Source organism: Prosopis cineraria, unplaced genomic scaffold (genome assembly GCF_029017545.1).
Source record: "Prosopis cineraria cultivar Desert tree isolate PC_DT_omini unplaced genomic scaffold, ASM2901754v1 PC12, whole genome shotgun sequence".
In the NCBI taxonomy this organism is placed as follows: domain Eukaryota; kingdom Viridiplantae; phylum Streptophyta; class Magnoliopsida; order Fabales; family Fabaceae; genus Prosopis; species Prosopis cineraria.
The window spans coordinates 26452344-26524432 of record NW_026555343.1 but is presented as its reverse complement, the minus strand read 5'-3'; the positions used below and the strand labels follow the sequence as shown (position 1 = coordinate 26524432).

The 72089-nt window shown below is 33.4% G+C and overlaps 3 protein-coding genes across 3 annotated transcripts; all 3 read left to right on the top strand.

Moving 5' to 3' along the window:
* The first annotated feature begins 6714 nt into the window (after positions 1 to 6714).
* LOC129287999 (uncharacterized) lies at positions 6715 to 10035 on the top strand. The gene has a single exon (XM_054924302.1). The coding sequence runs from the start codon at positions 6715 to 6717 to the stop codon at positions 10033 to 10035; it is 3321 nt and encodes a 1106-aa protein (XP_054780277.1).
* Positions 10036 to 36685: 26650 nt separating this feature from the next.
* LOC129289198 (putative F-box protein PP2-B12) lies at positions 36686 to 40228 on the top strand. The gene is made up of 3 exons (XM_054926000.1): positions 36686 to 36949; positions 38028 to 38146; positions 39784 to 40228. Exons 1-3 carry the CDS (start codon positions 36686 to 36688, stop codon positions 40208 to 40210), a joined length of 810 nt encoding a protein of 269 aa, XP_054781975.1. The 3' UTR covers positions 40211 to 40228.
* A 2643-nt stretch (positions 40229 to 42871) lies between these two features.
* On the top strand, positions 42872 to 43448 carry LOC129289197 (uncharacterized). Its single transcript, XM_054925999.1, has 2 exons — positions 42872 to 43076; positions 43186 to 43448. Exons 1-2 carry the CDS (start codon positions 42872 to 42874, stop codon positions 43446 to 43448), a joined length of 468 nt encoding a protein of 155 aa, XP_054781974.1.
* Positions 43449 to 72089: the final 28641 nt, after the last annotated feature.

The following is a 72089-nucleotide window of genomic DNA, read 5'->3' as shown; positions in this document are numbered from 1 at the left end:
GGTTAGTAGAGGTTAGTAGTGGTTTCCCTGTGGAGTTTTTGAACTCTCGGAGGTTACCATGAATACCTCACCCAAGCTGTTACTTGCCTAATAAATTTGGTCCCTGTAGAGCTTATGTTCTTGGAGGGCCAAAATTATTAAGTAAGGTCTTCACCTTTGTGTGAGGGCATCTTGGGAGCCTTTTAGGAATATACATCCACCCGTGAATTACACGTTTCAGACAACAGCTGGTAGCCAACCATTCTAGTGAGCACCCGATTATGAACTTAAGTCTCCCTGAATAGGACGCAGGATGAGAGTATTGATCTTTTATTGCATCATTGTCATAGCATGTCATCATAAAGTATTCGCATTTTTTAAAAAAAAAACCACGAATTAAATAATTTCTCTTGTCATTGAGTTATTTCATTTTTAAAGTTGAGACTTTAGCCATGTGTCAGTTTTAGCTGCACATAGGCTAATTAATCCCTTTCTCCCTATGGGGCAATAAGCACATTGAGGAGAGAATGGATTTTTTCCTTGCATATCTATTATCAAAATCATTTTTATCATTTTTTTTTCTCTTTTCTCAAAAATAAGATTGTAAGGCTAAACCTTTCAACATTAATCATGTAGGGGATTTAAGCCTCTCGTCCATTAATTGTTTACTCCATCTCCCTATGGTGCAATAAGTATCTAGAGGAGAGGGTTTTCAAAAAAGTGAGCCAGATAGCTTGCTAAAATTATGAGAATTGTATATTATTAACCTTTGTTTTGATTAACAGGAACCGTGAGTTATCCAGAATCTTTGTGAAATTGGCATAAGGGATAAATGGCACTCGAAGGTAGTACAAATCTAAGTCATACTGGAAAATTATATCAGGGAAAAGGGATCAAATTATCTGTAAAAGTTGAGCCGCTGGAAACCTTAATTGAGTTGAGCCGTCATATCAAAGGGAAGATTATGCAAGATTTTAAAAGGAAATATGGAAATATCTTGGATCTTCTGTCAGTCACAATACATAATGATGCAATAATGGAATTAAGCCAATATTGGGATGCCTCGTTAAGATGTTTCACATTTCAAGACTTCCAAATGGCACCGACTTTGGAAGAATATGGAGAAATTTTGAGAATGCCCCTTAAGGAGAACATGGCAGTATATCTTTATCCTGGATATTTACCATCTCGAGGCACGATAGCGAAAATTTTGGAAATTCCTAAGGAAAAGGTACGAATGGTTTGCCCAGGACAAACAGAGGGAATCTCAAGAGCTGATGTAGAAGCCCACTTGAAAGTTTTGGCAGGAAAAGAGGCTTGGGTTACATTTTGCAGAGTCTTTGCCTTATGCATATATGGAATAATCCTGTTTCCATCATCAATTGGCATAATTGACTTAGGAGCCATTAGTGTATTCCAAATGGTGGAATACCATAACGTGAATCCAGTACCAGCAATCTTGGCAGAAACGTACTTGACCTTAACTCAATGTCACGATAAAGGGAAAGGAAAGGTCAATTGTTGTATTGCATTACTGGATTTATGGATGCTTGGCCACCTTTATGGAAAGACGCTTCCTTTCAGAAAGAAGAACGACTCAGACAGTAATCCACTCATGTCTTTTAAAGGCCAATTCATGATTGACGGAATGAGCTACATGGATTGGAAAAGAACCTTCTCAGAACTTAAAGAAAGTTCCATTTTATGGAAACTAGACTGGTGGTGGAAAGAGGAGGTTATTTACCATTGTGGTGACTTTCCGAATGTGCCTTTAATGGGACCCAGAGGGTGTATCAACTATAACCCTTCCTTAGCGTTAAGGCAACTGGCCTATAAGCAAAATGTTCCTTCTAAGAAAGAGGTGCAGGAGTTATACTTTCTACATAAGGAGGATGGGACAAAGTTATCAAGCCAGAATGTCAAAAAAGCATGGCAAGAGATAGGTTACAAAGGGAAGATTGAGCTAGGGATACGTGTAGTAAACTCAAGTCCAGAATACACTACTTGGCTGAAGAGTATGATTCAAGGAGCAAATCCTTTATTTCATCCTCAAAATCCCTTGTTAGGCAATGACTTGAAAGAGATTAATGGGCAATTGGTTGAATGCTTGAAGATGAAGGAAAATGAGTTACAAGCGCTTGCTAACTCAGAGTCTAAGAATAAAGAAGAATTGGAAAAATACCAAAACGAATGCGTTGAGTTACGGAGGAAGCTAGCAAAGGAAAGAGAAGGGCATAACCTTGAAGAAACACCTGAGACTAAGAAATTGAAAAAGGAAAATGCCAAACTGAAAAGGGAAGTGCAAACTAGTGATAACAAAGTTCAAAGTACTAAAGCAAGACTTGTCAAAATAGTCAGAGAAAATGATGCATTGAAGAAGGAATTACAAGACATCAGACCCATTGAGGAGATGCAGCAAGAAATCAATACACTCACAAGACAATTGGAAAGGAAGGTGAATGAACTAGCCAGGGTGAGAGGAAGTGCAGCTGAGACAGCACAGAACTTTGTTCAGAGGCTTAATCAACAAAATGAAGTCTTAGAAGAGTGGAAATCACTTTGCCTTGATCAAACAGAAGAAACCAAAGAGTGGATGTTAAAATGTAGGCAGATAATTGATTTGGCTAATGACAAAATTCCAGAATTTGCAAGAACATTTAAGCAAGCTGAAGGCATGGTTCTCCCTAGAGGAACTCCATTAGAGATTGTTGAATTCTTCCATTTGTGCAATGAAATTGTAAAAGAACTCAATAGCGTGACAAAGTTCTAAATCTGTATTAACATTTGAATCATTATATGAGGATCCAGATGACGCTTTGTGGTTATGAAATTGTTGATTGATTTGTACTACCATCATTGTCTTAAAACCTTGAATTTTGATAGGATCCAATGTCCTTCTAATTCAATGGTCAACTTTGAATCCCCTATGAAATAATAAATTTCTGGAGGAATTTAAAGGGTGCTAGTGTCATGAAACCCTTATGTCTACACAATGCTGGATATCTTACAAAACAAACGTAAAGGTAAAACTTATTAAAATTAATTATTATGTTACACAGGTAAGCCAACATTGCGCCTCGAAAGAAAAACTCGGTTGACCAGATTCCCGCCACTGGAGCATACAACACACGATCGCGTAGTCGTGCAATGGAAAATTCAAACGTGAATGAGTCAGCGACCTTAAATGATCGGATGTCTGCAGTGGAGTCTAAAATGGCCGAAATAAGTGACATGATGAAATTGCTAACAGAGGCTCTAAAAGGACGGAGTGATGATAACCCACCACAGAATACCGTAGCAGATGAGAACGCGGCTAATAGAACAATTGAGCCAAACAGAAGATCAGATCCTAAAGTACCCACGCCAGAGAAACAAGATTCTGGGATAGGGGCCTTTAACATACCGGATGGTCCTGGGGAAGATCATGCCTACATGTTCCAAATCCCACAAGTGCTACATAAAGAAAAGGAGTTGAAAGAAGAACTTGGAGAGATGAAAGATCAATTGAAGGCTCTTCAAGGATCAAACACGTGGGGTTCCTTAGACTTGAAAGAATTATGTTTGACCCCAGAAATTGATGTTCCCAAGAAATTCAAGATGCCAAGCTTCGATAAATATGATGGTACAAGTAACCCAATTTATCATTTGAGGGCCTATTGCACAAAGATGTCCATATGGTCACAAGATGAGAAGTTTCTGATAAACTTCTTTCCTGAAAGCTTAACTGGAGCCGCATTGACTTGGTACATGCAACTAGACCAAACCAAGATCAAAAGATGGAAAGACCTTGTGGATGTTTTCATGAGACAATACAAGTTCAATCTTGATACTGCTCCGACCAGAGAACAATTGAAAGCAATGACCAAGAAATCATCAGAGTCATTCAAAGAATATGCTCAAAGATGGAGAATAGTGGCTTCGCAAGTGCAACCTCCAATGGTTAATTCCGAACTTTGCTCGTACTTCATCCGTGCATTGCCTAAGCCATTTTACCAACACATGATAGGAACACATGTCACTGATTTTGCTGATTTAATGGTAATTGGGGAAAGGATTGACATAGACATACGAGAAGGGAAGATAGCCACTTCTCAAGCTGAAAGTAGTTCACGAAAGAACTATGACCAAAAAAAGAAAGAAGGGAATGTGAACTATATTCAACCTATAAGACAAGCAGCTACCAATTCTCAAGTCCCTTATCAAGTAGAGGGAAGGAATCAAAGACAGCAACAATTTGGGTTCAGGCCTAACAAGCACGGACAGGATGGAGAGAGGAGAAATGTCCAATCCAGGGATAGTCGCCCATGGCCCAATTTTGGATTAACAAATGCTGAATTGTACCATAAACTTTTGACAGCCCAATTATTAGGTCCGCGACCTTATAAGCCTCTTGGTCCGCCTTACCCGGCATGGTATAATCCAAATGTTGTTTGTGAATACCACATGGGTGCACCTGGGCACTCAATAGAAGACTGTGTGACGTTTAAAAGGAATGTGCTAGACCTAGTTGATTCTAACCATATCCAGCTTAAAGAAGAGGGAAGCTCTACCCTTACTACTGATCCACTCCCAAATCACGAAAAACGAGTCAACGCTATTGAAGAAGAAGATGCGTGCTTCAAAAGCTCCACAAGGATCAGGATGCCTATGAATGAGCTTTATGCTCACTTAAAGGAGTATGGCTATATGCGAGAAATGCTCCTCACGAATAATATCAGTGATCAAATGCCTGGATACTGTGAATATCATCAGGAGAAAATAGGCCATGACATAGAAAGTTGTGAACAGTTTAAAGGAGCTGTTAGAAAAATGATGGCGTTAGGGATCGTGTCTGTAAAGAAGGGAGACGCCAAAGTGTGCATGGTAGAAAAAAAACATGTTGAGCTTGTCATTAAAAATTCAAGCCCAAAAGAACGGGTTCAGGCAGTCTCTTTTGTGATAAACAAAGCCTCTGCAGATCTTGTACCTCACGTAAGACAACCAACATTGACCATAAGCACGCCTCATCCCTTTCCCTATGAAAGTGATCGAGCAGTCCCGTGGAAATATCAAAGCATTGTGGAGAACCACAAAAACCCAACGTTGATTGCCGGGACAAGCAATGAAATGGCAAACCAAGGGGGTGTTACTCGAAGTGGAAAACCATACTTACCATCTTACATTAGGAAAATGGTAAAAGAGAAAAATGCAAGTATTAACAGGCCAAAGGAAGACAATCCTAAAGAAATGGAAAAATTAGAAGATGAGTTTTTATCGATTATGAAGCAAAGTGATTACAGCATTGTGGACCAATTGAAGAAAACTCCAGCGCGTATCTCCATACTTTCTTTGATTTTGAGTTCCGAAGCGCATCGCCAAGCATTGCAAGAAGTGTTGAATCAAGCTTTTGTGCAGCCTAATATAACCCCTGAGAAGGTGGCAAGTGTAATGAATGTTGTAAAAGCCTCCTCTACCATTTCCTTTTCGGAAGAGGAAGTTACAGAAACCGCTGTCCACCAAGCCAAGGCTTTGCACATCACTTTGAAATGTGAAGGGTTCATAATCGCAAGAGTATTAATTGACGGAGGATCAGCGTTAAATGTCTTGCCGCTCTCCACATTCGAATCATTATCACTAGAGGCTTCAAGTGTACATAAAAGCAATATTGTGGTAAGAGCATTCGATGGATCAAGACGGGAAGTATTAGGATCCGTTTGTCTCTCCCTGGAGATAGGGCCAAGCAGGTTTAAGGTGGATTTCCAACTCATGAACATAGACCCAAGTTACACAATGCTGCTAGGAAGGCCATGGATTCATTCTGCTAGGGCTGTTCCTTCTACCTTACATCAAAAGGTTAAATTCATCAGTGATGGGAGAATTATAGCAGTTAAAGGAGAGGAGGAAATCATGGTGAGCAAACCAAGCTCACTCCCTTATATTGAGGCTGCAGAGAAAGATCACGGAGTTTTTTTCAAAGCCTAGAGGTTGAAGATATTTGCGATAGTACTCACAACATCAATTCCGTCGTGGCTAAAATCATGACGAAGAGTGGGTTTATGCCAGGGAAAGGTTTAGGCTCTCATTTACAAGGAATTACATGTCCAATTAAGGTTTTGGATAATTGTAATCGCCAAGGGTTAGGGTATGAGCCTACCCTAGAAGACCAGATGAAAGACAAAGCAAGCTTGGCAAAAGGCAAAAAGGCTAGTAAATTGGAGATTCCACACATTAAAGAATCCTTCCCAGGCCCGTCTGAGATGATATATAAACCAACTATCTCAGTGATCTCTTTTAATGAAGATGTAGCATGCAGAACAAGTGCCTCAATTGCAGTCGATGATTCCAACAAAGTTCTAGCGAATTGGGAGTTTGAAGAGGCCAATGATGTCATTAGCTTAGAGTAATTGTTTCAATTATGTTGTTCCTACTTTATCCACTTTTGAGCCCAGGTTTAGGTAATAGATCTTGGGTATTCACTAATGCAAACTTTTGATACACATAATTCATGAAAATGAATTTCAATTGCATTCATGTCTATTTCTTTATTCCACCCTATCTACTTCAATACATCTTTCTCCGTTTCATTCCTGTTCCTTATTTTATCTCGTTCCATATTCATTATCCAGGGATTTTGTTTCTTCTGATTCCATCTCCCACCCAGAGATTAATAAACCCTGTGAAGATGATTCATTCGTTGCCACTGATATGCATGATTGTGAGTCTGATGATGAAGACATAATCCAAACTTTTTCAAAGATGCTTGAATTGAGTGATAAGGGAATATGCCCACATGAAGAAGTGATTGAGATGGTTAATATGGGAACCGAGGAGGATCAAAGAATGCTCAAAATAGTAGATAATCCTGAAAGAGAACAAATGATTGAGTTGTTCAATGAATACATAGATGTGTTTGCATGGTCATATAAAGACATGCCTGGGCTAGACCCAAGCATTGCTTCTCATAAAATACCATTACTTCCCAAGGTCGAGCCTAAGAAACAGAAGTTAAGGAGAATGAACACGGGGGTGTCCTTGCAAATAAAAGAAGAAGTAATAAAGCAGTTAGAAGCAGGATTTTTGGAGGTAGTAACTTATCCACAATGGGTGGCAAATATTGTTCCTGTTCCTAAAAAAGATGGTCGGATTCGAATGTGTGTTGATTATCGTAATCTAAATAATGCGAGTCCGAAAGATGACTTTCCATTACCCCACATTGATGTATTGGTTGATAATACTGCTCGAAGCTATCGCTATTCCTTTATGGATGGTTATTCAGGGTACAATCAAATCCCTATGCATGAAAGGGATAAAGAGAAAACAACCTTTACAACCCAATGGGGAACTTATTGTTATCGGGTAATGCCTTTTGGTTTGAAAAATGCTGGGGCAACTTATCAACGAGCTATGGTAGCACTATTCCATGACATGATGCATAAAGAAATTGAAGTATATGTAGATGATATGGTAGCTAAATCAGCGGAGAATGAGAGTCATGTTGGAGTCCTTAGAAAGCTATTTGGGAGATTACGCGAATATCGGCTAAGATTGAATCCTAACAAATGCATTTTCGGAGCTCTTTCTGGGAAGTTATTGGGATTCGTTGTGAGTCGTAAAGGGATAGAAGTAGATCCAGATAAAGTGAGAGCAATTCGAGAAATGCCATCTCCCCAAACAGAGAAAGAAGTTAGAAGTTTCTTGGGACGATTGAATTACATTGCTAGATTCATTGCCAATCTAACAGCCACTTGCGAACCAATGTTTAAGCTATTAAAGAAAAATTGCAAGGAGACATGGGATGATGATTGTCAAAAGGCCTTTGATAAAATTAAAGATTATTTGTTAAATCCCCCGATTTTGGTACCTCCATCACCAGATCGTCCACTAATCCTTTACCTAACAACTTTACCTCGCTCAATGGGAGCAATGCTAAGTCAACTTGATGATTCTGGAAAGAAGGAAAGAGCGATTTATTTCTTGAGCAAGAAGTTTAATGAGTGTGAAGCTCGTTATCCGGTGATTGAGCGAACTTGTTGTGGACTAGTATGGGCAACTAGAAGGCTAAGGCAATACATGCTTTACTACACTACCTGGCTAATCTCACGAGTGGACCCACTTAAATACATCTTTGAGAGCCCGCACATTGCTGGTAGAGTACTAAAATGGCAAGTTGTACTATCAGAATATGATATAAAGCATGTGATGCAAAAGTCAGTCAAAGGTAGTGCAATAGCAGATCACTTGGCCGATAATCCTTTAGGGGATGACCAGCCATTAGATTTTCAATTTCCTGATGAAGGCATATGCACTACAGAAGAAGGTTGTGGTGAAGGAAACAATGAAGAGCAAGAATGGGAAATGTATTTTGATGGAGCCGCCAACATGCATGGAAATGGGGTAGGAGCGGTGATCGTTTCACCAGAAGGAAAACAATTTCCAGTGGCCATCAAATTAGAATTTGATTGTACTAATAACATAGCAGAATATGAAGCTTGTGTTAATGGTCTTCGAGCAGCTATTACCCTTGGTATACGGTGCTTGAAGGTATTTGGTGATTCAGCTCTCATTATTCATCAAGTAACAGGAGAATGGAGAACAAAGGATGTAAAATTGATTCCCTATCAAGAACTCCTAACAGATTTGACTAAGCAATTTAAGGTTGCTAGCTTTCATCACTTGACTAGAGATAAAAACCGTTTCGCTGATGCTTTAGCCACTTTAGCAGCAATGATCCAACTTGATTGTGGAGTCCATATCCAACCCATCCAAGTAGAAGCTAGAAGCTTTCCAGCATACTGTCTGAATGTTGAAGAAGATCGAGAAGAATATCCTTGGTTCCAGGATATTAAGGATTATATCACTAAGAGATCGTACCCAGCTGGAATGGCTGAGAATGAAAAGAAAACCCTTCGTCGTTTGGCTATGACATTCTTTATCAGTCAAGATATTCTGTACAAGAGGGGTTATGATGGTACTTTACTTCGCTGTGTGAGTTCAGAAGAAGCAAAGAAAATCATGGTTGAGGTACATGAGGGCATATGTGGCACGCATGCGAATGGTCACACTATGGCCAAACAGATTCAAAGGTGTGGCTACTTCTGGCTAACAATAGAGAAAGATTGCTTTGAGCATGTCAAGAAATGCCACAAATGTCAGATCTATGCTAATAGGATAAATGCTCCTCCAATCCCATTACATAATTTAGTATCACCCTGGCCATTCTCAATGTGGGGCATTGACATTATTGGCCCAATTAACCCAAAAGCTTCGAATGGACATCGCTTCATCCTTGTCGCGATTGACTATTTCACAAAATGGGTAGAAGCAAATTCATTTGCTAGCATCACGCAAAAGACATTCCTTAAATTCATGAAGACAAATATTTTATGCCGATATGGGATTCCTGAAAGGATCATTACTGATAATGGTCCCAATCTCAATGGAACGGAAGTCAGGAACTTCTGCGAGAAGTTCCAAATCAAGCATCATAATTCAGCCCCGTATAGACCTCAAATGAATGGAGCAGTTGAAGCAGCCAATAAAAATATTAAGAAGATCATTGGAAAAATGACAGTAACTTATAAGGATTGGCATGAGATGCTTCCCTATGCTTTACATGGTTATCGTACTACTGCACGCACATCCATAGGGGTGACCCCATACTCCCTTGTTTATGGAATGGAAGCTGTTACACCCATTGAGATAGAAATACCATCTTTAAGAGTATTGGCAGAGGTAGATTTAGAAGAAAATGAATGGATACGAACCCGATTTGAGCAACTTAACATGATTGAAGAGAAAAGGCTCATTGCAATGTGTCATGGACAATTGTACCAAAAGAGAATGGCAAGAGCTTTTGATAAAAAACTTCGCCCACGGGAATTCAGTGCTGGGGATCTTGTACTCAAGAAAATATTGCCTAACCAAGAAGATAATAGAGGCAAATGGGCTCCGACCTATGAGGGACCTTATGTTGTCAAACATGCCTTTTCTGGAGGAGCACTGATCCTAGTTGACATGGACGGTCAAGAGTTAGCAAAGCCCATTAATGCAGATGCTGTCAAGCGTTACTTTGCTTAAACAGAAAATGAAAAAGAATGAAGCGCTCGTTAGGTTGAAAACCTGTAAAGGCAACCTAGGCAAAAGTTAGAGCTAGAAAAAAAGGGGGGGCAAAGCCATGATAAGAAGAAGAAGAGTTCGCCAAGACAAAAGGATGTCTTAGGAGAAAAAAAGGAAGGCATCAAAAGTTAATTATCTGTGTTTGGGAAAGTTGTCTCCATCGTCTCTCATATTATGCATATCAATAGCAGCTCAGCGAAACACTTGTTGGGGTTTTGAAAAGCTAAAGGAAGAGATGTGATTAAGTAAATCCATATATCCCATTCGCTTTGGCCATTTGTACTCATAAACCAAGATATTCCCATTTCTCTATGAACTTTAGCCTCAGTGAATGAATTTTTTCCGCCCTTGCTCCTTTGAGACCATCTTTCTTCCCGTTTCATGTTATCATATTTGGATACAAATCTCATATATTACAGCAGGTTCGCATTCAAGGAACAATATTCATTGACACATTTACTTGACATAGAATGTTGGTATCTTTATTCTCGCCTTTCGCCCTTGAGGTATCAAGATCATTGTGTAGGTGTAAAATAATAATGAGAGCATGTGTGCTATCAGTGTTCGGTCATAATAGTTGGTCTCATTAGCTTGAAGACAAGATCAAGTGACGAGAATTTGGTCATTGGAATTTTCTAAAGAGGGGCAACGGCATACTGTGATACTACACCTATTAATGAATAAAGGTTAAATAACAGACTTGGAGGTATTACCTTATGTTCGAAATGATTTATTCAATGTGCACAAAATTTTCAAAAAAAAAGGATAAATACTAAGATAGTTTTCAACATTAAGCTTTCCAATAAAATTTTTGCAATACATTTGCATTATTCATACATTTACATTGGGGCAAATAAGCACGTCTTACCCTTTACATTGCAAATCATCCATCCAATGTATATTGTACATGTTTTTAGCGCCTATAAACATCATACATGGCACATTACCACATTGCATGCCTTGTCGTAGAAACACGCCACACTTAGATTGGGGCAAATAAAAAAAATCATGCATTGCATATCACCCCATTGCATGCATTGCTACAAAGAGTATGCCCCATTTAGATTAGGGCAAACTAAAAACTTGCAAAACCTAAGGAAATAAGAGAAGAATTAACAAAACTCACCTTTGAGTTTCTCATATTTTCCCCGTGAGATGAAACCTATTCTCACACTCTTAAAGCCCTGTAACAGCAGGCACTCCAAAGCCCTGTCACGGCAGGCAACCCTAAAGCCCAGTATCGGCTGGCACGATTATTTAAAGCCCTGTAATGACAGGCACTCTAAAGCCCTGTCACGGCAGGCACCTCAAAGCCCAGTACCGGCTGGCACGATTCCTTGAAGCCCTGTAACGGCAGGCACCCCAAAGCCCTGTCACGGCAGGCACCCCAAAGCCCAGTACCGGCTGGCATGATTCTTTAAAGCCCCGTAACGGCAGGCACCCTAAAGTCCTGTCACGACAGGCAACCCAAAGCCCAGTACCGGCTGGCATGATTCTTTAAAGCCCTGTAACGGTAGGCACCCCAAAGCCCTGTTACGGCACGCACCCTAAAGCCCAGTACCGGCTGGCATGATTCTTTAAAGCCCTGTAACGGCAGGCACCCCAAAGTCCTGTTACGACAGGCACCCCGAAGCCCAGTACCGGCTGGCATGATTCTTTAAAGCCCTGTAACGGCAGGCACCCCAAAGTCCTGTTACGACAGGCACCCCGAAGCCCAGTACCGGCTGGCATGATTCTTTAAAGCCCTGTAACGGCAGGCACCCCAAAGTCCTGTTACGACAGGCACCCCGAAGCCCAGTACCGGCTGGCATGATTCTTTAAAGCCCTGTCACGGCAGGCACCCCAAAGCCCAGTACCGGCTGGCATGATTCTTTAAAGCCCCATAACGGCAGGCACCCTAAAGCCCTGTCACGACAGGCAATCCAAAGCCCAGTACCGGCTGGCATGATTCTTTAAAGCCCTGTAACGGCAGGCACCCCAAAGCCCTGTTACGGCAGGTACCCTAAAGCCCAGTACCGGCTGGCATGATTTTTTAAAGCCCTGTAACGACAGGCACCCCAAAGTCCTGTTACGATAGGCACCCCGAAGCCCAGTACCGGCTGGCATGATTCTTTGAAGCCCTGTAATGACAGGCCACCCAAAGCCCTGTAACGGCAGACACCTTAAAGCCCAGTACCGGCTGGCACAATTCTTTAAAGCCCTGTCACAGCAGGCATCCTCCAAGCCTTGTAAAAGCAGGCATCCACCAGGTCCTTTGGCACATAGGCAATTCATCTCCATTGAAGTTTTGTTTTGTTTAGTTCGTAAACCACATTTCATTTTAAACCCTTTCTTTTATTTTGTTTTGTTTGGTTGTAGATACCTAAGAGTCTTGCCCCTCCAAACAAAATACATGTTTCTCTCTTAATTCATTTCTAAGATAAGAATATCATCTCATGAAATTCTCACTTAGAAATCAAATGAAGAGGGGGCATCTAGTCAACATATATTTTGTTTGGATCGTTGTCATTTGATTATTTTCAGTCACATCACATTGCTAAAACAAAAAAATTATTATTACGCTATAGTGTTTGTTATCCAACAGTCTTGCATCATTTAGTCATTCTGATCACATTACTAAAAAGAAAAAAATCAAAAGTTCAAAATAAAATCATCATTTTACGGTGTTGTTATCCAATAGTCTTACATTGTGTTTGGATCTTTGTCAATTGATCATTTTCATTTGCATCACATCATCTCATCATATTATTAAAAAAAATCATGTCATTGTTTTGTTAAACAATAGTCTTGCATTTAATCATATCTTGTCGTGTCAGGGGCAATTAGGTCTTTTTATAGGTATTGCATGGCCGACCAAAATACATGTTCTATCTTTACTTGTCACTTATGTAAGAATTCAAAAACACACTTTTCCATATACTTACATAAGAAACAATTAAAGAGGGGCAACTGTGAACACCGTATTTTGTCCGGACTCTTTTTTTTTAATAATAATCAAAACATATAATAAATACAAAAATAAAATTTAATCCTTTTTTTTTAGGATTATATTTTCAAAAAGAATTCAAAGATATTGGGAATCAATATTTGAGACTCAACTATTTTTAAATTTTTTTTTCTTTCCTTAAATCTTTTGTTTTTCATTTAAAAATATATGTTTTAAAATTAAACTTTTCTTTCTCCCCCTCAATCTAATTAATAAAAAAAAGGGCATTAAAGAATAAAAAAAAGAGAAAAAGAAGAAGAAGGAACAGATACATGAAACACACGTACACACACGCATACACTCTCAGCCAGACAGCAGTAAAAGCAAAGAGACAGCAAACATGAAGTGCAAAAACAGCAAAGAAATGCAGAAACAGCGAAGAAACACAGGCACAGAGGCGCAGAAACAAAAATAAGCATACACTTTCGGCCATGCAGCAGGAAAAAGGACAGAAACAGCAGAACGCACGAACACATGAGCTGCAGACGCTGAAAGAACCAGAGGCAACAGACACGAAACGCAGGAGAAGCAAAACAGAGCAGAAAGAACAGTAAACAACCGGAACACGTACGCATATACTTTCGGCTGGCAGGAGAAAAGAAACAGAACTAAGGACGCACGCATGCATGAAGGAAATGGCACAGCAGAGAAAGCAGACGGGACAGCACAAAAAATAGAGACAGAAACGCAGAAAAACAGAGCAGACTTCGGCGCACACAGAAAACACAGCAGAAAGGAAAAGCGGAGCAGGAAAGTAATGATTCACCTCTTCCATCCCCTATATAAGACTGAATGAAAAACAGAGGGAGGGGACGGTTTTCTGGACTGAAAAAAAGAGAGAGAAACAGACAGACAGAAGAAATAGAAAACAGAGCATGAAAAACCGAAGGAGAAGAGAAGAGAAGAGAAGAGTGACGGAGAAGGAGAAATAAGAGTGTGAAAACGAAGAAAGGGAGAGACCGAAAGATGTGAAACAGAGGCTGAGGGAGAAAGGGCTGTTCTAACCAGAGAAAAGGAGAGAAACCGAGAAGAGGCGAGAAGTGTTTCTGGCAAAAAAAACAGAGGCTGAAACGTGAGGGAACTCAAAGCTGAACAAGAAAGCAGAGGCGACGGAAAAACACTGAAAAGAAAGCAAAGGCCGAGAGAAAGAAGAAACGAAGAGAGGAGGGGAATACGTCATTCGGTATAGTCATCTTTCTTCTTCCTCTTAATGATCGCTGGTTTATTATTGAGTGAACAGAATGTTATGCGTATGATTTGCCTTGCTTTCTTGCTTTTGAATTTGAAAGGCACACATTCGATTCAAATTTATTTTTCATGTTTAAATACCTGTCCCACACATTTTTTTAGTTCTCAAATGATTTCATTACAATTGTCATATTTTTTTTTAAGAAAAGAGAGCTTGAAAAAGAAAAATAAAGAAATTGCAAATAATAATTTTTGCTTCCTATCATAGTTAAGCTAAATTTGATTATTAGGCACAATTTCACTTCAAATAGAGAATTAGTGTAATTATTAAGCAAGGTCTTTAAGTGTGTATATTAACATGTATGAGCATTATTTCCTTATCTCCATTAATTCTAAGGTCCTTTACTTGTCAATAATATTGTTACACCCATACCATATGACACTTTCTATCCACATGTACAATTGTATAAAAGATTAAGAGGAGAGAATTCAATTCTCATAAAAAAAAAACAAATGAATAAGAGAAGGTTTCTTGTACTTTATTAACTTGCCGTGTGAGATTTTAAGAATTTTCGCAGGCATTTAAAGTAATCTTATACCGTGTAAATCAATAAGATTTTGCAGGTATAGAGATCCAATTTATATGTACAATCAATGGTTTCAATGACCAACCGTTAAAACCAACTGTTTTTTTATAATCTAAATAATCCATTTAAGTTCCGTGTAGGATTACGAGAATCTTTGTAGGGACTTGAATTAATCATATTATCGTGTGGGATAATAAATCCTCGCAGATATAGTGATCATCCATTCTTTATAATAAATAAATAATTTTTGTAAATAATCATATAGTATACAATTTAAGAAACTTAATTAACCAAATTAATATATTTAAATTGTAACCATATTTATCAATTATATCTTTTAGTCATGTGAGATTTTTGAATCTCCGTAGGCTTCTAAGATCATCGTATTATCGTGTGAGTCAATAAGACTCTGCAAATATAACGATTTAGTTTTTAAAACATATATATATATATATATTATATAATTAATTAAATCAATTAATTAAATTTAATTCCTGTATCGTGTGAGATTTTAGAATCTCCGTAGATATTTAGGATAATCATATTACCACATAAGTCAATAAGGCTTTGCAGGTATGATGATTAAAATTCTTCAAAACATGTATATACATACTTAAAATACATTTTTGATACTCAAAATGTACATAAGAATATAAATAAATAAATTAAATTGCCAAACTCTTCTATCATGTGAGATTTCAGAATCTCCGCAGATATTTAGAGCAATTGCATTACCGCATGAACCAATAAGGTTCTGTAGTTATTGCAATTAAAATTCCCAATCACAAGAGATAAAAAAAATGATTTTAAACCATTTCCTTTTCTTTAACTCAAAATTCAAAAATTGAGAAAATAATTAAAATTAAATTACCTTTTTCAATTTAAAACACACATATCAAAATTTCAGAAATTGTTTTATTTGCAAAATGGTGAGTTATTTCTAATTAATTTCTCTTCAAAAAATATTTTTACCGACAAACTCTTAAGCCCGAACTACGTGGACTTTGATCCCCATCACAGGGTACGTAGGCCTCAGAGTCAGATTCTGAGTCAAGTCCGTCCTCCCTTGTAAATAAATAAACATTTCTCACTTAATTCTTATCATTTTTATATCAAACACATGAATATAAAAGGGATAATTAAAATAATTATAAAACTATATTAATAGAGCGCAACAAACTTCAGGTAACCGTTCTCACGAACGGGTGTTGTGGGGTGCCTAACACCTTCCCCACACTCAACCGACTCCCGAACCCATTCTCTGATTTCGCAGATCACCCTTATCCTCCTTTTAATCGGTTTCCCGAGATTTACCTCAAAATCTTGGTGGCGACTCCTCGTTCGATCCGGTTCCCGCCGCGAAGGCCGAGACCTCCGCTCGCGCGCCGTCCGCGTCACATTTTTTCGGGTGCGACATTCTTACTACTAGAATTTTGGCCACTTAATGATTTTGCGTTGTAATATGTGATTTTATTTGGTGAATGTCTTATATTAGCCTAGCATGTCATTGTATGGTGAATACTTGATGAATTACTTGAGTTTTCATAATTTTAAGCTTAGATACAGCTTTAGACAGTCGCAATTAGTAATGAATTTTAACTAAACACTTGGTTAATTTTTGAACTAAGCTACTGGGTTACCTAAGGGGCTTGTAATAACACATAGGGAATTGAATTAGCAAACTTAGGTTACTTGAGATAGTTGTCTTAAGTAAACACTTTTTTAACCATGGAAGAGGAGTTAAGTGAGTTGCCATAATTAATTAAAAGCTAGGATTCTTTCATTAATAACACCCTAGGGTTCCTACTAAGAAAAAAGGAAGTTCAATTCATTCACTTAGTTAGCATTTTATTTTCTTGTCAATTAGGTAACTAGGTTAGTAATTAGGTAATCAACTTCAACATTGGGTGATTAATTTCACTAGATAACTTTAATTAGACTTAAAACCATTCCTTAGGAGATGACCTAGGGTTGACTATATATTGCATTAGAGTTAGCTGTAGTTTTAATTTTGAGGATAAGTGACAATTCCTATCACCACAGCGTGACACGCCATGTGCCACAGGGCACATGTTTGATTTTACTACTGTCATTTGATAGCATAAATGACAACTTCCAACATCTGATGTTTTCACATACAACATCCAATCAGAGTGATTCAAGTACCCACACAAGCTTAACTTATAAGCTAACTAATGAGATAGGTTGAACATGATCTAATGGCCCGATTAAAATTTGGACATTTAAGTGAAAAAAGTCACTTTTTTTGAAAATCTTATACACCTAAGCTCTCACTTCAATCCTGTTATCTTATTAGATCACATAAGGCCTTTAACTAAGTCCAAAAGGAGCTAATATACCTAATTGACCAAGTTATATAGAATATACACATATATATTGCAATATGGCCACTCAATGGCCCATTTTCACAAGACATAAATTTGCACAACTTGGCTCAAAACTTCCCTTTAGACATTTTCACTACAAATCTCTACTTTACACATTTACAATATATTCACAACTCAATCTTAGCCCCAATTGCTCTTTTTATCATATACTCACACATAAGGGCTAAAATTCACAAAAATCATTACAATTCTCTTCAAATCACCACTTAGACATGCATGCAATTTTTATGGCAACTTATATATATATATATATATATTTCATTTCCTGTTGGTTCATTACATAAACTCAAAGGGTCCCATAGCCATGACACCACTATACCGATCTATACTTTTTTCCCTTGCCTTGATCATTGCCCTTTCCTATAAAAATGTAACCACGGGGTTGAGATAAAAATTTCAATAACAGAATAACTCATTACTATTAACTATTACATGCAACTATATGAAAGTAAAACATAATATATCATTTAATACAGCATATATCACATGTTCACTTCAAATTCCACCTATATAAATCATTACACTACTTTTACCACTTGTTTCATTACTTTTCACCATATTTCCACATATAGTATGATCATTACCAACCAAACCTCGTAATCATCCTAACTTGAAACCATAGGCTTGCTTTAGACTAATATATACTTTCATTGGCTCTAAGCTCATCTTTAGTGGTAGAATCACTGAGCTAAAGGTATTCTATCTCACTTTCAAACAATTGTTTCCCCCAATACACATAATGGGGCATCATTGACTCTAACTCCACATTATATTGATACTAAGGAGTCCAAATCTCCAACACCGCACCTCGAAAGGCACTAAGGAGATATAAATTCTCTAACACCACACCCTATTGGGCACTAGGGAGAATGATGCCATATGGTCTTACCACTACACTCTACACGGGTGAACTCCCACCCTTATGATCATGCTTTCTAAACTAAACATAGGTTCCCAATCACCACTTTACTCATATATGTACATACACATATTTCTATATCAAATTACACAATTTCATTACTTATTTAAACAAAATCTCTTTTCACACAATAAACATACAATTCTATAAAACATGCTCAGTTTAAAATGATTTCATACACTATATAATATACTCACATACAGTTACATTAAGTAGTGAAACAGAGAAAGTTATTCAGTTACTTCAACCTTTCTATCATTGGAAAGGTTACCCATAGATTTCAATTACCACTATAACTCATCATACGCTTCCTTTCTCAACTCACACATGTAATATGCCAATCTACACACAATTAACACAATTAGTTAATTGGTTCAAATTGACCAAAAGCACTTAATTACTACTTATGGTTATACCTAACTATTTATTCCTCTCCATTTATCCATTTTAAGCTAATTACCACCTAATTACCACTTTATATCACTCCAAATGACCTTATCTCGCTTCTACACCATTTACACCCTTAATTTCCATTAAATGAGGGCCAAATTGAGCCTACGAGTTCAAAACTCTATCATTTAACTTTAAATCAATCGCAAACTTTAATTTAACTTCTAAAAACATTTTCATTACCATTAAATAAGAAACAAACCCCCTAATTTTTTTTGGATTCAATTTTTTTATAACTTATATCAAGAGATATTTGGGTAGAATGGAAGGTAAGGGTTATATGTAGCTTACCCGATAAGTTACTAGTCAAAAATGCCTTCCAATGCTCAAAAAAGGCTTTCCCTAGCTAACCTTTGCTTCCTCTCTTCTTCTTTCACCTTTTCCTCTTCTCTCCTCTCTAAGCTCACCAATTGATCTATGACTCTTAAGGTTATTTTTTGGTCCATGCACCATGGCACATGAAGCTTGTGCTATGATGCATGGCATAGTAAGGAAAATCCTCACCATGTGCACTTGCTTTGATCCGAAATGTGATCCTTCCACCTGTACCTGCTCATTCAACATCTAAAGGACACAAATTAATAACTAATTATCCAAATCTCTAATCTTCTGCTAATTGCCACTTTACCCTAATTTACAACTAATCACAGGATTAGAAATTCAGGATGTTATAGTTTCTAAAGTTGGCTAATAAGGAGAAGCTTTGGGAATGATAATGAGGTATAGCTAGGCTTATCTTCTATAATGCCCTCACTAACATTATCATTCAACCTTTCACAAGATCCAGTAAATCAATTTTGAATGTCTTTTAAAGTTTTAGGATCACAAAGTAAACTCTAAAAGGCTTTTTATAAAAACAATTTAAATTATTCCAAATAACACAACGGAAGCGTACAATCAATAATAGATGTATCTCAAGAAATATCAACTCAAAACATTAAAATTTTTACAAATTGAGAGCTATGCATTATGGCTCATGCCACATGCACCGCGGTATGTGGCATAAAGACACTGGCATCAGTCTCTGTGCTATGCGCTGTAACATGTTGACATATACACCATAGCACACAGCAAATTCTGTTATCAAATCGCAGAATCTAATGCGAACTTCATACGTACACCATTTTTGCATTTGATATTTGATTAGGTAATTCAAGCACTGACACGAAGCTTATGTCATAATCTAACTAATGACACTAGTTTCATTTCAATTTGATACTCCATTTAAAAGTTAGACAGCTAAGTGCATTTTGACATTTTCAAGTCAAAACTTACCACTTGAGCATCGCCATTTGAAACCACAAGTCATTGGCCACTTCTAGGCCTTGAACACATTGAAATAGACAATGTACACTTGATTGAACAATTATATGTATAATATTGCACACTTACTGTAAACTGCTCATTTCACACATTTGGCTACAAACACATTTTCTTATTTCAATTCACTATAGTGGCCAAATTCTCTATATACCACACATACACAACATGTCCACACTTACATGTACTCATTCACTAGTCCAGATTGTCATTTTCACTAAATACACACATATATGCCTAATAGGCTAGAATATCAAAACTATGTTCACATGAACCAAAATGCTTATACACAAATTAACCATCCCTATGACAACTTATATACATATTCACAATTACTAATATATAAGATCATTACACCATCTTACAATAGGCTTTTCAAAGAAATCTTTACTCAGCCTATTTCCTTTCCCTTCGCACCACTACTAAAACATGAAAAATGTAAATAACCATTGGTGAGATTAAAATCACAATAATCAAAATAGCTCATTGAATATTCATTAACACAAATAATCGCATAAGAGTAAACAAAATCAAGTAATAGTATATATTAATTCTAACATAGCTTTTCACATAGCTTTTTCTCTTTTCTAAACATTTTACGCAATCACATTCACAAGCATGATCATCTATCCACCAATCCTTTAAAGTTTCCTAACATAAAACCATAGGCTCTAATGGATCGATCACATATTGACCCGAGCACAATTTTGGTGGTAGAAACACCCAACCAAAGGTAATCTATCCCACCTCCAAACTATAGTTTTCCCTCATCTCACATACTTGTGATATATACGTCGTTGACTCCTTACCACACTTAACAAACACTAAGGAGTTGCCAGAATACTCGAATGTCCTATGATAATAGTCCCAATATGATGTTGTGCTGAATGACCTATGGTACTAGCCTGAATAGAATGCTACACTAGATGTCCTATGGTGCTAACTTGACCATATGAATTTGTTTACATCCATCTCCATACATACCCTAAGTGAACTCCTACCCCTATGATCATGCTTCTCACATATAATTCATCATTTTTCCACACTTTAAACCATATATATATATACACATCAATCAAAACTAGTAATCATCCAACATTTATTTCATAAATTGATTTCATGCTAAAACCTTTTACAATGTAAAATCATGTATAGAAACTTACAAAACAAAAAATTCACAATTATATATTTATTTTTACACAGTTATAATAATTGATAAATAAACTATATGGTTACCTCAACCCTTCTGTCTAATAGAAAGGGTTACTCATGTTATACTCCCTTCTTCAATCCTCTTTACTCTATTTAATGTGTAACATCCTGAATTTCAATCCAAAAAAACTAGTTACTAATTAGGGATAAATTAGTAATTAGCGAATTGATTATGGTTTAGATGTTGAGTTGATGTTTTGCATTGATTGGCTGATATATTGATAGAATTGAAGGGTAGAATGACAATTTAGGGTGAAACGTGCGAGCGCAAGTAAGATTGACTTCACCATGCCACACGCCGTTGTGAAAGCTATATGTGTCATAGTGCATTGTATAGAAATTACTTAAAGACTAAGTCTAAAATCATGAAAACAGAAAGAGAAAGAAGGGAAATATAACTGAAAGGTGAAGGAAGCTCAGCTCTATTAAGGCATTAATTGTCTGGTAATTGAGAGTCTGCTTCAGCTAGTAACCTGTTGAGTAAGATCATACAACCATAAGCTTCATTTCTACCCTATTTTTATTGAATTTCATTGGTTGAGAAATCAAATCAGGAAGTTTTGAGGTGTTAAAATTTAAAAGAAAGGTTTAAAAAGGGCTATCAAATACAAAACTAAGGTTTTATAACTAGTTAGAACTTGAATGGTTAAGTTTTGAGGATTTAGGCTTAATTAGCCTAAAGACATAGGTTAAAATGATGAAATTGGGTGAATAAATGAGTTAAGAGGTTATTATGGTCATTTGAATAGCCTATAGGACCAATGACTATAGATAATGGACTTATGGATTCAAAAGGTGTTAATTAAACTAGTTTTTTTTTATTAAGAGATTTGGTTTAGCTAAATCAATGCTTATGCTAAGTGTTGCGAATTGACTGAGGAACCCTATATTGTGTAGATTAAGCATTTGTGAAGTTGTACGTGAGAATATATACCCCAGAAAGCTTAATGTGATTGGTAACTTTGATAACAAGGTTAAAAAGTAACCAAAGTAACCCTTTTACTTGTTCATTTGGAAAATTATTTATAAGTATTTTTGTATAACTATATGTATTGTGTTATGAACTGATAGAATAACAGTATTGTTAAAGAATATGCATACAGGTATGTGAGTTATGTATGAGAAGAATGTGAAGGAACATATACAGACATGTGCATTGCATCCGCAAGTATACCTTAGATAATGGTAGGGGGATATGGCCCTACTTTGGGTAAGTCTAGAAAGTCTTGATCATCTTGAGCATAGAGCTTGACTCTGCCATGACGAATTCAGGATAATGAATAATCCATAAGTATATCTTAGACTAAGGTTGATGGTGTAGGAACACCAACTGATGTTGTCTTTGTTAAAGGTACAGCTTAAGGCATTGAGGTATTCATTAAAGACAATTTACTCAACAACCATCTCCAACAAGTTTTGGAAAGAGATACAAGAAGCTCAATTGAAAGATAAGTTTTTGTCTAGTATTCGAGATGATGTTGAAAAGGGTTGTACTACCTTATTCTAGTTTAGTGATGACAGCATCCTATACAAAGACCAAATTTATGTATCCATAGATAAGGAAATTAGACAGAGATTGTTGGAAGAAGCTCACTAAAGTAATATACGATGCACCCTAGTGTGACTAAAATGTACCATGACATAAAGAAGCATTGGTGGTGGCAAGGTATGAAGAGGGATGTTACTGAGTTTATAAGCTAGTGTCTCACATGTTAGAAAGTGAAGATTGAGCATCAGAGATCAGCTGGGATACTTTAACCTCTAGGAATTCCACAATAGAAAGGGGACAACATCTCAATGGATTTCATATTTGGTCTACCGAGAGCTCAGACAGGTTATGACTCTGTGTAGGTTATTGTGGATCAACTCACAAAGTCTACATACTTTTTTCCAGTTAAGATCACCTATGATGTGGAAGAGTATGTATAAGTACATGTGAAAGAAGTGGTAGTATAGTGTCAGATTGAGATTCCTAATTTACTTCAAGGTTTTAGAGAGCACTGTAGAGGGCTATGGGTATTGTGTTGAGGTTTAGTACCTCTTATCATCCATAAATTGATAGGCAAACTAAGTGGACAATACAAACTTTAGATGATATGCTTTAAACATATGCCTTTAAATGGAAAGGTAGCTGGGACAGCCATTTGCCTTTGGTAGAGTTCACTTACTATAATAGCTTTTGCTCAAGTATTCAGATGGCACCATACAAGGCATTATATGAGAGGAAGTATAAATCACCCTTTTGTTAGGTTGAATTGACTAAGAGAAATGTGATTGGTCCAGATATTGTAGACCAAACAATAAAGAAGATTAGAGTCATTAGGCAGAAGCTTATTACTGTTTAGAGCCATCAGAAGAGTTATGCTGATAGGCGGTATCGACTATTAGAATTTGAAGTTAGTAATTGTGTATTTCTAAGAGTTTCTCCATTAACTTATATTGGTAGGTCCACATAAGCTAAGAAGTTATTGCCTTGATATATAAGACCATATAAGATTCTGAGTAGAATGGGTCCTGTAGCTTATAGGATTACTTTACCACTACTTTTATCCAGGATACATGATGTGTTTCACGTGTCGTAATTGAAAAAGTATCAACCGGATCCATCATATGTGATTGAGCCCAAAGAAATAGAGCTTCAGGAGAATCTTACTTACTAAATTAAACTAGATTGAATAATTAAACTGGATTGAATAGTGAATGTTAAAGAGAAACAGTTGCAAAAAAAGATTATCCACCTAGTTAAAGTATTTTGGCAAGAAATGGCTCCTAATGATACGACATGGGAGACGGAGGAGAGTATAAGGAAGTTGTACTCTCATTTGTTTCATGAGGTGAGTTTATAGTTGTATTTGAATTTTAGGGACAAAATTCCTTTAAAGGATGGGAGAATTGTAACATCCTAAATTTTAATCTAGGAAAACTAGTTACTAATTAAGGGTAAATTAGTAATTAGTGAATTGATTACAGTTTTAATGTTGAGTGGATGTTTTGTGCTGATTGGCTGATATATTGATAGGATTAAAGGGTAGAATAGCAATTCAAGGTGAAACGCACAAGCACAAGTGAGATTCACCTCACTACACCACGTGCCATGGTGAAAGCTGCTTGTGCTACAGCGTATTATACAAAAATTACTTAAAGGCTAAGTCAAAACTCGTGAAAACATAAAGACAAAGAGGGAAAACGTAGCTGAGAGGTAAGGGCAGCTCAACTCTACTAGGGCATTGATTGTCTAGTAATTAAGAGTTTGCTTTAGCTAGTGACCTATTGACTAAGTATCATACAGCCATAAACTTCATTTTTACCCCATTTTTATTGAATTTCATCATTTGAGAAATCAAATCAGGAAGTTTTGAGGTATTGAAATCTAAAAGAAAGGTTTAAAAAGGGCTATTAAATATGAAACTAAGGTTTTGTGACTAGTTGGGAGTTGAATGGTTAAGTTTTTGAAGTTTTAGGCTTAATTCCTAAAGAGTTAGGTTAAAATGGTGAAATTGGGTGAATAAATGAGTTAGCAGGTTGTTATAGTCATTTAAATAGCCTATAGGACCAATGACTATAGATAATGGACTTATGGATTCAAAAAGTGTTAATTGGACTAATTTATGTATGAAGGGATTTGGTTTCACTGAATCAATGCCCATGCTAAGTGTTGATAATTGACTAAGGGACCCTGAATTATGTAGATTGAGCATTCATGAAGTTACTCATGAGAATCTATACCCCTGAGAGTTTAATGTGATGGGTAACCTTTGATAACAAGGTTAAAAGGCAACCAAAATAACCCTTTTACTTGTTCATTTGTAAAATGATTTACAAGTATTTTTGTATAACTATATGCATTGTGTTATGAACTGATAGAGTAGAAGTATTGTGAATGAATATGCATATAGGTATATGAGTTATGTATAAGATGAATGTGAAGGGACATATGTAGACATGTGCATTACATCAACGAGAATACCTTAGACTAAGGTAGGGGGAATGCGGCCTTACTCTGGGTAAGTCTAAGAAGTCCTGATGATCCCAAGCATAGAGCTTGACTCCGCCACGACAGATCTAGGATAATGAATGATCCATAAGTATACCCTATACTAAGGTAGGGGGTTGTGGTCCTACTCTATGTAAGGCTAGGAAGTCTTAAAGGTCTCAAGCATAGAGAGTGACTTAGTTACGACGGACCTAAGAGACCACCGATAGTCGAAGAGGATGCCTAGTATGAATAAAAGTATGGTAGGCCCTGTTCCATGTGACAGGAAGTCCTAGTCCAAGCATAGAGATTGCTCTACTAGGTGGAACCAGGAATGCATAAGTATGAGCATGATGAGATTGATGAGAATGAATTCTTGTATATGTATATGATATTGCTTTTATTGAAAAACATGCTGCTTTATCTCTTATGGTTTTTCTTACCAATTGGTATTTAGGTTATATCCAAGTTATTGGAACGTATGTCTCACTCCATTACTTTCGTACACAGGTGAAGAGAGCATGAGAAGGTTAGGAAAGGAAGCAAGAAAAGAATAGCTTCACCTGGTAGTAGTACGACTACCATTGAGTGAAATGAATATATAATGTGTTGTTAAAGTTTGAGTTGCCAACTAAGATGTATGAGTATATGTGAATATGAAAATATAAATGTGAATATGAATTGTGGCTGAAAACTTGCTTGTATATAAGGCCGAGGGTGCCCCAGTAATGGATACATGGGTAAGCCTAAATGCTAATCAAGCAAGTGTATGTCGTTATGTAACTTGTTCAACTTATACATATGTGTTGAATATAAAATTGATTGTGAATTGTGTATATATGTGAGAACTTAACATAAATGGTGAGGTAGAGCCTCATTTAGAAGAGTCAAGTATATTTGTAATTCCCAACCATATGGTGAGGCAGAGCTATATGTAAGAGTTGGATGATTGAAAGTGGAAGAAGTCTATATGAATATGTGTCATATATATATGTTGTGCCTCATATAAGTCTACAATTGTGTAATATGGCATTGTGAGATCAATTTGAGTAAATGATGTGATATATGTGATTAGAAGTGTCAATCAAGTATATATAGTCCTTTTGGACTTAGTTCAAGGCCCGTAGTGGTCTAATGGGATAAGAAATGAAAATTGAGCACTTAAGGCGTGAGTTTTTAAAAGAAAAGTAGCTTTTTACACTCGGGTGTCTAATTTTAGATCGAATTTTTAGATCGAGTCCAAATGGTCTTATTAGATGGATTATGTTGTAAGCTTCATGTGAGCAATTGAATCACTCTAATTAAACATCGGATGTGAAAATGGCACATGACAAAAGTTCGCCATCTAAACTACTATATGATAGCAGAATTTACTATTATATGTGTCACGGCGCATTGTGTGCCACACCGCAATGCATGGCACAGAGAAGAACAAAGTTGTGGCTCTATACCACATCCCGCTACACATGGCCGTATTATATTTTATTGATTCATATGATTGCATTTTTGCTTTCGTTAGCCCTCTTATTTGAACATATGTTTAATGAAGTTGGGATCCTGCATTTTGAAAACAAATAAAGGGCTATTACTCTAATATGATATGATTGTTGTTGTTAATTATGTATGGATATGAATAGTAAAGTCCGGATTGAGTAGGGACTTGATATAATGTGCCACACACAAAAATCTATGCAAAAATTGGCAACCATAGTCAATTACCTTATTGGCTAAAAGTGTCAATTATAGTAATTAAGCTCCTAAATGCTGTCATTTCCTTTACTCGTGTCTATTCTTACCTTTTATACCCAATCACTATTCAATTCAAGTACTAACACACCTACTATCTAATTTCTTTTAGTTTTCTCTTGCTAAATTAGGTTAACTTAAGCCAACAGCATCAAAACTTTATAGTTTTGACTCAAACTAATCAAAAAATCCTAGTTTAGTCCCGAAGAACCTTTCTATTACTATAGGATAAGAAATCAACTTCTTAAAACTTTCAAATTTAGTTTCTCACTAGTTTAAATTAAGAGATAATAAGGTAGAATTGGAGGTTAAGGAAGTACAAGACTTACCCGATAAGTAATAGGTTGGAAACATCGTCCTTCCTCCCAAAACTTGTTGCCCTAGTACAGCTCCTCTTATTCTATGTGCCTAAGGTCTTTTTCTTTGTTTTCTCTTTTGTTTTCATGAGCTAACATTCTTAATTTATCATAATTTTGTGCCATGCATCGTGGTGCATCCAACTCTAGCCATGGCATATAACACAATAAGGGAATTCCTCACTATGTTCACACGTTTTGCTTTACAATGCCATTTTCCTTCTCAAAACTATTCATATAATATCCCAAAGAGTCAAAATAACACTTCGCTATCCAAAATCCTAATCTCACATTAAATGACTAATCCATCCCTTAATTAGTATTAATGCTAAATTCAAGAATTCAAGATATTACATCTTCTCTTCCTAGGATGCATGGATGATCTCTTTTTGAGCTATTGGATTTTAAGAGTTTCTCTTATCTCTTACCTCTTGTTTAATGCCTTGAATTTTGATGCTTATAACATTATAATAACAATGGTTGTTGAAATTAAACTTTATAATACTTGGTTGAGTATTATATGAGGTTATTATGCTGTTTATTTTCCAATTGAAGTGCTATCATAGTGATTTTAGCACTGTCAATCCCTTGCTGCATTTAATTTTTAGTTGCCTTTTGTGAGCTTGTGAGTCACGGTCGTGTATTAAGCATACTTAGGGTTGGCTAATCATTTTCTTAATTTGAGATCTCATTTGATTAAGGTAAGGGCTAAAATTGGTAATTAACTTCATAATCAATTAGTTATTTTTAAGCATAATTAGTTCTAAGGGTTAATTTAGGATCCTAGTTAATCTAAAGAAAATGAGAGTGCTAAATTTCCAATGGTTATTAGGATTACTTTAAAATCAATTGGGGTTAAGAGAAAATTAACAGATAGAGTAAGGATAAGAGAGGGAATTTATGTGCCTAGGAATATCATTAATTTGCATTTTAATCACACATGTCAACCATGTTTCAAATCTATCTAAAATCTTAAACTTTTTAAAAAACTAGTTTTCATTTAATCTTTGCTTCTTTAATTCCGAATCAATCAAACCCAATTAAATTGTTGCTATTCTTGGTAGATTTAAATAACCAAGTTGTTAATTTTTAATTAACTCCATGAGAGATTCAACCTAGGTTTCTCCCTATACACATTAAAGTGTTTCCTAGTTTAATTTGGTGTTTAAGTGACTAGTGCACATCACAGAGAAAGAGGAAAAGCTTGTGTTGCTGTATTCGAAGGCCAAACTGATCATTGCAAGTGCCGTCAGTCAACAAGAGCACTTTTCAAGTAAGAAATCTAAACACTACTAAAGAACTGTGAAATACTCTTGAAATTACGAAGGCACAGAAAGGGCAAAGGAGAATAAGATGAGCACCTAGACTCAAGACTATGAGCTCTTCAAGATAAAGCCTGGGAGGACATTAAGTAGATGCAAATCAAATATATCCATATGATGAATGAGTTTGTTGTATTGGGAAAGACCTATCCATAAAAGGAGTAAATTAGAAAAATTAATGAGGCACTTTCAGTTGAATGACACTAAAAATCATTGCCATTGAATGGCAAAGAATGAATCGATGAGATATGTTGCTACCTTATTTAAGAGCTTGGTCAAGCACGCAAGCAAGCTGACTATGCTAAACGAAGAATTTAAGAAGAAAAAGAAGAGTCTTGCACTTAGATCTCTAAAAGATGATTTTAATTTTGAATCTAGTGAGAATGAAGACTTAAATTAAAGAATGACCATGTTTGTTAAGATTTTGTAAATTCTTTGGGAAAAAGAAATTCAACAAAAGATTTCCAAAGAAGAAATAGAAGAAAGAGAAGAAGGACAAAGAGATTACTTGTTTCAAATGCAAAAAGTCAGGCCACATCAAAGTTGATTGTCCTTTAGTTCAAGAGAGTAAGAGCTACAAATATGATAATAAAAAGTTCAAGGCATATCTCTCTTCTATATGGAGTGACAATGATGAGGAGTCTGAAGAAAGAAATAAATTTTTGTCATATAGCCATAAGTGATAATGAAGAGGTATATGATTTTGACTCTAACTCTGAATTTGATTTTACCTTTGAGGGATTAAAATATGCATTTAAGGAATTGTATAGCGAGTCTTTTCATCTTATGAAACCTCTTGACTCAACAAAGAAGAGACTTGCATCTTCTGAAAAAGAGAACGCATATTTAAAGACTGAGAATGAATCTTTAAAAAATAGATTATCTACTTTAGAAAATTAGGCTCAACCTCATTGTACTAATTGCGGTTTGCATATTTTTGAAAAGGAGGATTTGAAAAATACTCTTGCAAAATTTGTGAAGGGCAAAGATAATTTGAATATGATATCAAGCCAACAAAGAAGTATATATAATAAAGTTGGTTTGGGTTATAAGCCAAAGCTAAAGCAAAAATATTACAAGAACTTCTTTATGCTTGTCACTATAACTAACTTACCCAATTCCACTAGTTCTTACTATAACAAGAAAGACACATGACTAAGTCATGTATTCATAGGAAACATGGGTTGAGTGAAAATATAAAGTGAGCTTCAAAGGGGTCCATTAACCCTCTAGGACCCAAACAATTTAAGTACCTAAGAAAACCTGACTTTGTTACAGGGATCAAGGAGAGTCACTAGTGGAAAATGGTATTTAGATAGTGGCTACTTCAAACATATGACTAGTGATAGCTCAATGTTTATCTATATGGTAGAAACCAATGAAGGAATTGTCACCTTTGGCAATAATGATAAAGGCAGAATTATTGGCATAGGTAAAGTTGGTAAAATCCTTAACTATACCTTATATTGACAATATATATTTATTTAGTTGATAGTTTGGGACATAACCTTTTTAAGCATAAGCCAATTATGTGAAAAAGATTATGATGTATTATGTAATGCTGTGCATTGTATTGTGAGAGATGAGAATATAGGAAAAGTCATCCTAGAAGGAAGAAGAGTTCAAAATATGTACACCATCAATCTTGGCAATTATGCTTTTATGAACAACAAATGCCTAATCACTGTGACTAATGAAAGCGGGTTATGGCATAGAAGATTGGCACATGTGAATATGAAGTAATTTGACAAGATAATGACAAACAACCTTGTCATTAAGTTGCTAAATATAACATTTGAAGCTAACAAGCTATATATATGATGCTTGTATTAAGGGGAAGCAATTCAATACCATATTTCATAGCAAAAAATATGGTGACTACTTCTAGACCTCTTAGGTTGCTGCATTGGACTTGGTTGGCCCAGCAAGGGTAAAAAGTCTTGGTGGTAATCTATATACCTTTGTAATTGTTGATGATTATTCGAGATTCATCTGAACCATTTTTATGTCTCACAAGGATTAAGCCTTTAAGTACTTTGTTGCTATTTCTATAAAGGTCTATAATGAAAAGGACTTGAAAATTGCAAAGATTAGAAGTGATAATGGTGGAGAATTTGACAATTTTAGTTTTGTTGAGTTTTATGAAAAATGGAGATTAATTAGTCATAAATTCTTAGCAGCAAGGACCCCCAACAAAATGGAGTTGTGGAAAGAAAGAATAAAACTCTAAAGAAGATAGTAAGAACAATGCTAAATGAAAAGGAGATGCTAAAATATTTTTGGGCAGATGCTATAATCATAGCATGTTAAATCCCTAATAGAGTTTATGTAAGACCATCCTCAATAAGACTCCATATGAGCTATACAAGGGAAGGAACTCAGACATCTCACATCTACATGTATTTAGTTATAAGTGCTTCATTCTAAATAATGTAACGACAACTTAGATAAGTTTGTTTCTAAAAGTAATCAAGCTATCTTTTTGGGTTATTCTAATAGAAGCAAAGCTTTTAGAGCCTTTAATAAGAAAACTTTAACTATTGAAGAATCCATCCATGTCAAATTTGAGAAATCCCTGCAAATGAGAATAAAGAGGATGAGACTGTAAATCTCCCTCTTAATGACATCATTTTGAATTATAAGAAGGAGAATCAAGCAAATGATGCTTTTGAGTTTGCATGGTTCAAGCTCAGTTCGAATATGGCATTGTAGCTTACTTATGATGTGCCCAACCATGAAGGGTTAAGGAGGGAGACAATGAAAAATTGGTATATACATTGGAGGTCATTCAAGACTATCCTAATACGGGCATATCAATGTGAAAAAATGGCAAGCCATGTTCAATTCTAAGTATCCATTTCTTGATAAAGATACTTGGGAACAATTCTATAGGCTTTAGGTGACACCAGAAGCTTTGGTAAGTTGATTTCATTTTAATTATATTATTAATTTTTGTTTTTGTTGATTTTAACTTGTTTTTTGTGTTTTTTTACAAGCAAAATGGGTAAAGCGACACACAAATGGTAAGAGAATTGCCCTCACACAATGTCTTGTGTTGGTTGTGCCAAAGTTGACTGAGGCTTGATGATGCAAAAGAGGAAGAGTATCGCACCCTGAAAAATGCGACGCAAACGACGCGCGAGCGAAGGTTTCGGCCTTCGCGATGATAACCGCATGAACAAGGAGTTGCAACCAAGATTTTGGGGGAAATCGCGGGAAACTGATTAATAAAGGATAAGGGTGGTTTGCGAAAACAGAGAATATGTTTGGGAGTCGGTTGAGTGTGGGGAATGTGTTAGCCACCCCATACACACATTCGTTAAAACGATTACCTAAAGTTTGTTGTGCTATATTAATATGGTTTTAAAATTATTTTAATTATCCCTTTTATATTAATGTGTTTTAAAAAATGATAAGAATTAAGTGAGAAATGTTTATTTATTTATGAAGGAGGACGGACTTGACTCAGAATCTAACTCTGAGGCCTACGTACCCTGCGATGGAGACCAAAGTCCCGTAGTTCGGGCTTGAAAGTTTTTGATGAAAATATTTTTTTTTGAAGAGAAATTAACTAGAAATAATTCACCATTTTGCAAATAAAATAATTTTTAAAATTTGATATGTGTGTTTTAAATTGCAAAAAGTAATTTAATTTTATTATTTTCTCAATTTTTTGAATTTTGAATTAAAGAAAAGAAGAGGGTTTAAATTATTATTTTTTATATTTTGTGATTGGGAATTTAATCGCAGTACTGCAGAACCTTATTGTTTCATACGATAATGCAATTGCTCTAAATATCTGTAGAGATTCCGAAATCTCACACAATAAAAGAGTTTGGCATTTAATTTATTTATTTATATTCTTATGTATATTTTTAAGTGTTAATATAATTTTTAGCGTGTATATACATGTTTTGAAGAATTTTAGTCATCATTTTGCAAAGCTTTATTGGCTTATACGGTAATATGATTATCCTAAATATTTGCAGAGATTCTAAAATCTCACACGATAAAGGAATTAAATTTAAATACATTTTTTAATGTAATTATTTTAATACATAATTTATATATACATTAAAAACTTAATCGTTTATATCTGTAGAGTCTTATTGACTCATACGATAATACAATGATCTTAAAGCCTCCGGAGATTCAAAAATCTCACATGACTAAAAGATATAATCAGTGAATATGGTTACAATTTAATGCATTAATTTAGTTAATTAATTTTCTAAATTGTGTATTATATGATTATTTATAAAATTATTTATTATTATAAAAATTTAAAATCATTACATCTGTGAGGATTTATTATCCCACATGATGATGTAATTAATTTAAGTCTCTATGAAGATTCTTAAAATCTCACATGGGACTTAAATAAATTAATTTGGATTATAAAAGAGAGTTAATTTTAATATATAAGTTTTGCTCTCATATCTACGAAACCTTATTGATTTACACGATACGAGATTATCCTAAATATCTGTAGAGATTCAAAGTCTCACACGATAAAAGGATTAAATAATATTCACTTTGAATATATTTTAATGCGTAATTATACAATGCATATTTTTAAATATAAAAATCTTAATCTTATACCTGCGAAACTTATTGACTCACACGGTAGTACGATTATCTTAAAAGTTTGTGGAATTTTAAAAATCTCACATGACTAAAAGATCTAATTAAAAAATATAATTATAATTCAAATTTATTAATTTAATTAATTAAAATCATGAAAATATTATTATTTTATTTACAAAACTCATTTATTTATTTACCATATAAATTGTGAATCACGATATTTGCAGGATTTATTATGCTACCTGATAATGATTAATTTAAATCTCTATGAAAATTCTTGAAATCTCACATGAGACTTAAATATTTAGTATAAAGAGAGAATTACCTTTAATAATAGGCCTTTGAAACTCATATAAATACCTACAAATTTTATCCTTATACCTACAAAATCTTATTGATTTACATGATATGAAATCATTCTAAATTGAGATTCTTAAAATCTCACACGACAAATAGGTAATCAAGATATTTGCACTTGCAGTCGGCGCATAATATGAGTTTAGCATTCGAAGGAATAGAGAAAGAAACCATTTTGATACTTCACTCCTCTTTTGACTTGAAGATATGTTCCTCAAGATTTTTCAAGATGGTTTAATGCTCAGATATGACTTTTAAAAGAAAATGATGAGAGTAATGGTAATAGCATCCAACAATTAAAATTAACAAGATCCACATACCATCACCACCATTAATTTCCTAATTTATTTCTCATGAAATCAAAATGAAGTTGATATCCTAAAATTATTTGTGAATAAATAATAGTCCCATATTAGACATATGCATACTTTTAATTTTTCCAAAATAATATGATCATTTGAATGAATGAAGCAGGCATGTGAAATTTTAAAAGAAGTACAAAATTTTAAACAAGAAAGCGCATACTCAAGATAGCCTTTGGTCCCCATTATGTGATCACCGAATCTAAACACTTCAATCCCTGTCTTCTCCAACCATGCAATAATCTCCACCTTTGCCGGAAGTTCTCTTACCTCATTCGATGGCATTGGATTATAGAGAGCTTTGATGGCAGCATGATAGACGTCAGAGACAATGGCTATGATGATGTTAAGGTTATATAGGTTGAGATCACCATATTCCTTGGTATTTCTTCCTCACGTTCTTGGTGTCCTCTGCGTACAGCAACACTGCCTGCCTTCTTTCTCTCTCCCTCTCTTTCCTCTTTACTTATAAGCCTGCTAAAGTCTCTTTCTTCTCAGACTCTCCATTCCAGATTCCCCAGATCTCTCTCATGTTCTAACCTCTTCTCCATCATTCTCTTGCTTCTGCCTTCGACTCTCTGTCTCTGTTCGTTCCTTGTTCCAACTGCTATGCTCTCTCACTCTGTCTCTCTCTCCTCTAAAAATTTCTCTCTCTTTCTTCTTTTCTTAGTTTTGGATCAGTGTTCCTTCTTCCTCGGTGCTCTATTTTTTTCCTCTCTGTCTCGGATCGCCTGTGTTTCATGCTCTATTTTTTTCTTGATTTTTCAGTCTCTTGTTCTGTACTCTGTTTTCCTTCCAGTTTTTCCTCCTCTCTCAGACTCTTCCTCGGTCTTGCCTCTCTATCATGTTTATGGCTCTCTCTTTTTTCGTCTCTCCTCCCTCTTCTCTCTCACTAAAACGTTCCTGTTTCTCCTTCTCTCCATGCTCTGTTTTTCCTTCATTTTTCTATCTCCGTCTCTTTCTCCTTCGTTCTCTCCTCCATGAGCAAAAAAATCTGGTCCCCCCTCTCTAGATCTTTACTTTAGAGATCCCTTTATTGTTGAAGCGGTTCTTTTTCTTTGCCTTGAACGTCTTCTCTATTTCTTTCTCCTTTTCTCTGTTTCAGCTCGCATGCGTGTCCAGCATTTGTTTTTCTTTTCTTCTTCGTACGTGCATGCGTTTCTTTTTCTGCATGCGTCTCTGACTCCTTTTCTTCGCATGACCAAGTGTTTTTCACGTCTGATCTTTTCTGCATCTGCCTCTGGTGTTCTTCTGTATTTCCCTTTTAGCTGTGTGGCCGTGCGTCGTCTTGTTTCTTTTTTGTTTTTGCATGTGTGCTTCTGGTCTTCTTTATCTCTGTGTGCATGGCATCTGACCAAAAGACCAAGTTTGGAACTGATGGGGTTAGATTTAACCCATCAGTTTGTGTATTATTATTTAAAAAAAACTATAATTCTTTTTTTTTAAAAAAAATCCTGTTTGTTAATTTAGAAGTTGAAAAAAAAGACAAAGAAATTTGATTTTGAATTAAGCAAACATATTTTTTTTTGAAGATAACAAAATTTAAAGGAAGAAATTCAAAAGAAGTTGACTCTCAAAATTAGTTCTTAATATCTTGAATGGTTAGGATAATTTCGAAGAGATTTTAAGCAAGGTTATATTTTTTTGTTAATTTTGTTAGATTATTATTTTTTTTGAAAATATAATCCTAAAAAAGGATTAAATTTTATTTTTTTTATTTTTATATTTTAGTTATTATTATTATTTAAAAAAATGTTCTGACAAAATATGGTGTTACAAAGAGATTAGAGGAACAACCTCAGTTTGACCCTTTTGTTCTTCTTTCTCCACCATCTCCAATGCGCCGTGAAGATAAATGGAAGTTTGTGCACCAAACAAGAAACAAGTCCTACAGAGCTGACATGGCTCATTTAATTAATTGGTAAATAGATTATAAGTATTATTATTCCTTATTTTAAAATGTTTCAGTTAATTAAAATCTTAAAATAATAATTAGAACGTTCCAAGGTGTAATCATCTTTTATCCTCAATGTCTCCCTAGAAAAAATTAGCAGAAGCATAATCAATGGCATTGCAAATAGAGATTGACAGCTTAATGGCTGTTTGATAAAACCATGGTATTTTAACATGCAATTCTAGAATTGCCAAACCAGAGGTTGTTTTATATAACGATTACTTTTTAACTATGATATATTTCCCAATATATATGACACTTTTTTAACCATCATATAAATGGGAAGACTATATAGATGGCTTGATATATAACGGTTATTATCATATATATAAGCCAAAATAACCATAAAATATGGTCATTTATGTGGTAGTAAGCTAATTTTATTTTACTAGGGTTTCTCAGGTTAACTTAGGTCTTTTCAATTCATATGGCTCCAATAGCCAAAAGTTGAGTGTTGTTAATTGGCTAAATTTATTTGCTTCGCTTCCTTTGGAAAAAAGAACAACCACAAAAAGAAACAAATCAATGCACATAAATTATATGTAGTTGCCAATTGATCATGAATCTGGATCAAGTGTACATGGTATGTACCGTACATGATAAAAAAGCCTATCTAATTATATTTTCATCTAAGAAATTGTTATCCTGTGGAAAAAAGATAAGAAAAACAATTATGGAAAGCCCTATTTCGGTTAGTTCCGCAGATCATCAATAATATAATTTAGAAATTGCCTATTGTGGAATATGATTTGAGAAACTATTTTTGTAGGGTTATCAATTATTCATAAGTTTATGGCTAACACTTCATTTTTTGTGGCCGCATTATCGCTAACACATCAAACAATAACCAGATTGTTAGAGACGAAGGAGACATAATTATGGATATGACAAAGGTTTTACCTGTAGACTGCATTTCAAATATTATTTCCTTAACATCTCCAAAGGATGCATGCAGAACTTGTTCTGTTGCTTCCGTTTTCAGAACAGCCGAAGATTCAGATACTGTGTGGGAAAGGTTTCTGCCTGGACATTATGAGGACATGATAGCTCGATCCTCATCCCAATCCTTTTTCACTAGTTCTCTGACCAAGAAACAAATTTTCTTTCATCTTTGCGATCATCCAGTTCTTTTGAATGATGGTAAAATGGTATAATCATAAGCACTCAATTTTAGTTATTGTATTAATTTGTGATGTGAATTTTGGATGGAATCTTTGCATATCTTATTGATGATAAGCATGTTGTGTTTATCTTTAGCATGAGATTTTGCCAGTTATATTTAATTTGAATGATAAAGTATAATGGCGTCGTCCAATTAATACAGCCAACTCCATCTAATAGAATAAGACTTGTTATTGTTGTTGTTGTTTATATATTTAATTTGAATGCTTTGTATCTAATATTTATAATTTTTTTATTTAAATATATTTTTTAAAAAAGTTACAGTTATAAGATTGACTTAACTTTTAGAATTCTTAAAATAGAATCTTAATCTTAAGTACAGTTATAAATTTTAATAAAATCTTCTCTATCTAATTTGGATGTGGGTGTGCGTGAATCGTTCATATGAAAACGTCTCTATTCAAGATCTCTGATATATGAATAGAAGATATAAATTTATGTTGATTATATATATTGAATCATCTACTAAATTAATATATTTGAATGAGAGAAGAATAGTACGTTACTGCAAACAGGCAGTTTGCTGTGAAAATTGATGACTAACTTGCAAGCATTTGTCATATATACACCATACTTCTTTTTTTTTTTTTGTATTTTTGACTATATGACTAAAATAAAATAAAAAATTTAAAATGAAAATATTTTGTGAAAGAAGAAATCGTAATTTGTATTTAATATCTCAAGGAACAGCTAATAACTTTTAGACCAGACATGTTGCCCAGTAAAGTTGACAAAAATTTTCGAATATTCCAACAAAATGATTGAATGTAAAAATGTCTCAAGCATTATATGCCAAGGCCCTCTTTGGCATCCACAAAAGAATTAATCAGTTCTTTTCCATCCATGTACAAAGTTCAAGAAATACAAAATTTATTTTGTTTTTGTTATCATTATTCTTTTGCACCATCCAATCATACTCATCATATATCGATCATCTGATGCATAAGAAGCACTTTTATCTGTAAAATCACTTTTTTTTTTTTAATTTCAATTTACGCCATGGTCGTTGTAAGGTCGTTTAACAATATTTTTTATATCTAGCAGTGTCTTGGCTTAGAAAAAGACAGTGGTAAAAAATGTTGCATGCTTAGTGCAAAGGGTCTCACAATTGTGTGGGCAGACAGAAAATCTTACTGGCAGTGGATTTCTTTACCAGAATCTAGGTATGTTGTCTTCCTAAATATATTTTAGGTTTAGAGTACAAAATATTCAAAAACTTTTCATGGAAGATCCTAAGTTGACAATTGTACATAAGTACCCATTAAATTTTATAAGAGGCTAACCTTCTCCTATTCATTGAAATAGTCTAACATTGACTGTTGATGACAATTGAAATATAGTAGTCTCCGTTATAAAGTTAATGGATATTCATACACTACTATTGACTTATCAAAAACTGCAGGAAAAAAAAATAAGTTTTTAAGTATTTTCATACCTTAATCCTATATTTTAAGTGTTAATCCTATATTTTAAGTGCTAATGCTTTTGGAAAAAAAAAATGACAGTCTTATCGCAGTAGATCAATAACTATGAAGTCCTAAAATATTCAAAAGGAAGATAGGTACAATGTCTATTTATTGATATCTACAATTTTAGATAGATATTTGCAAGTCGTCATCTTTTAAAATGTTCTGTACCTATTAGTCATTAAATTAATTTTTCACAACCTGAATGTTATTCTCCCTTAAAAACATGGAATATTAGATTTTTTTTTTAGATACAATTAAAATCTCTTTCAATTCTATTTCACAAAAATGTGATCTCTTGTACAAAAATGTTTTTGCAACAAAAATGTTTAGAGTAATCTTGCAATTACCAAATGTTCTCTCGTTAAAGGTATTTAATTCAATATACTTTACAAAAAGGACAGGAAAAAATTGTGACAAAATTTGCAACAAATTATTTGTTACATATTACATTATGTTATGTCATAGCAACCAACTTAGAAATGAACTGAATAACTAAATTGAGGTGCTCATGTTCCAGACAACTTGCTTAGCAAATTAGGTTATGGATTAGATTGAGATAATTTTCTTTTATCGAAATTCTATTATTAAAGCTGAATTCAAATTTAAATTAGAAATAAATACCTCAACTCCTCAAAATAGTTTTATTTGTCAGACAAAACAACCATACTAAGACGAGTGAATTGGGTGTGTGCAGTTTTCTTTAATTATTTCACAATTTACTATTTTTTGAAATCCTTGATACAAATAATACTTTTACTTAGATTAGTTAGCAAATAAACAGTTATACCAATCATTAACAACTTTGGTATAATGTTAATCAAAATATGCAGTATAACAATTTAAAAACCTCAATAGAGAGCGTTTGGTGATTTATAATTAACTGGGTGCAAAGCCTTATTTCTAAATTAACTCTTTTTTTGGGGCCAAAAATTCTAAATTAACCAGAGAATGTTAAATTCTCATGCATGTACTGACACAAGATATTAACAAGATCACTCCAGAAAGATAATTTAACAATATCCTCTAATGAAGATAAAGTTCGTGAGTAAAAAACAATATATAGTGCCCCACTTTATATTTATTTATAGTTGTCCAAATTTTAAAATGGGAGAATATGTTGAAGGATTTTTGAAATAATTTAATTTTTGACAGTGACTTCTAACAAGTAAACTTTAATAATTAATAAGTGATATTATTGATTTAAGAAATATTTGATCTGTCCAAGTCCTTGCCAGATGTTCAATTATTTCAGGGATCATTCATTGATATTCTCCCATTTACAATCTATCACGTGTCATGGTATTTGAATATTAGATATTTTCTCCGTACAGATTTACCGAGGTGGCAAAGCTCAACCACGTGTGGTGGCTTGACATAAAAGCAAGAGTAAAGGTTAATGATCTCTTGTCTCCAGGAACAATATATTCTGCATTCTTCGTCTACAAGTTAGAAGAGGAACATTCTATGGCAGATAGATATGTAGAACTGAGTGTGAACAACGAAGAAAGTGTTAGTGGATCTCACAGAAGAGTGATCTTAGACCCTTCTTCGAAGCATTCAATAATGAAAAAGAAACAAAGAGCATCAGCACGCAAGAGAGAAGATGGGTGGATGGAGGTTGAAATGGGAGAGTTCTTCATCAGCGGACATTACGGATGTGAAGGCTTCACAGAGTTCAGGCTATGGGAGACTAATGGGTATATCAAAGACGGCCTTATTGTTGAGGGAATTGAGTTCAGGCCAAAATGTTGTGTATAGATATACAGGAAAAAGGAACCTTTTTTTTTTTTTAGGAAAAAGAAAAAATGGAAGCATTATATTCAAAAGGGGTTGCCTAGCGCATTGGGACTGGGTCATTCGTTCGTACTCTATTTAACTCTGTTTTTTTTTTTTGTGAATATATATTTCTTTTTATCTTTTTAAATAAAACAAAGTGCAACCTTCCTTATTGACGGGAATACTCAAATGTTTTAAGACAAGGAAATCTAGACATGCAAGTTTAGGTTGAATGCATCCTAGCCCTCGTGTTTTATCTTTTGTCCTCAATGGCCCAAGAAAGATTAATTTCAAATATGGACAGAGTATGTATACGCTTCTTGTACCTTATTAAAAAAAATTAAATTTGAGATGAATAATAAAATAAAAACTGATTCTATTTAAAATATAGATGGATATATTTGCATCAATTTTTGAAATTTAAATTTTACTTTTTATTGGTGTTTCTGATTTTGGGAATGGCTTAATATTTTAAACAAAATAAAAATTTAAATGTACCCAATGACAGACAAAAACACGACAACCAACATATTTCTTGAACTTGATCTATACCTAATCTATTTCTTTTAGAAATCTTTGAGGTATTATTTTTTTAGGGAAAATGACAATCAGGTCCCGCAAAAGAAATTTAAATATAGCCAAGTCCCATGAAATAGCAAAATTATTCTTGAGTCCCTTGGTCCTTAGGTGTAATTTGGGTATATGAGAAATGATTAAAATGACCTTAATTTGAATTCTAACCCACAATTAAAACTTCCTACTCAAGGCATTACATCACTTATTGAACAATCCCTCTCATCTCACCACTCTCACCTCTCCCCAAGTCTCTAAGTTCATCACTAAATTCTCACCCCTAAGTTGCTTCACGTCTCGACAACTTTTCGGTAAGGGAATTGATGTCTTCAGCCTGGTCGATGTCTTCAATTGACTCAACATTTTCTTTTGGGACCTAGGGTACAATTGCTCATCCTTTCATTCTTTCATTAACTCGACTACCCTATCCGCATGTAAATCAGAACTCTCAATTGTGTTCTCTCACACTGGTTGGTTACATTTGCTGTTAAAGACTTTAGATCACTTGCATTTTCTTTGTCTCTCTTGACAACACCAAGTTTGTTTTTCCCTCTTTTTATTGCTTCATAGAAAAATCTTGTGAAATGGAAGAATCATTCTGGTGGCTCTAGTTCTGAAATGTAATTGATTGTGTCTAATGCATATATGCTGGTAGAACAGTAAGAAATTCACTCAAGAAAATAACAAGCAATGTACAAGGCATTAACTGCTAAATGAGTATATTTTAGTGACAAGTAGGGTATAAGACAATAACAAGTTCACCTAGGAATTTGACAAGTAGTATACAAGGTATTAACTACTAAATGGGTATTTTCTAGTGACAAGTATGTTGTAGGACAATAATAAGTTCACTTAGGAATTTAACAAGTAGTGTACAAGGCATTAACTACTAAATAGGCATTTGCTAGTGATAAGTATGTTGTAGAACAATAACAAGTTCACTTAAGAATTTGACAAGTAGTGTACAGGGCATTAACTAGTAAATGGTTATTTGGTTGGTGACAAGTAGGGTTAGGACAATAATAAGTTATCTTAGTAAATTGACAAGTATACATATATAGTTGTACATGTAGGTGTTTAATGTGTGTTTAACATGTTCTAATTGTGATTTTCCCTAATATTAAAGTCCTTAAATTTTCAGTCAATTGAAGATGGTAAATTCTACAAAGGGAGAAAAGAAGGAAAATGTTTATAGCTATACAAAATTTATTGAAGAATTCTATAAGAAAAACAAGGGCAAGTACAAATTGATTGGGAAAGGATAGGTAGATTTGACAAAAGCATGGGAGAAGTTGTCAGCAATGAAAAAGTAGGAATATTCAAGGAAAGCAAAGGAAGAGAGAGGAGAGACATTTACAAATATATAATTCCCTTTCATACTTGTTGATCTCTCAGTCAGTTTTCAAAAGTTATAAAGTTTGTTAAGGGAAAGGAGAAACAAAGAAAAAGGTGTAAGAAGATTGGGTTCAATAAGCTGCTTAATATAGGATGCAAGAATATACATAGAGATATCTATGGAAAGTTGATGTGGGCATTTGACCCCTCAACCCAAGAAATATGCCTTAGATGAAATGTAAGAAAAATAAGTGCAAAAGATGTGCACAATTTGACAAGCATAAGGAAAGATGGCAAGAAGGTAACTAGACAATTTGATAGGTAGAAGATATTAATGAGAAATCATTCAAGAAACTTAAGGGAAACTTGCTTTAAAATGCCCTACAAGAAGATTTTAAAATGATAACATTTGGGAAAGAAGATGTTCAATTTGAGTTATTTTTAATGTATACTTTGAGAACTCTATTGTGTCTAACAACAAGTATAGGAGTCAATGACTGTGTTTTGAAGGTTGTATATAAAACACATAAAGCAATTGGTAAATATGACTGGGCAACATATGTGTTTAATAAACTATGCAATAAAGTAGATATATGGAAGCAATAACTAAGCAAAGGGTAGACAACAACAAGGAAGAATATTAAAGGATGCATCTACTTTCTCATGATAAGTATGGTTGTAATTTTTAATTTAATAGAATGATAGTGACATCTTGGAAGTAATGTATCAAATTTTATGCAAATTTATTGCTGTCAACATTTTCCTCTTGGCCAAGAAGAAAGACCTAAGCCTAATGATGCCCTCGCATATTGGGATGAGGAGAAGGTTATTGAAAGAGTAAAAGTAGAGAAGAAGAGCATTCAGGGTATTTTGCATGATCTCATGAGTATAGATGGTAGTTCATCTATCAAGTTTTCTCCAACATGCTTTCAGTCACTTGGTATGTATAAAAAGTGGTCTAATGTTCATCTACTAATTTTTACATATTGAGATATACTTTTTGTTTTGCAAGAAATAAGTAGATTTATGTAAGATTGGTTATACTATAGGTGAGAAGTTGATGGACCTACAATTTAAGCTTCTAGGAAATTCAAAAAAGGTTGAAAAGACAAAAGGAGAGGGTGATGAAATAGATAAAGAAGCGCATGAGAATTCTAAAGAGGGTGAAGAAAAAGATAAAGAACCTGATGAAGAACATTTGGAAGAGGGTGAAGAAAAAGATGAAAAAGCAGATGAGAAAAATGATGAAGAGGGTGAAGGGGATGAAGAAGAGGGAGAAGAAAAGGAAGCAGAAGGGAAAGGAGAGGTGTAACGTCCTGAAAATTTTAAGACTTAAATTTATTTTAAAATAAAATATCTATAATTGAATAAAAATTAAGAATAATTTGATATAGGTCCAGAGTTCAAATTTTACTAAGAAAAATTTTAGTTTTATTTTATTTTTAATTATGGGAAAATTACCAAAGTTACCCGAGGCTTTTGTGCTATGATAAAAAATATTGGGCCCTTCCTTATAATTTTTCTCAAATTGTTTTGTTCATTTTTGAAAGGGGAAAAGAATGCAGAAAACATAGAACAAAGAAGCAAGAAAAAACACACAAGACCAAGAGAGAAGAGGAGGAGGAGAGAAAAGAAAGAGAGAGAGAGAGAGAGTTGGAGCTTAGATTCAAGAGGTTTTGCAGTCATTGCAAACTTAGTTACGTGGTAGGTAAGCTCTCTACTTCAATCTTCTTCCTTCCCTCTTAGTTTTCTTGAGTTTTTGGAAGAGGTAAATTTTAGATTTTAATTCCAAAGGCTTTGCTCTTATAATCTTTAGTTTCTTTGGGTCTTTGGGAGGATATTTTGAGTTTCTATATAGGGCAAAAATCAAACCCTAAGAGATTAGATTTCACTCTTCAATGGTTTGAGCCGATTTATTTAGTTATAATTGTGCTATTTGAATCCAATAAGATTTAGATTAAGCTTTGATTTTCATTATAGTGGCTAATTGTAAAAGGTGGTAATGCCAAGTGAAGGTTTTTGGTTAATTAAAAATTATATAAATTGAAAATTAGCCTAGTGGTGGCTAATAAATGGTTTTAGTGGTTAAGTGATACTATGTGAATGGTTGGTTTAATATATGGGCTGTTAGGATGATTATGGCTCATTGACCCAAGTTGTGTCGTATGAGTTATAGTCTTCTTTTACACTATTTACCATGAAAGTGATATGGATCACTTATATGTTATAGGGAATTGTTGGTAGTACTTATTGAGAAGTTAAGGAACAAGCCAAGTTTCATTTTGTATAAGGAAAAATCCTTTTGATATAAAAGGGTTGAGGGTAACAAGAGAATTTATATTTCTTATTATTTGTTTAGCTATTTTTGAATAAATATTACTAGCTATCATGCATTACATGTTTTAAATAATTAAATGCAATTATTGTATTTTATAAAGACTTATAAGGTATTACTTGAACAATAATGCATATATGTTTTCTATTTGTTTAACAATAATGTTTTTATGGAAACAAGGTTGTTTGCATGCCTTATAATTATAGAGAATGGAAGTTACACTTAAGGAAGTGTAACTAGGTTAGGTACTTTAGATAGACTAAGGAACTACTTAAGGGAGGAGTGATATTTGTTATACTAATTTAGAGTGTTGAAATGGTCAATACTCAGGAAAGGTAGACAATAGTGAAAGATATGATGTCGGTGGGAGTTCACTAATAGGGAGGTGTGGACTTGTGATCTTTTGTAGTACACTGCCAGTACTCAGTGTTGCCTTTCGTATTGTAGGCTCAGTGCATTAAAGTGGTTAGTGGATTGAGTATTTAACACCTTTCAGTGGGGGAGGTAATCTGACATATGAAGTGTGAGGTTGAGTGCCTAGGCTATAGTAGCCCTCACATGGAGAATAAGTCAGGATGGCTTTAGGAAGGAGTTAACTTTGGCTACTTAGGATTCATGTCAAAGAAGCACAAGCTATTAGGTAGATTTGATTACGCCTTAGATTATGTTTCATGTCTGTGGAGGTATAAGTGGCTATAAGGTTTACCTGTGAGCTAAAAAGTGCCAGGGGACATTCTGTCTGTCAAGAAAGGTTATACCAGCCTATGTCATGGATTCATGCATTTTAAATTATTAAATTATATGTTATGTTTAATCTATTATTCATTTATTTGACTATGGCTTACTTTATAATAATAAATGTAGATTTCTCTGTTATTGAGATTGTGGTTGTCTCACCCCTTTCTTTTTAATGTTTTCAGGTCTAGGCGAAGGATTCAGTGGTGGACGGGGAAAAGAACAGAGTTAGGGGTTGTTTGTTGATTATAAAGAACTACAACCCCTTTCTTTTGAGAAAATATATTGTAATGTACTTAGGATTATGGTGTCAGTAGGATGTGATTGTGTGTGTGTGTGTGTGTGAGAATATATATGGATTATGTGCTTATGTATGAATTTTTGTCTGCTTATAGACTTGTGACTAGGAAACTTGGTTATGATGTGTGGTTTTAATAGATTTATTCGATAGACCAAGTTTCCACTACATGTAAATTTTCATTTTGTTATATATGTGATTCTATAAGTAAATGCAAGGTGATTGCATTGCAAATAGTATGCTATGGGTAAACATATACCTTAAATAGAGAGAGTGGGCACGTGGGCCTCACAAGGATCTCTAAACCAAGTGAAAATATTCAGCATATGTATTCATATGTGTCTATGGTGTTTGGAATAGTTTTTGGCCACTCTTGTGTGATTTGTAAATTTTGGGGGCTTAAGGTCCATTTTGGGAAATGACACTTAGGTGGTCAAATTTTGATATAAGGGATTTTTCCATCATTTAAATGTTCTATCAAATACTCCTAGTCTTATTGACATGTCCAAAGTGTTCCTACAAGTTTGTACCATTAGGATGAGATTTAGACAATTTTGAAAATGATTTTTACTAAAAAACTGTACTTTTGCATCCGAGTATCAAAATTTTAATCTAACTGTTGGATTTTCTTAAAATTTAGGTCACAAGTTAAATTTTTTATAATCTTTGTGTGGGCTTTAGAATCACCTCAATCAGACATTAAATAGGAAATGACACACTCTAAAAGTTGGTCCGAAGATAGCAAAATAAAGCTGTCTGCTGTCATGACAGCAATAATTGCAGAGGTTAGGATGCACATGAATTTTGATCCAACCATTGGATCTTTTTTAAATTTGGTACACTTGTATTACTCTTTAAATGTGACATGTGGGCTCTGAAATCGCTCCAATCGGAGGTCAGATGATGAAATGGTGTACTCCAAAAGTTGGTCCAAATGTGCTTTCATGACTGCAAAAATGCGAAAATTATAATGTGTCTAAATTTTAATCCAACCATTAGATCTTTGTGAAATTTGAAACACTATTAGTACTCATTAAAAGTGACATGTGAGATTTGAAATCACTTCAATCGAAGCCCAAATGGTGAATCGGAACCTCCTGGAAATTTTCCCGAGAGGGTTGTCATGACAGCAAAATTAATGCTATCATGACATCAATTAATTACCCCTGTTTGTCCAATTTGTTTCCATACACTATATAGTAATCCTTAAAAGTTTTCTAAGAGGTTTTAAGTATTTTTTTTCTATTGTATAGATTGTTTAGCAATTTAAATGGTTTGTTTTCTAAGTTAGTTTTAGGATTAACTCCTTAATCACATTTAGATTATTTGGTTGTGGTGTGTTTTTGTTAACACTTGGGGTAAGTGTTACAAATTCTATACATGAGAATGAAGATAAAGAAGACCATGAAGAGGAAGGGCAAGTAAGAAAGGTAAATATATATGAGGATGAAGTAGAAGAACAAGAAGCATCAAAAGGGAATAGGGAACTACATATTGTAAAAGTAGAGGAATCGATAAAGGAACATAGGAGATCAAATAGGTATAAAAGACCTTTCGTGAAGTGTCTCTAGGTAAGAACTAGTCAAAAGAGGAAAGTGGCTGACAATAAGCGCTTATTTCAGATGTGCATAGCATTAAGGAAAAAAAACACACCAAATAAGCAATTTTCTAATGAAACGCTATTTGTTTTCATTAATAGGACCTTTGTGCAGATGTATCAATATTTCTTAACTCATGCTGAACCTCAATGTCTTGGTGGAACCAAATGGATCAATGATAGGATTTGGAAATTGTAGTCATTCATTTTTTTTTCAAATATATGGATATTAACTTAATTCTTTCGTCACAATGTTTCACCAATTACAGTTTATGACAATGGCTACTAGAACATTGGTTGTAGACTAAAAAGAAAATGAAGGGACAGTTCGGAAGCACATATTTCATAACACTTGCCCAGAGTGTTATTCAAAAATCACACAATTCAAATAAACTAAGTGTGGTTAAGGAGTTAATCCTAAAACCAACTTAAGAAACAAACCATTTAAATTACTAAGCAAATACACGATTGAAAATTAAACATTTAAAACCTTTTTTAAATAAAAAAATTTATAAGTTTTACCTAAAGTGCACGGAAGCAAGCTAGGCAAAAGCAAGGTAAAAAGATGTTGTCATGACAGCCCTCCCGAGCCAATTTTCGGGAGGCACCGTTCTATCATCCGATCCCCGATTAAAGAAATTTTAAAGCTCACATGTCACATTTAAAGGGTACTATAAGTGTATCAAATTTTAAAAAGATCCAACAGTCGGATTAAAAATTAGATATGTTAAAGTTTGATCATTTTTGCTGTTAGCTGTCATGACAACACCTCTGAACTAACTTTCAGAGTGCACCATTTCATCATCCAACTTCTGATCAAAGCGATTTCAAAGCTTACATGTCACTTTTAAATAGTACTATTAGCATACCAAATTCTAGAAAGATTTAACAGATGGATTGAATTTTGTGCATGTTACAACATCATCACTGTTGTTGTCATGACATCACTTTTGCTGTCATGACAACTCCTCTGGACCAAATTCTGAAGTGTGCCGTTTCTCCGTCTGATATCCGATCAATGTGATTCTAAAGCCCACATGAAACTTATAAAAGGTTTTACTTGTAACCCAAATTTTAGAGAAATCCAACGGTCAATTAAGATTTGGACACCCAGATGCAAAAGTATGGTTTTTTAGTAAAAACCATTTTCAAAATTGTCCAAATCTCACCCCAATAGTCACAAACCTATAGGGACATTTTAGACACATTAAATAGGAATAAAAACACCTGGTAGAATATTTAAATGATAAAAAAAACTCTTATATCAAATTTAACCACCCGGGTGCCATTTTTTTCAAAATGGACCCTAAACCCCAAAAATGCACAAATCATATAAGAGTGGCAAAAAACTATTTCAAATATTATATACACATATGAATACACGCTAAACATTTTTCACTTGGCTCAGAGATCTTTGTGGGGCCCATGCACCTACTCTCTTTATCCGTATGTTTGCCCATAGCACACCATTTGCAATGCAACCACTCTGCATTTGCTTATGAAATCATATATATACCAAAATAAATATTTAATTGTAGTGAAAACTTGGTCTACTAAATAAATCTATTAAAACCACATACTATAACCAAGTTTCCTAGCCACAAGTCTACAAGCAAATAAAAATTCATGCACAAGCCATACAATCCACACATACTTACATACATATACATAATCACATCCTACTGGCACCCTAATTCTAAATACATTACAATAGATTTTCTCAAAAGAAAGGGGTTGTAGTTCTTTACAATTCACAAAAACCTTTAGCTATGCTCCTTTCCTCATCCTCCACTGGTTCCTTCGCCTGGACCTAGAAATATTAAAAAGAAAGGGGTGAGACAATCACAGTCTCAGTAATAGAGAAATCTACATTGATTATTACAAAGTAAGCCATAATCGAATAAACGAATAATAAATTCAATATAGTATATAATTTCACCATTTAAAATGCATGAATGCATGACATAGGCCGGTATGGCCTTTCATGACCAACAGAATGTCCCCTGGCACTTTTTAACTCACAAGTAAACCTTATACTCGCTTGTACCTCCACATGCACAAAACATAATCTAAGACATGATCTAATCCACCGAATTGCCTATGTCCTTTTGACGTGAATCCTGAGCAATCAAAGCTAACTCCCTTCCAGAGCCAGCCCGACTTACTCTTCGTGTGAGGGCTACCTTGGCCTAGGCACTCAACCTCACATTTCATATGTCAGATTTCCTCTCCCACTGAGAGGTGTTGAACACTCAATACACTAACCACTTTAGTGCACTGAGCCTATAATACGTAAGATAACATTGAATACTGGCAATGTGCCACAGAATATCAAAAGTCCACACCTTCTCATTGGTGAACTCCTACCAAGATCATGCCTTTTATTCGTGTTTATCTTTCTCGAGTATTGACCACTTTAATACTCTAAGGTAGTATAACATTTATAAATCTCCCTTAAATAGTTCCTTAGCCTATCTAAGGTACCTTACTTAGCTACACTTCCTTAAGTGCAACTTCTATTCCTTATGATTACAATACATGCAAACAAATCTCGTTTTCATAAAAACATTGTTGTTAAATAATTAGAAAACATATTTGCACTATAATCAAATTAGTACCCCATAACCCCTTATAAAGCACATTTAATCTTTTAAAACATATAATGCATGATAGCTAGTAATATTTATTCAAAAATAGCTAAAACAAAGTAATAAAAAATATAAATTCCCCTGTTACCTCAACCCTTTGGTACCAAAAGGGTTTCCTCTTGTACAAAATAGGACTTGGCTTGTTCCTTAACTTCTGAACAAATTCCACCAACAATCTCTACAACATATAAGTGATCCACATCACTTATCATGACAAATAGCATTAATGAAGACTATAACTCATACCACACAACTTGAGTCAATGAGTCATAATCCATCCTAATGGTCCATATATTAAACCAACCATTCACATAATACGACTTAACCACCAAAACTATTTATTAGCCATCACTAGGCTAATTTTCAATTTATATAATTTTTAATCAATTAAAAACCTTCATTTAATGTCACCAACTTTCATCATTAGCCCTTATAATGAAAATCAAACCTTAATTTAAATCTTATTGGGCTTAAATAGAAAAATTATAACTAAATCAATGGGCTCAAACCATTGAGGAGAAAATCACAATCTCTCAGGGTTTAATTTATGCCCAAAACACCTCTTTTCATCTAATTATCCACTCAAAATATTAGATCACTATATAGAAACTCAAAACATCCTCCCTAGGATCCAAAAAAATAAAAGCATACAAGAATAAAGACTTTGGGATCAAAGTCTAGAAATTTCTTCTTCTAAAAATTGAAGAAAATCAAGAGGGAAGGAAGAGAATTGGAGTAGGGAATAAAGCCTAACTCCCTCTCTTTCTCCTCTCTTTTTCCTCTCTCTCTCTCGTGCCTTTGTTTCTTTCCTTAGTTCTTTGTTTTGCATTTCTACGTGCTATTTCTCTTTAAAAGACTGATCTTAAAACATTTTGGGAAAAATTACAAGAAAGGGCCCAACATTTTTTATTGTAGCACAAAAGCCCAGGTCAACTTTGGTAATTTTTTTTATTATTAAAAATAAAATAAAACCCAACTTTTTCTTAGAAAAATTCAAACTCTGGACCTCTATCAAATTATTCTTAATTTTAATTTAATTATACATATTTTATTTTTATTTTTTTAAAATAAATCTGACTCTTAAAATTTCAGGATGTTACATTTTTGGTTCAAAGTTCATAGTAAAAATGGTAAACAACCCTTAGGCTTGGACTGTTAAAGATAATAGTACAAAAATATTGCTTAAGTATTTGGGATACAATATTAGAGATTGTGACTTTATATTTGGTCCTGCCTTATTCATTGGTCATTGGTCAGGTATTATGTTAGAGACCAAGACCAAGAAATTCTATGTGTTAGATATGGCAACACACCCAAGGGGGTGAATTGGGTATTTATGGAATTTTTGGGTTCTTTCAAAACTTTTTAATCAAAATGTGTGAAAGAAAAAGTTTGAGTAAATTCAAGTTCTAAACTTTGATTGCAAGAATACTAAAGTAATTTTCACAAGCTTAATATGTGTAAAATCAATTTCTAAGTGGATGTTTAAGTAAGAGCATGTAAATATATCAAATTCAATTTTACACACTAAAACATAGCATAAACTAAGGTTGTTAAGATAGACTGGCACACAAGAGAGAGTAAATTGGGTGATACTTAAAGACTTTTGAAAATATAAAAGAGTGAAAAACTTAAGTATGAAGGAAGAAGATGAGACACATAAGATTTATATTGGTTTAGCCCCAAACTTTCCCAATGTCTAGTCCTCAAGATCACACTCGATATTTTCAACTAAATTCATAAGCTTCAATGAGTGCTTGCCACTATAGTATAACTCTCAAGACTTAACTTGTCTTGAATTAATCAACAAACCTTGCTACAACCTAGCAGGTTGTTACAAACATTTGAAAAAATACCTTTCAACATTTTTGAAGAATGAAATAAACATTCACAAAAAACTCTCTTAAAAAGTACATGAAATTACAATTAAAAGCTTATAAACTTACACGAGCTTTTTCACAATTCTTTTCAAGAACAATGAATGAATGCAAGATGTTGAAGCACAATTTAAAAGCTTTTTAAATGCTTAAAAAAAGATAATTTTTCTTAATAATCATTAGTTCTTGTTTAGGCTTGAAATGAGTCACACATATGATTTTGGTAATTGATAGATCGTTGGAATAGTGTTTCTATTCGTTGGTGCAATTTCTTATGAGTAACTAGTTGAATCATGTGTGAAATTGCACTTGGCTTGTTCTGGATATGTATTTATGACAAATCACACGTGAACCTTGAGAACTCTCACGTGTGGTTCTGCATCTATGAATATGCATTCAATTCTGTGTGCTAAATCTTATAAGTGAACCTGTAGCTCTCACACATGGTTTAGCATATGTGAAACCATCATCAATTTTCTATGAGAAATCTTACGTGAAACTATTATGCTATCATGCATGAAATTGCTAATAAAAAGTGAAGCTTAGATTTGAGTGACAAAACTCGTGTGAAACCTCTTTGCTCTTACACATGAAATGGATGGTATAATGCCAAAGATAATTGTTGTGAATAAAACTCATATGGAAGTAGAAAGATATCACGTGTGAAATAACCATTTCTAGACTCAATCCATTCAGGAGGACAAATCACGCATGGATCACATCTTCACTCACGTGTGAAATAGCAGACAATAATGCACAAACTAGTCTGGGTTCATTTTCACGCATGGAAATGCAATGTACTCAAGCAAGAATATGCATCATCAAGAGATATGAATATAAATCACAGATCATACATTTGAACAAGGTGAACTTAGCTTGAGATGACTTAAGACTCAATATAGCAATATATGATTATGTAACAAGTGACAAATTACGCGTGGCTACCATCAATCCTCATGCATGAAATAGCCTTTAACATAATGTAGTGAAGCACAGTTTATAAAACTTGCATGGACAACAATGCCTCTCATGCGTGATTTTTCACACAGAAGCAAAGCTTAAGGCATCACACAAGTGATAAATCATGTGTGAATCACTTCTTGACTCTTGCATGATTCATTAGTTGGTGTGCCCAACCTATAGTTTCTTGTGAATGATCAGGCAGAATCACACGTGATTTTATAGCTTACACTGAATTTAGCCACAATAATTTTTAGCACACTAGAAAGACATCATTTGAAAGTTTTAATACACTTAGATGAGTCTTGATGCATATAAATGAGACACATGATGCATTCATTTCAATAATTATAAAAAGTGATTAAGCTCTCAAAGTTTTCACATTGAATATAAGAGAATTTAAATGACTTATCTTAAATTTCTTCATCTTATCTTGATTCTTCATGCTCTTTAGGTTTTGTCTTCATCCATAATTCTTTATATCTGCATACATAACAAATACCTCTTCTCTTGGTTTTATAATCATCAAAACATATATCCAACAATCTCCTCCTTTTTAATGATGGCCAAACCTTAAAATCAAAGTTCTTAGATATGTTTAATACAAAACTCTCCCTTAAACTGATATAGGAGAATAAGAGTTAAGAGTATAGAATTATTTAAACTTGCAATCAAGAACTTGAACACATGAATGAAAAACATGGAAAATTTCATTAATAACAAATATATTACAAGTTAGAGCATAACAGTTTATCAATGAAAAGTATAGAAGCTATATAAAAAGATTTCTTCCTATAAAGCTAAGTCCTACAACTCCCCCTTAAGTCTGGCCTATCTCTCTACTATATTTTCTTCCCCTTTGGCATTATCAAAAAGACCCAGACCTTCCTAAAAGAGAGGAAACATGATATTTGAGATAGGCTTCAAAATTTCTCTATCAGATAGAGATTCTAGATTAAAGGTTGGAGTAGACAAAACATTGCCCAGGTGAAAAAGTCATTTAGATCTATAAGTAGAATGAGATCTAATGTAGCAGTTGAGCTATCAGTAGCTTAAGGAGAACCTTGAGGCAACTCTAAATCAATATCTTTAACTTGACCTTCAGGAGGCAAAGGAACTTGACTTGATTGAGGTTGATCTTCAGGTCTTTGGTCCTCAGATTCCTCAATAATTTATTCCTCAACAGGTTGGTGAAGGGAAGGCTTGTTTTGTTTGTGTTTTGGGATAGATTTCTTCCTCTGAAAGGTTTGATTATAGATTGAGTAGAGAAGATAACAAGTGAAGTCATAGGCATGGGTATGGATGAAGGTATGGTAGGTTCTCTAACATTTTAAGTGAGTTTACCAGTAAGTTTGATAATACTCATATCAACTATATCTTCAAAGAGTTCCTTAAAAGATGGACTTACTTTGGCTATGTCAAAGAATTTTAATAGAGAGGGAATGTGAGGGATTGGCATGCTATTAAAGGGATGGATAGGCTTTGAAATGTCTTGATGGATTTAAGATTCAATTTGAAAATTAGTGTGTTGAGATAAATCCTAAAGCTAATTTTCTAGGTAAAGGTAGATGGATGACCCTTGGTCTCTTTAAGAGATAAGATTTTCTTACTCTTAAGAGGACAGGTCAACTAGGAAAGGCATATAAAAAAGGAGTGAGGTTGATCAGAATGGGTTTTTAAGGTTAAGTATGAGTCAACATTGTGAATCAAACCTTCTCTAAACCTTAATAGACCAGCCCCATCTTCTTGTTTGATATTTCTCCTTGTGCCTTAAAAATGCCAAGGTGATCCATGATTCTATCTAATTTACCATTTAAGTATATCATCATGTCACCAAGGCCTTTGATGTAATTCTTAAGATGCACTACTACTTGATCAAGTTTACTTTCAATTCTATTGAGAATTTTATAGGTAAGGCATTTGACATATTAGGTGGAGTAGGCATCTAAAATAAAGGCTGAGAAGTTCCAACTACTTCAAAAGTCCTAACAACATCTTTCTTTGGCAATTTTCTTTTCTTTCTTATTACAGCAACGTAGGCAAGCTCTTCTTCTTTTAAAACAAAATTATTCCCTTCCAGCTTAAACTTTATTTGTATATGATATATCTTTGAATTATTCTGGCTCTAACACTGCTCCTTCAGTGTTTGACATGAAATTTCCTCAAAATAGCAAAAACTATAGTAGGAAAATAGAGATTTCTGTCATTCTTATGTTCCTTTTTCCTCTTGGTGTCAACCTTTGAGGCATATAACATCTTGGTCAATATGTAGTGACACATATTGATCTTTTACTTCTTGATTAGCCTTATTAGCAGCTTAGTCTCAAACTCAATACATGTGTTAAAGGTAGTCCTCTTGTTGAGAAAAAATCATGCCACAGCATATGCAAGCATCCTATGCTTGAATGGGAAGGATGTTGGTTTGAAGATAAATCCTGGTTTCATTGCCCCATCTAGAACTTCTTCTGTCATTATGATTGCCTTGAATTTATCTTCATTTGAGTAGAATTTGGAAGCATTTCTTTAATTTTCTCGATCAAATTCTTAAAGCTCCAAACCTCTTGCTTTAAGGCCAAGGATGTGCCCTAAACTCTTGGCAGTAAAGTACATAGGACATCCTCTAACGTTGACCTTGTAAGTCTTCTTTTACTTATCCTATCCAAAAACTAACGTAGAAAGCCTTCACCACGTATGCCGAGTAATTGAGATTTAGTTCCAACAAGCCTCTATATTCACTTAAATATTCATCTATATCAAAGTTGTGAGCTTTGATAAAGAGTCATATTTAGTGTAGTGACTGGTGACCTCCACAATAGAGGAGAAGAACTAATTGAGTCTAATCTAGTTCTTAGAGATTATAAGCTTCCCTTCTCTAATACTGGCCTTTAAAACATCACTTAGAGGCACATTGCTGCCATCCAAGGACAGTTCTTTGCCAAGTCTAATTAGAGCCTCATCTTGTTGATCAGGTGAAGCAAGCTTAGATGTTGTAGCAGGTTCCTTTGATTTTCTTAGAGTTCTAATCCTTTTAGATGATTGAGAAGGTGATTTACTGCCTTCACCAATTAAAGCCTTTGTGAACTTTCCCTTTTCACCTCCTCACTTGCTCTCTTCCTAGTATCTTTAGTTCTTGCCATCATAAAGAATTAGAGGAAAGAGATTTAGGTTGAAGATTTAGAAGAAATTAGAGTGATATGAGGAATGAAAAGAAGTTTAAAAGGAATGGGTAATATAATGTGAATGCTAAAATGGCCAAAGAGGAATTAGCGAGGTTGTTAAGAAAGAGAGAAAGAGTAACGGCTAGAAAGTTGAATGTTAGTTCACACATGAAAATGAAGAGCTAACATACAAGATATATAAAGGCAATGTAGGATCAACCTTGAGGAGAAAGGTGTTTTATGCATGATTTAGTTAGTATTTCAGACTAGGTGCTATTTCTCGCTTGTGACATAATGTGTTTCACTTGTGATTTAGCTATAAATTTTAAGTTCAAATTTTATAAATTCAATACTAGCAGAATCAGGCATGGTCACAAGTGATTTTTATACAAGAAATGACCACATCAGAATAAAATGCTTTCAGGAGAACATTTCACACAAGTAAGACTTCCTTCTTCACACGTGATTTAGCACAACTTAGAAAGGATGGTGTACTTAGTGCTATTTCATGCAAGATACAACATGTGAACTTGCAAAAAATGTCTTAAAACAATAATAACTATTCTTTAAAGTAAATTATACCTGATCTTCTGACCTCTTTCTTTAAGATTCAATTCATTCTAGAGAAGCCAAGATTCATAGATTAAGCCCTAAAAATCAACTTAAAACAATTTCGAAGCTTAAGTTAGTCAAAGAATCAAATGTAATGAAATTGAATTTTAAATTTCTTACAACTCATTGAGATTTACCGTTCCTAATTCCCTTCTTATAAAAGTAAATTATTCTTCAGCCAAAGTTATGAAAATGTCTGCTAATTGCTCAGTAGTGGGCACAAACTCTAGCAAAATATCCTTCGTTTGCACATGATCCCTTAGGAAATAATGCCTTATATCAATGTGTTTGGTTCTTGAGTGTTAGACAAGATTCTTGGCCAAATTGATGGTGTTGGTATTATCACATCTGATTAGAATTTCCTTGAGATGAACTCTTAAATCTTCCAATTGTTGTTTTAACCATAGAATTTGTGCACAACATCTTCCAACCGCTAAGTATTTAGCTTCGTAAGACAATAAAGACATGCCATTTTGTTTATTGCTGAACCATGATATTAATGAGCCACTAAAAAATTGATAAGATCCACTTGTGCTCTTCCTATCTATCTTATATCTTCCATGATCAGCATATGAATAAGTAATCAATTCAGGCCTTCCTCCTTTAGAAAACTAAAGTCCCACATATGGTGTTCTATTCAAATACTTAAAAAAAATTTCATAGCTTTTAAGTGAGATTCTCTTGGATCAGCTTGAAATCTTCCACACATACAAATACTGAACATGATTTCAGGTCTGTCGGTAGTTTAATAGAGTAGTGATCTAATCACTTGCCTGAATTTTGATTGATCTTCCTTCTTCCCTTTTTTTATTCTTATCCATCTTGATTGATGCACTCATAGGTATGTTGCTTGGATTTGAATTTTTGAATCTAAACTTCTTCAATAATTCATGAGTATACTTGGTTTGCCTTATAAATATCCCATCCCTCATTTGCTTGATTTGCAATCTGAGAAAGAAGTTTAGCTCTCCTATCATTGACATCTCAAATTTACCTTGCATAATCTTCAGTTTGATAAAATAGAGTTTTATCTACCATTTCTCCTTTGTTATTATTCAATAAGAAGGTACTTAACCTATCATACCAGGCTCCTAGTGCTTGCTTCAATCCATACAATTCTTTCTTCAATTTTTAGACATGATTTAGCATTGATAGATTCCCAAATCATGAAGGTTGCTTTACATAAACTTCTTCATTGATTAGTCTATTCAAGAAAGCACTTTTGACATCTATTTGATAAAGTTTAAAATCCTTAATGCAAGCAAAGTCTAATGGCTTTAAGTCTAACAACAGGAGCAAAGGTTTCATCATAATCAATACCTTCTTCTTGATTATAACCTTTAGCTACTAGCCTTGCCTTATTTCTTACCACAATACCAAGTTTGTTTCTAAAGACCTATTTCATCCCAATTATAAGATGATTACTTAGTCTAGGCACTAAGTCTCAAACTTGATTTCTTTCAAACTAGTTTAACTCTTCTTGTATTGCTATAAACCAATATTAATCAAATAAGGCTTCTTTAATGTCAAAGTTCAATATTAGAAAAAAATGCACGGAAATGACATATTTCTCTTAGTAAACCTCTTGTTATAACTTTATCACTCAACTTTTCAATAACTTGATTAATAGGATGTGACTTACTATCTCTCAACCTTTTGGAAGATACTTGTCTATCTATTTGATCATTACTTATGGTATCATTGTTAGTTTAATTTTCCTCCTTTTCATTTAGGGAGAGACCATCAAGAGGAAGATTTATGGTTCTTCTTCCTCATTTCTCATCTGATAAGGATTCATTAAATCTAACAGAACTGGCTCTTCAACAGATAAGATTCTTTTGTTAAAAACTCTAAAAACTTTACTTCTATTAGAATAACTAAGAAATACTTCTTTATCACTTTTAGAATAAAACTTATCTAAGTTATCCTTACCATTGTTGAGTACAAAAACACTTACAACTAAATACATGCAGATGAGAGATACTAGGCTTTCTTCCCTTGTAGAGCTCATATGGATTTTGTTTAGAATAGGTCGAATGTGTGCTCTTTTGTGATGTGTAACATGCTATGTTCATGGCATCTGCCTAAAAAAAACTTTAGGAGTTTCTTCTCATTCAGAATGGTCCTATCATTTCTTCTAAGGTTCAATTCTTTTTCTCCAGAACTCTATTTTGTTGAGGTTTTAGGAACTGAGAATTCATAACTAATTCCCTGTTCTTACAAAACTTAATGAAGTTAAAATTGTTAGATTCTCCACTATGGTCACTTTTTATCTTCCAATTTTTAATCTTTTTCTTTTGTACTTTGGCTACAAATGCCACAAAATAATCAAAGTTTTGATCCTTATGACACATGAAGATAGTCTATGTGAACCTAAATTAATCATCAATAAGAATAAAAGTGTAAAGATACCCCCTAGGCTTTTACTCTTAAAGGACCAATTAGATCCATATGAAGCAGCTCAAGGAGGGCTTGATTTAGAAACTACATTTTTTCTTTGAAATGTAGTCTTGATTTGTTTACCCTCCATACAAGCATCACATAGCTTGTTATCTTTGAATTTTATCTTAGCAGCCTAATGACAAGTTCCTTCTTTATAAGCTTGTCCAATACTTCATGTTGACATGGGCTAATCTCTTATGCCACAGCCAACTCTCATCATTCATAGAAATGAGGCATTTTGTATTTAGTAAGTCATCATCACATAGATGCATTAAGTATACATTCTAAACTCTTTTTCCGTCTAGGATTGTTCTTCCTATTTGTTTATCTCTCGTAATGCAACGCACAACATTAAATATAACTTCATAACCCTTGTCACATAATTGACTTATACTCAAGAGGTTATGTCTTAAACCATCAACCAAGTAACCATTATAATACATGGAGATTTGGATGAATTCTTACCAACCTTACTTATACCAAGAATTCTACATTTTTCATTGTTTCCAAAGGTGATAGTTCCACCATCTTTAGTTTCTACCATATATAGGAACATGGAGCTATCACCAATCATATGCTTGGAGCATCCATTATCTAGATACCATTTTTCATTTGTGACTCTCCTTGTTACCTGCACAAAGATCATGTTTTCTTAGGTACCCAAATCTGTTTGGGTCTTGATGGGTTAGCAAACCCCTTTAGAACCCACTTCATATTTTCACTCAACCCTGCTTCTTGTGAATATATGACTTAGTCATGTGCCCTTTCTTGTTGTAGTAGAAACAAGTGGATTTAGGTGAGTTAGTCATAATGGTGGGAACAAAGAAGTTTTATAATACTTTTATTTCTTATTAGGTTTACAGCCTATGCCAGCTTTATCAAATATACTTTTTGTTGACTCAAAATTTTGTTCAAGTTATCTCTACCCTTAACAAATTTTGCAAGAGTATTTTTAAAATCTTCCTTTCCTAAAACATAAAGAGAACAATCAACACATTGAGTTTCTTTTCCCAAAATAGAAATTCTCTTTTTCAAAGCTTCGTTCTTAGTTTTGAGGAACATATTTTCCTTTTCAGAAATTGCAAGCTTCTTCTTGACTTAGGAAAGATTTTTCACAAGAAGATAAGATTCATCGTGCAATTCTTCAAAAGCAATTTTTAACTCTTCAAAAGTGAAATCAAATTCAGAGTCAGAGTCTAAGTCATTGACCTAATTAGAATTGCTTTTGGCTATCAAATAGAGATTTGCCTCTTCTTCTTCTGTGGACTTCTCATTGTTGTCACCCTAGATTAAAGAGAGATAAGCTTTGAACTTCTTCTTGTCATATTTATATCTCTTACTCTCTTATAATGGAATCAACATGCTCAAGATTATGATACAGGAAGATATTCACATGCATTTAAGTTGGCAAGATTATGACAAGCAAGAAAACATATTAATCTCATCAAGCTATACTAAGATTATGATAGAACTCAAGAAGGCTAAAATCATGCTCTTAAGGTAACAAAACTCTAGTTGCAACAATCATCTCTCAATCATATGAATCATCACTTGAGATTATAAGTTCAAACAGTTATACAAATTTATAATTCTAGAGAGAGAAAGTTAAATCTAACTAGAAAATAATACAAGCTCAAGGTTTCTTCCTTCATATAGTAACTCTTTCAAGAACTTAGCCTCATATCTTCAAGTGATCACCAAGATGAAGCTATATGATCATGTCTTTCTTTACCTTAAAATCACCTAAAGCTAGCTTGCTTGGATCCTTGTGAATGCTCTAGGTTATCAAGAGGAAGATGAGAGGAATAGAATGATAGGATTTTTGTGGAATTTAGATAGTTACATTGAGAGATATGGAGGAGAGAGTGTGAAAGTATAGAGAGAGAAGTGAGAGAATTTGATGCACTGGAAGATAAGAATATAATAAAATGATAGAATGATCTAAAAAATTAATCCTAAGCTCACTAAAACCTGTTTAGCTAAATACGTAGTGTTATAACTTGCTAAACAAGTTGCCAAAAACCAAACACAAGTAATTAGGTTAAATGAGGTTAAGGATAGTCTAGGTCACAAGTAAACTTAGGTTATAATTTCAATGTTGCCCTTCTAATCTCATATGTGTATAGACATGTTAAGCACTTGTGTTTCCCTTAATTGCCTTGAAATTCATGCCCAAGATGCCCCAAGATCATATTTGAATTTTTCTTTAAAGCTTCTTAACCACATTGTAACTATCTTGAGGTTTGACAAGTCATCTTGATCCCTTTTGTGCAAGTTCACGATAAACCTCTTGTATGCCTCATTAGCCTTGATAATCTAGTCATTTTGAAGCCCATTCAAGTCTAAAATTTCACGCCTAATAGCTTCCCCATGTGCCAAACAAAGTCTTGAACCAAAGCCTCTTCCATGCAAAGTGTCACCTAAGACAACAACATGAAATTTGACTGAGTTATTTTGCATATGTAATAAAATATACAAGTATTTAAACCCTTGACGCGCTCGAATTGTGATCTCCCTAAGAAGGAGAATTAATAAATGTAGGAGTCACCACCAAAATTTTAAAAGGGTAATTTTGAAAACCTTTAAAAAATAAAATGGCCTACAATAACCAGAATAGGGTTCAAGAGTCAATTTATGTGGGGAAGGTATTAGGCACCCTACATCACTCATCCGTGAGAATGGTTACCCTAAGTTGACTAAACAAAATTAATATAGGCTTCAATGAAATTTAATTATCCTTAATTAATAAAAAAGAAGAAAATTATAATTAAAAATATTATTTACTTACAAGTTAGACTTGATTTAGGATAAAACCCTAGGGCCTACATACTCTTTAGAGGGATCAAAGCCCACATAGTTTGAGGGTAAAAATATGTATCTGTTTGTTAGCATTTTTTTAGAAAAAGAATTTTTCATTTTCTTAAAAAAAAGATTTTTACTTAGATTGGTATCTTTTAATTAAATAAAAAAAATTTCCTTATTTGATAAAGGATTTTTTTAAAAGAAAATAGATTGAAATTCCTGTGGAAATTTAGAAAATCTCACACAAAAATTAATTTATTATACCTATAGAGATCTAAAAATCTCACACGGCATAAAAAATTATTTCTCAACCTTTCTATATTTATGAAAAAAAGGCTCTCTTTTTCTTTAAAAAAAATCAATTAAGAATTGTGATTAGTGTGCCTGTGATAGCCTATTGTCACACATGGTATACCTAATAAACTAATTACCTACGGAGACTCTAAAAATCTCACACGATATAACCAACAAAAATAATACACACAAAAGTCTCAAATCATATGGTGTAATGTGTGCTAGAGAAGGGTATAATAATATAAGTGGCTAAAAAAAACAAAGAAAGCAAGAGTTCAAACCTTTGGGACTTTACCACTCTTGTAACAATTTTGAGAAATATTTAACCTCCATCCCATAGGCAACAAACTAAATAATTGAATGATCAAAACATGTGCTTGGGTGTGTATGTGTGCATGTTAAAAAAAATTCATATGGGCTTCCTATTCTTCTATTTTGTATGAATGAAGTGATGCACTTGGTATGAAAATTGATTTAAATCCTTTTGGTTGATTTGATTGTGAGCAAAAATGAAATAAAGAAGAAAGGAAAAAAATAGAAATTAAAGGAAGCAAAAATGATGGAGGTGAATATTGAATAAAGCACCAAAGGGAAAAGGACGCAAGGCATGCACACAAAGATATATACACATACTAAGAGAGGCATATGCGCATGGTACACTAATATAATGAATCAACACAAGATCTTTCAAAAAGGTAAAAGATGAAAAGAATAAGAAAAATAAAAGAATCATCCAAATGGTTGTGATCATATATCCTTCAAACTTTGATACTTTCAAACATCACACATGTGGTCACAAGTATAAGAGCCTTGACTTTTCTCAGGGTATAATGATAAACAAATGAATAGAAAAAAGAAAAAGAAGTAAATGATATTATCCTATTTAGAACATCTCTACCCATTCCTAATCTCATATTATCATGAGTGGAGATGATGCAAGAGAACGAATACCTCCACCTTTCAATAAACTCTCTCAAGCTCCTTTATTTGTTGCCTTCTCTTTTTTCTTTCTCTTCTTTTACCTTGATCTCCACCCTTTTATAGATGAGAATTAGGGCTTCCATCTTTAATGATTGAATCCCATCAAATCACAATTTGTGATTAATTTTATTTGACTTTTACTATTTTAAATCAAGGCACAATTTTTGGGATTGGATTTTCACATGACTTTCCCTAATTAAAGACTCATATCAAGGCACAAATTTAGGAATTTTTCATTTACTTCTTATTTATTAATTTTGTTTTTTATTATTTTATTTAAAAAAAGGCGCTTCAATTTTTTATTTTATTCATTTATTTTTCTTGGGGGCCCAAACAAAATGAAGTGTTCACAACCCTAATATCTTTTTGTATGTATTTTTAAAATCCATTGAAAACTTAACAAACACATATGAGAAATTAAGGTGGTCATACATGCATGATGCAAGTTATGTCAAACTTGCCAAATTGACAAGTCAACACAAAATGTTGACTTTTTAACCCTAGGTCTAAATGCATCTTTCAAGGCTAAATATTTCAACTCAAATGGACCTAATATTAATGCATGCATCAAATTCTAGATTTTTCTTCAATTCCAACAAAGTTCAAAATGACCAAAATACCTCTAATATGCACACTTTCTCTCTAGGGGCCAAAACCTAATTTAACACTAAAAATGCAATATTCTAGGGTTTCTTACCATGAAATATGGTCCTAAATGCCTAAGAAAAGTGTGTAACAAATATGACCTATCAAAATTCCCCCACACTAATCTTTTTGCACTTCGGGCAAATCAAATGAAAAGAATACCTCTCGTCTCATGAAACCCAAAAACAAAAGGGCAAAGAATGAAAACATAAATGAAATGTTAAGGGAAATCAAATCAAAAGTCAAGAAAATTTTTCATATAAACAAAGAAAATGCTACTACCCTAATTAAAGAACTTTATCCCTCACAAATAAACCATTAAAGAGATGCAAAATCATAAATAAAGCCTCATAAGAATAAATATTTGCTCTCAATCCACTTAAGTGTTTAAAGGTATATCATTTCACCTAATGTACCTTAGCATAGCACACTACCATAGGCTTGTAATTCATCTACCTCCCATTAGTAATTTGCAAATGTTCTCAAGAATTAATTGGTCTTTATTATGGAAGTAATGTGGCTATCAAAAGGACATACTTGGATTTGCATATGAACAAGTAGGGTTTTGACTCAAGAAACCATGCCTTAGCCACAATGTGAGCATGCAATGTTTAAAACTTTCCAAACCTTAACTAAACGGATATAAACTCAAGTGAACAATGAAAATGAGAAAGATATGAAACAAAAAGGAATAAAACAGTAGGATGACTTGTAACTCAAGAAGCTCTTACATTCTTGTTTAACTTTTGCTTTTGCATTTTCCCTTCTCTCATTCTTTCTTTTCTTTTCATTTTGATTTTTCTTCACTTTTTTTCTTTTTGGAAATTTTTTTTTTCATTTCTTTCTTTTGGTCTATCTTCTTCTTTTCTTCCTTTGCTTCATATATTTTTTCTTGCCATTCTTTTCCATATTTTTTTCCTTCTTTTCTCTCATACAAAAGCTATGAAATGTCTTGAGCTCGAGGATAAGAGTCACATAAAATAAAAACTTGTTCTTTTAAGAAGATGGAATATATGTAGGAAAATGATGTAGGAATGAGTTTATCTACTAAGTTAAACCAAGAAAAATTAAAGATATTGAAGAACACTATAAAAGAGTGCATGCAATCCATGAAAAAATAAAGGAATAGTGTTTAAAAATGAATGAAACAAAAGAAAGGTTTAAATTGGCTAACAAGGATAATCAATCACATTAGGGTTAGCTAAAAGGGCTTATACTTTTAATATAAATGCCAAAATCATCTTCTCTACAATAAATACAATAATATAGCCTTCATTAAGGGGAAAGACAAGTTCTAGAGGGTAGAAAAACTAAAGACATATCTCTCATTGGTTGAAAGCTCATTCCATGTTGGCTAAATTTCCTTTTCCAATCAAATGCACACACTCTAATAGAAAAATTGCTTCATGAAGTACAAAAATTAGGCCAACATCATCTCAAAAGTTCATATTCCAAATTCCAAAATTTAATTCCCCAAGATAAATCAAAACAGCATTTTTATAAGTTTTTAAAAAAATTTCAAAATAAAACAAAACGGAAAACCAATTTTTATGTCTCTCCCTCCCCCCCACACTTAAACCATGCATTATCCTCAATGTGTATTCAATTATATGCTAGGACACTTAATTCATGAATGAATGCATGAAAAGTGTAAGAGAAAAATTTTGGGTGCAAATAGGATGCTAAAACTGAAAAGACCAAAGTCATGACTTTCTGGAAATCCTGCAAATATCTATCTAGAGACAGTGAAATTATGGATTTTGTAACAGAAAATCCACATGAAAAATTCCTACGAAAATTTTATGAGAGATAGAAGAGGTATGTATGAAAATGATGTAAAACTTTCACCTCAAAATTCCATCCCATTTGTTCCCAAAATGTTTCACAAATTCGACCATAGTTCTAGAGAAACAGAATTTTGTCCAGATGACCTTCTTAGATTCTAACAAATTTTTCAACAAGATAAAGGCAAAATCAAAGAAAATACTAAATGTAAAAATAAAGCCAAGAAAATAATAAAAAATACAAAACTAGAACCAAATAGATTAGACATAAAGTGTGAGAGATATGCTAATTCAAAATTGCCTTAAGCTTTTGGAGTCCTCTGTAAAAACTCCCAGGACCTTGATAACTTGTAGAAAATTCATAGAAAAATCCTCACGTCCAAAATTGACCAAATTAATTTTAAATTGAAGCTAAGAAGTGTATCTTTTGAATGAAGGAAATTTCAGGTCAAAAACCTCTAGACTCAATCCCAGTGAATTTTTGAATTTAAGGTAGAGACACTAAAATAGTCATAACTTTGGGTACCTTAAGACAAAACAACCTAAATGCACCATTTTAGACCCTAAAACACAAACCTAATCCTAAAAATGGCAACTTGACCAAGCCAACTCACCAAAAATAATGGCACAATTTATTTCTAAAAGTAAACAAAACAAAAGAAACAAAGAAAACACACTAAAAATCCTAAACTAATTACCTCCATTGTACCTCCCCCACACTTATGCTTTACAATGAATTACACAAAGCATAAACACATGCAATAAAAGTGCTCCACATGTGTGAAAAGTATATCCACTTGTGTGCCATGTGTACAAACAAAATTAAGCAACAAGTAAGGATAGATACAACCTTTGAAACTTATCATGGTGGCTTGAAGTAGAAATTGTAATCTCTCATAGTAAAGTGATTCTTCCTCCAAATGCTTTTATTTCCAATTGCTAAAGCTCTTCCTTTACCCAATGCAAGATCACATGAAATGATCTCCTTGAATGAATCACAAACAAGCTCTTCATGAGTTTGAGGTACATCTTGAAAATCTAGAACATGAGCTTGTGAATTGCTCTCATTAGGTGGCATGGCCTCTTCCAATTCACACTACAAAAAAATGTTATTTAGAGATGCACAATATTCTATCTCTAACTAGTGAAAACCCCATTTCTAAATAAGTAGAGATGGATTTAGAGATGAATATAGTAGTGTCTCAAAAAGAGGCATCACTAAATAATTAAAGATAGATTTTTTAAGCTGTCACTGATTAGAGATGAATTTATTCTGTCTCTAAATTAAAAATACTGTATCTAATTTTCATAAAAAATCCGTTGCTATAAAATGCTCTAAAAATTATATAAAATGATAGAGACAAAATAAAATAGTCTCTAAATCCATCTCTAAAAAATACAAACTAAATTCCTTAGGTCTCCACTATCAAGTCAATGCCACATCACTTGACACTTCACCAACCACGTGTGCATCTGCATGTGCCAACTCAAATTCTTATATGTAGGTCACATCACACATCATGCCACCACCTCATGTCACCACCTCATGCCATGTCAGTTGCCATCACCTGCCACATCATATATTTGTTAGAAGATTTTATCCCTTGACTTTCCACCTTTCAACCCTTAAGTCCTCCTTCTTTACCAGTTAAGCTATAACATACTTGCAGTTATTATACATGAAATTAAATATATATTACTTAACTACAAATGCATATATACAATAATATATTATTAAAAATATATACATTTATTATATTTTATTTTCAATTATTAATATGATAAAATTATTTATATTATATTATATTTTTATTAAAATATTATTTTTGTCAAGAAAATGAACTTACAATGAAACAAATTTTTATTATAAAAATATTATTTTTTAAATGAAAATAATTAAGTATATAATTTATTTAAAAATATGCATTATTTTAGTTTATATTAAATATATTTTACTTTTATCTTCCCCACATTATTCTCAAAAATTGATAAATAAATAATTAAATTTTTATCTCCTCCTAAAATGGTTATATGTTTCCTCTTCTTTTCTTACAAATAAGTTTTATCTACAATTTTTTAATTATTTTTTAAAATTATCTAAAAATAATAATTTTGACCATATAATTTTTTTTAAATTTTTGAGAAATTTTTAATTTTTTAATGAATACTAAAAAATTTTAAAGTACAAAATATTTTATTTAAATATATTTATATGAATTTTTTATTTAAAAATTATTTATAAAAAATTATTTTTACCAAATTTATTTAATATGGAACAAATTTAAAATTTAAAATATTATTATATAATATATATATATATATATTAAAAAATAATTATATTTATCACAAATTAAATATTATTTTATTTATATAACTTAAATTTATACTATATATCGATAAAATAACTTATTTTCTTATATACTTCAAAATTTATTTTTCTTTTCTCCTTCCTATGCTTAAAATGAAATTATTCATATATATATATATATATATATAATTGGCATAAAATGATATTTTTCATTAAAATAATTAATTCTATTCGTATTAATATTTTTATAGTCATTTCAAATGTATTTTTATTTATTCTTCTAAACATTCAATTTCATAATATTTTGGAGTTTTGATTTTATTTTCTTATTTTAATTTTTGTTATAAAATATTGTTAGTGACTTCTTTCAAGCCAATTTTGTTATTTGGTAAAATTTATTAAAAATAAAAAAGTACTAAAGGAAAATATGAAGAACACAAAAGAGATAAAACATTCAATCAATTATGGTTATAGAATGCATTAATGAATACTAAATAGGAACTTAGAAAATGAGAATGATTAAACTTAAAGAAAGAGGAAAAGAAGAAGAGAAAAATTTAAATGATATGCAAAACATTTTCAAATACTATAAATTGTAAAGAAAAAGATAAATGTTTTTTTAACATAAATATCAAATTTTCATTGTTTGCATTGAATGGGAAGCTCACTAAACAATGACGAAATTTTTTCTACAACTTCTACAATTAATTTAAATTTTAATATATTTCAAACATGTATTAAAATAATTAGTAATACAAAAATTAAAAATATAACTCTAGCTCTAAATCTGTCTCTACCTTAAATTTGAGACATATTGAGAAACAAAAATAATTTCATTTTTAATATATTAATTTCAGTTGTCTCTAATTCCGTCTCTAAATTAATAAAAATAAAATTTTGAAATTTTGAAGAAATATAGAGAGGGAATTAGAGATGGTTAAATTTTTGTCTATAAATTCTTAAAAATATATGTATCAAATTCAGTCTCTTAATTTTAAAAAAAATGTAAAATTAATATTAGAGAATGATTTGGAGATGGCTAGTTTAGAGATAAAATTTATTTATCTTTAAATTTGTCTCTAACATTTTAATTTTTAAAAATAAAATTTTTAATAAATAATGACAGAAGTCGAGATGAATTTTACAATGCTTTTTTTGGAGACATATATAAGTCGTCTCTAAATATATCTCTATATTTTAAAATATTATTTTTAAATTAAATCTATCACTAAAAATATAATTAGTCTCTATTAGAGACGACAATTAGGTCATCTCTAATTTTTATCTCTATTTTAATACTTTTTATAATGTTGATAAATTATAGATTTTATATATTTTATCCCACATTTTCTATGCATTTTAATGATGATTTTGGGCTAATTTGAGTTTATTAGATATTAGTTGGATTATTAGCCAATTTTGAGGAATAACATATTTTTAAATTAATTATAGGAATTTTGGACTAGATTGTGAATACTTCCTACTTTTAACAAGGGCTAATTTTTCAAATCATTAATTGAGTTTAATTTAAATTATTATACATTAATTGAGTTTGTGACCATTTTGTGAGAAAATTATAATTTCTAAAAAAATTAATTTGAAAATATTTTATGAGACATGGGATTTATTTTGGACATAGTCTATACTAGTGGGTGCATTTGATTTTTTAGGCCATGGTGATAAAATTAATGAAGTTCAATTGTAAAGATTGAGCCTTAAAAATTGAAAGAGCATCTAAGGGCTATGAAGAAATAAGACAAAAAAAAATTATTAAGGTTCATTAAGGGTACAATGAGCATTTCTAACTAAAGAAAATTAGAGAACTTTTTTACTTTTTTTTATTGATTCTTTTTGAATTTAATGATTGAGATTTATCCTAAACTTTCTACCCTCTCTTCTATCCATTAGATCATTTTTTCCAAACCCTCTCTTCCTCTCAGCATCATACCACAGCTACCTGAAGCAAGTTGGAGCTCTCATTTTTTCGGCTCTTCTCTTCTTCGTCCAGACCCACGCTTTGAGCCACAATCACCTCTTCTCCAATAATCCATCAATAATCACAACTTCACGCGTACATCTCACGGTTTCACACACTATTCATCTCCCCATTTGAATTTTCATCCTCAAATTCCTTGTCTTGGACAAGATTGATTCCAAACAATGATGCTGGAAATTTTTCCAAATTTGAGCAATCTCCTTCATGCACTAATTCATCCATCTTTTAACCCTCCCTTTTGGTTTGGCTATTTTCCTCACTTGTTTTGGTAGTTTTCAAGGCCTCTATTGTTGTTTTAAATAGGCTTCCATCATTATACTTGGGAATGCAAAGAACATCAAGAGAAAGATGGTTGCCTATGCCCTTGGTACCTACAAAATAAGGAGAAATACCTTCCTCATGATCAAGCATAGACATCAAAGAAGATAAATCCAAATCATCCACAAAAGACAAGTCCAAAGGAAAATCCTTATCAAGTAATCTAGAATCAATTTCTTTAAAAATCTCACATGAAACTCCATCAACACAAGAACAATCAAACTAGGCTCAAAAGTAGATGACAAAGTATCACATGAAAGAGGCCAAGATAAGGCATTCTCATCTACTAAGTCATCAACAACACTTTCAATAGCATTTAGACCTAGCAAAGAATAATCTTCATAAGGACATTTCATGGCTTCATAGATATTAAAACAAACACTCTTATCACCACATTTGAGCATTAAAGTCCCCTTGTCCATATCAATTAGGGTCTTTGCAGTCCTCATGAATGGCCTTCCTAAAATGAGTATGTCCTCCCTATTCTCCTTGCTAGCCATATCCAAAACATAAAAGTCAACTAAAAATAGAAGATTTTTTATACTAACAATTAAGTCCTCAATAATTCCTTGAGGTCTCCTAACACTTCTATTAGCCAATTGACAAATCATGTTAATGTTATGCAAACAATCAATATTCAATGAATCATAAATGGAAGAAGGCATCACATGTATTGCTACACTATCTAAATCAATTAAAGCATCTGAAAACTTTAAAGACTACTTTGGCAAGGGATTGTGAAGGATCCGGGATCTTCACACTCAATAGGAAGTTGGGGCTTCATGATAGCACAATAGAGTATGGCCATTGAACTCTAGCATTTAGTTTAAATTTCCTTTTATTTGTGCAACACTCCTTAAGAAATTTAGCATATTTAGGAATGTTCTTAATCAAATCAATAAGAGATACGTTAACTTGAATCTTAGAAAAGAAATTCATCACCTTTCGATCTTGTGGTTCTTGAGCTAGTGACCTAGATGCTTGGGCTTGAGGGAAGGATAATTTCTTACAATTTTTTGGCTTTGGACAGCTCCTTAACCCTTCTTCTCCTCATGCAATTATTGGACAGTGGCGTTCTTTTGCTGTACAGTGGGGTTTAAGGCTTGTTTTCCTTGATTTTCTTACTCTTTTGGCTCCTTTTGAGGTAGAGGATCAATAGACTTCTTCCACTCCTTCCTTATCCTCATCACTACAAGAAATAGCATCATTAGAGCAACAATTACCATTAAAATCACAAGAGATAGGTGCTGGAACAAAATTTTCAGAATTGAAATTATCGTGCACAAGCTCATTTTTAACATTTCAACTAACTATTTTTCCACTTCTAAGCTCAATGGCATCAATAGGAGCCTTTAGATTAACAATTGTATTGCCAAGTAAAGTAGGTTGTTGAGCATTAGAAGAAGAAATATGGTTAATCAAAACATCATTTGTTTGCACAAAGCATCTATAGCATTTTTCATAGAAGCCATGTCATCATTTGTGGCTTTATTTTGAGCTTGTTGAGCCTCCCTATCATTCGTTACCCCATTTAACAATAACTCAAAATTTTTGGACAGCATGGAAGTGGCATTAAAAGTTGAGGAAGATGGTCCCTCAATAGGTACAATTTGCCTAGAAGAATGAGGTTAAGGGTAGGAACCAGTACCTTTGCCTTTGTAAAAATTTAAAATACTACCTTGTCTATATAGCATTGAAGACTCATGGCCTTGGTACCTTTAATACCCTCTACCTTAGTGTTCTTGATTTAAAGCTCTACTTGGATTGCATATGATAAGTGGGGATGTAACATCCTAAATTTTAATCCCCTGATTACCTAAGCTTAATGATGATAATTAAGTAATTTGGCATGGTATGTGGCTAGGGAAATTTAATGATTGATTTTAATTGTGTTTCAACCATAATCATGGGTTCGGTGTAAAGTCAGACCAATCAAACATCGAAAGGAGAAGAAAACAAGGGTGAAGTGCTTTTATGCCACACACCGTGGAGTGAAATATGTCCACCATGGTGTACTGACACAACTGATGCAAGAAGGGGACCTCTCTATGCAATGCACCATGGCGCGTTTAGCGTCCATCGTAGCGCATGGCCATTTTTTGTAATTTAAAAGTCACAAACTAAAGTAGAAAAATAGAGAATAAGGAAGAGGAAATGAAGAAC

What these genes read in the sequence shown, in the direction of transcription:
- LOC129287999 (XM_054924302.1), top strand. Translation starts at nt 6,715, where the DNA reads ATGCTTGAATTGAGTGATAAGGGAATATGCCCACATGAAGAAGTGATT.
- LOC129289198 (XM_054926000.1), top strand. Translation starts at nt 36,686, where the DNA reads ATGACAAAGGTTTTACCTGTAGACTGCATTTCAAATATTATTTCCTTA. An exon ending in TTTTGAATGATGGTAAAATG is followed by an intron (nt 36,950 to 38,027) that starts GTATAATCATAA and finishes TATATCTAGCAG; the next exon opens with TGTCTTGGCTTAGAAAAAGA. An exon ending in ATTTCTTTACCAGAATCTAG is followed by an intron (nt 38,147 to 39,783) that starts GTATGTTGTCTT and finishes TTCTCCGTACAG; the next exon opens with ATTTACCGAGGTGGCAAAGC.
- LOC129289197 (XM_054925999.1), top strand. Translation starts at nt 42,872, where the DNA reads ATGCAAATTTATTGCTGTCAACATTTTCCTCTTGGCCAAGAAGAAAGA. An exon ending in AACATGCTTTCAGTCACTTG is followed by an intron (nt 43,077 to 43,185) that starts GTATGTATAAAA and finishes GTTATACTATAG; the next exon opens with GTGAGAAGTTGATGGACCTA.